This window comes from Triticum aestivum, chromosome 2D (assembly GCF_018294505.1).
Source record: "Triticum aestivum cultivar Chinese Spring chromosome 2D, IWGSC CS RefSeq v2.1, whole genome shotgun sequence".
NCBI classification, from domain to species: Eukaryota; Viridiplantae; Streptophyta; class Magnoliopsida; order Poales; family Poaceae; genus Triticum; species Triticum aestivum.
Window position 1 is genome coordinate 654,823,059 of NC_057799.1, and position 72,089 is coordinate 654,895,147.

Consider the following 72,089-nt stretch of genomic DNA (forward strand, 5'->3'; position numbering starts at 1 on the left):
CAAACGCCCGGCACGCGTCTTTGGGGTGTGCCCCCCCCCCTCACGGACGGCGCCGCCGCCTGCACCTGGAGGGGGAAACGGACGCGTCGGGTCTACACGGGGGGAATCTTGCTGTGGGTCTGGCCTGGATGTTGCTCCAAAGTGTTCCTATGGGCTGACCTACCACAACCGGGTTGATAGGTCCACTGCTCAAAGCCCGTCCGTGCAAAGTTAGAGGGCTAGATCCCGTGGTCAAACGCTACAGGGTTAGGCGGGACGGGGGCCCTGGGGGTAGCAATGCCATCCGAGTGTCGCATCGGGCCCTCATACATGCGGGGTGGTGTGGTGGCATGTCCGAAGAGGCGGCACGTGTCTCCGGGGTGTGCCCCCCCCCTCACGAACGGCGATGACACGATAGTAGACGTTCTGTGGTAACGATGCGGCGTGAATATTATTAAATACTCGGAGCGCGATAAAATCCAGAGTTTTTTACACGACGTGGCACATGTGCTGTAGGACTGATGGTAATTTTTCATAATTGTTCGTGATGGAGTAGTATCTGAACAATTCCCTCTACGCGGATTGCTCTTCGCGTGTCTACGACTGTGGCCGGCGGCCTCCGGGGGCTAGCACGTTGCCAAATCTTGCGTCGGCGGCCTCTCACAAGTCTGGACGTGTTGTGGCGGGTGCAAACGCCCGGCACGCGTCTCCGGGGTGTGCCCCCCCACGGACGGCGCTGCCGCCGGCACCTGGAGGGGGGTAACGGACGCGTCGGGTCTACACGGAGGGGATCTTGCTATGGGTCTGGCCCGGATGTTGCTCCAAAGTGTTCCTATGGGCTGACCTACCACAACCGGGTGGAGAGGTCCAGTGGTCAAAGCCCGTCCGTGCAAAGTCAAAGGGCTAGATCCCGTGGTCAAACGCTACAGGGTTAGGCGGGACGGGGGCTCTGGGGGTAGCAATGCCACCGGAGCGTCACACCGGGACCTCATACATGCGGGGTGGTGTGGTGGCATGTCTGTCACAGCCCCAGATCAGCCCTTGTCTGACTTTGCTTGTTCCTCATGTCATCATGTTTAATTTTCAAAGAAACTTGAAATGGGGATGTTGAAACCCTAGCACCAAATGCATTCAACTAGGTTCAAATAAACAATATTTTCAATTAACCCAAAATGCCTTTGAAAATGTTCATGATTTTTGATAAAGGTGAAAACCTCTGCCAAAAATGATGCCATAACTTCTAGGTCATTTTTGGATTTTTGAATTAACTCATATTTTATTTGAATTGGGGCATTTAAATCCTATAAATATTTTAAATGCTCTAATAATTCTGAAACTAGTTGAGGGCTGTTGGAAATATTTTCCAAAGTGCCCACAATTATTTTCAGGATTTTACAGAATGAATTAGTATCTTTACTAATCCAAAACAGAGAAAGAAAATAGAAGACAGAAACTAAAGACAGAAATAAAAGAGAGATACCTGGGCCTTACCTGCAGCCCAAGTGGCTAGGCCAGCCCACCACTGTGGCGGCCCAGCCCAGCTAGGCCCCCCCCCCTATCGTCTTCCTCCCTGGACAGAAGGACGAGCGCGTGCTCGCCGCACGCTGGCCACGCGCCGGCCACCTCCTGCTTACCTGCTCTCCGCTGGAGGCACCCGAGGGCGCCACAGAGACGCCTAGAGACCCCTCTCTCCTCTCCCTCACTCTCTGCCCTCTCACTCGCCCCCAGCCTGCTCTCTGCCTCGCTCCCCCTCGGACCCAAGAACGCCGGTGCCCGCCGCCGCAAAGCACCGCGCCCACCACCGTCCCCTTGCCCCATGGTTGTGACCTCGAGCTCCGCCTCGATGCCGTGAAGATCCAAGCCGAAGAACGCGCCCGCGGATGCCCTGCAGCATCGTCACCGTCGCCATCTTCCTCGTCTGCTCCGACGAACGCCGTCGTTCGATTCGCCGAACCCCGAGCGTCCCCGAGCACGCTGAGCTACTCATCGACCTCGCCGTGAGCTCCTCTACCGAACCCCTCTCTCCCCGCCGTCGTTTTCTTCCTCTAGCCCCGCTGACCGCCGTGCCCGAAGCTTGCCGCCGCACAGCCTTGTCGCCATCGCAGCCACACCTACGGGAACCCGCAACCGAGCACTGCAACATGCGCAGCACGCCGTCAGTAGTTTAGATTACTCACCCGTTGCTCCTACCGTGCGCCGCAACGCCGTTTTCACCGAGGTCCGAACTCCGGCCACCGCGGTTGTCGTCGTCGCCGTCGATTCCGGCCCCCTCTCGCCCAACCGCCTGCAGCACTGGATGCGGCTGAGCGCCAGCTACGCGTAGTTGATCGCCGCCGCTGTTTTGGTCGCCGGAGGGCATTTCCCGAGACCCTCCGCCGCGTCTGTCGCCGCCGGCGCGTTTGACCTTTTGACCAGGGGTTTGACTTCCCCTAGGTCACTGACAAGTGGGCCAGGCCCTATTTAACCCTAGGTTAGTTTCTTTAATTTGTGACTAATTAAAAGTGTTAATTAGTTATGACACTGACTTACGGGACCCACGCGTCAGGTTTGACCTGGACCGTGGCCCGTTGACCTGCTGACGTCAGCATGATGTCATGCTGACGCAGTATTGGTTTTCTGGATTTAAAATAATTCAGAAAATTCCAGAAAATAGTGCAAACTTCTAAAATTCATAGAAATTCAACCGTAGCTCCAAATCAAACAAGTTATATATGAAAAATTATCAGAAAAATGCAATCTATCCATCTGTATCATTTTCATGCATGTCAAACTAATTTATACTTGCTGTATAGGTGAAAACATGATAATGCACTATTTGAATTCATAGTTTGAATTTGAATTTGAACCTTGAGTTCAAATCAACCCAAACCTTTCGGTTGCTAGTTGCATTAGGCCAAATGACCTAACTACCGTATCTTTGTAATCTATCCTTGGCTATATAACACGTAGTGCGTCCCTGCCAAAGGCATATGCTTCCACACATTCTTTCAATATGGACCAAAACACACAAACGCAAACAAATATAACATGTCTTAGACACGCAGGACGATTGTCTCTCATGTTCGTACGCAGTGACGAAGCCACACTTGAGCTGGGTAGTCAATTGACTACACAACTTTTTGCAAAAGCGACATACATCAAGTAGAAATCACACCAAAAAACTTATAAATACATATATCTGACTACATAACATTCAGTTGACCACATATGATTGAATTCCTGGCACCACCACTTTTCGTACGTTACAACAACTTACTGTCCAAACTGGGAACTGATAGTTATCGGCACACAAATGGTAATAATTGATGGAATAAAACTCCAATAAAGTAGAAGCATCTACGAGCCGGGGAAAATACATGGCGGCCTGTTGTCCTTTCGGGTCTTCCAACTTCCAACTAACACAGCTACTGGTTCCAGCTCCATCGCCTGTCATCTAGCTCTTGTACTTGAAGAACCAAACATGCATGGTCAGCAAAGCAAATTTGTCTCACTAAAATGAGCAAAGAAAATTTGGCAAAAGAAAAAAGGAGGAGAGTTTCTACTTAACCCACACAGCATGGCAGCACTAGCACATCTACAGGTTAGCAACTATTTTCAAAATGTCACATGTATATAATTACTCAAAAACATCTATACGGACTAATTAAGCATGGGAACTAACAAGCGGAAAAAAGACATATAATACAATATAGGTAGGTGTTATACAACTTCAGCGTACTTTCATAATAACGATACAAGTTAAACATTGTGAATACATGAAATCCTCAAATTATAGCCCTCCCCATTGATATCCTGATATGTCACCCTTGGGGCCACTAGTTGAGACTAAATTAGGTGCATACAACTTGCAGGTATAACCCAAATACATAAACATCACGACACACATATATGTTTTAGACCTGAGATCATATTGCTCGGCCCTAGTAAAAGGCATTAACCATATATAGAAAAGTTACAACAACGGTAGATCAAGAACAATCATTATACCCGGGATCAAACCCTCAAGACGAGAGCACGATTACATGATTGGCATCATCAAGTTCACATCCACTCCATGTGCCTACATCTTATTACTCAGACACATGGTTTTCAATTTCAGTGACATTTCAATTAAATTCACTAAATTTCAGTAGACACTGAAATATTTACCTTTCGGCCAAAATATTTCAGTAATTTTAGTAGTACATAGGAATTCGAATATTTTTCAAAAATAATTTCAAAAAACTAAGACAATTAATTAAATTCATGTGTTTTCACATTTGACATCTTCGCAGCAGCTGAGTACAAAAGAAGCAAAGAGGCTGCTTCTATATCTGACCATACTTTCTTATAAAAATCTTACCATTCTTTTCTGGGGAACAAAAACGCTAAAATAGCTGAGAACAATTCCTGCCTATTTATTGCAACTGAACAAATATCGACTGGTATATTAATTAGCAATCAAGTTTGAAGCCGGACAAATCACACACGCGTTAATAAAATTACAATTGCATTTCATCAGACAGAACAACATAATTAAAAAGCTTGAACAAATGGGACAACGGTATTCTGTTGTGCCCTCATGGCTCATCGTGCAGCAGGACCGTTGCCAAAATTATGCTCCATCTCGAATGTTGTGCTGCCCTGGGCGACATCGATGGACTGACCATCGGTGGCGTACATACAATCAACTGACTTGGGATTGCCACCCCTGACGGTGTAGAAGCAGCCATTCGTGTCGCTAGTCGTGCGGTTCTCCTCAAGCTTCAGGCACTCTTGCAGTTGCACCACCACGTCTATCATGGTCGGCCGCTGCACGGGAGCTTGCAGAGAGCACTTGAGTGCAAGGTTCGCGGCCTTCCACACGCCATTGATGTCATACTCTTCTCGCATGCGAGTGTCCACCACACCTTCTATGTCGCCACGCGCAAGACGCTGTTGCGTCCATTGGATGATGCTGGTCGGCTCTGGGCATTGCAGGATGGGAGGCTGCCCCGTGATCACTTCCAGTAGAAGGATGCCAAAGCTGTAAACATCATACTCAGGGGCAATGTGGCCATATGTGCTACCCGTTCTGTCCGTGGATACGTGGGTATCATTGTCGTGATTGAAAGCCTTCAGCAAGCCAAAACCAGCAACCTTGGCCTTCAGATTTTCGTCCACTAGGATGTTGGACGTCTTCACGTCCCGGTATACGAAAGGAGGGTTACACGCCTTGTGCAGATATTCGAGCCCTGCATGCACATCATATCAAGGGCAATATCAAGTAGAAACTATAGATTACCATTACCAAGATGCAAGTTTATATTTTTAGAACAAAACAAAGAAGAATGTGTACCAAAAGATACCTTGCGCGGATTCTATTGCAATGCAGAGCCTCTGTCTCCATGTTAAACATCCATCGCTGCCATCTCTACCTGCAAAAAAACCTCGGACGTCAGTGTTGTTTAACTTGAAAATAGAGATTTCACAACATCCTACAGAGGCAATAGCACACCGCTGAGTTTGTCTTCCAGGTTTTCGCCGGACATATGCTCATAGACAAGGGCCAAGTACCATCATCTAAGAAGCCGTCATATACAGACCCAAACCCTCCTTGGCCGAGTACTTGTTGGAAATCGTTGGTTATGACCTCCAATTCCCCGTACGTGAACCGACATTTGTCCAATTGTAGCCTGCTACGCCCATTACTCTCCTGCGTGTGCCATCGCAGGTCGATCACCTCATCCTGTGAAGTTGCTCCTAATCCATCACAAGTAAACAAATAAAGCTACTATTAATTCTTGCGGTTACTGGTGAACATTTGTAGAACAATGTTAATCTCTATGTCTCACCCTGCTTCTTTCTCATTATAGAAAGTAGTAGTACCAATAGTGATCCTAGTGTGATAACTGTGACTACAGTAACAAGAATATACACAACAACCATAGAGTTTCGCTTCTTATTTGTTGTAGGCTGACAAGAACTTCTATTGCTGCAAAGTCCTGGATTGTTGCCATATCTTTTTTTTTGAAATGGAGGTATACCCCCGGCCTCTGCATCATGATGATGCATGTGGCCCTTTTATTAAAAATCCAGGAAGTATCATCATAAATGTCTTACAACTCGCAAACGGAGCAAAACAGAGCACAAAAACTGAAAAACACGTGGACAGAGACAACCGATACGGTGATAATAAGGACAAGCTCCCTAGACTCCTATCCTGTTATGCGAACGCCATCCGAACCGGTTGAATATAACCCGAGCCACCATCTCCCATTGATTGCACCCAGTAACCAAAGGCTCCCTGGAGTCCATAGGAGTGAGTAAGGACCACGTACGGATCCAAGCTGTAGCTCTGAAGATAACCTGCAAAAAAGTTAAGTTGTGTTGTCTGTTAAAAATCATATCGTTTCTGCAGTTCCATATAGCCCATAGTAGCGCACATATTCCAATCCGAATACGAGCTGCCGTGATCTGTTCAACCCCAGCTAACCACGTCCCAAACAAAGACGCAATATCTACTGGATGGTTAATATTAAAAGCTATATGAATCGTTCTCCAAAGTAACTTGGCAAGTGGGCATTCAATGAATAAATGTTGTATTGTCTCATCCTGAGCACAAAAACAACACCTCGAGTTACCTACCCATCGCCTCTTAAGTAAGTTGTCCTTTGTGAGTATGACTTGCTTGTGGACAAACCACATAAAAAAATTTATCCGCAAAGGAACCTTAACCTTCCATATTTGAAGTGACCGTGAGATGGGGCCAGAATTAATCAGATCCGTATAAAAGGATTTCACCGTAATCCCATTTTTAGTTAACTTCCATTGTGTTGAGTCCGGCATGTCGGAGAGTCGAACTTCAATTAATCTCCGAACCAAGTGCAGCCAGGCTGTCCATCTCTCGCCTACTAACGTTCGTCTGAACTGGATGTTCAAAGGAATAGTTTGAAGGATGATACCTACGTAATCTTCCTTACGTTGTACAATATTGTAAAGGGTAGGATATTGTAAGGCCAGAGGTGTCTCTCCTAACCACGTATCCTCCCAAAATCTTGTTGACATCCCGTTGCCAACCAAGAATTTGACCCTCCGAAAGAACATATCCTTCGTTCTCATAAGTCCCTTCCAGAACGGCGAATCAGTCAGTCTGATGGTAGCCTGGGCTAGCGTTTCCGAGTGCAAATACTTATTGCGCAGTATTTGAGACCACATGCCCTCCGGCTCTGTCTCTAACCTGTACAACCATTTGCTCATAAGGCATTTATTCTTGATCTCCAAGTTCTCAATACCGAGACCTCCTTGGTCTTTAGGTCGACAAAGGATATCCCATCGCGCGAGACGGTATTTCCTCTTGGCCTCATCAGACTGCCAAAAGAAACGAGATCTAAAGAAATCAAGTCGCTTTCGGACCCCTTTCGGAATTTCGAAGAACGAAAGTAAAAACATTGGCATGCTGGTCAGTACTGAGTTAATCAAAACTAGTCGACATCCATATGACATCAGCTTGCCCTTCCAGCAACTGAGTTTTTTTTCAATTCGTTCTTCGATACATTTCCATTCTTTATTGGATAGTTTACGGTGATGAATCGAAATACCCAAGTAACTGAATGGTAAAGCACCTAGTTGACATCCAAACAATTGTCTATAAGTATGTTCCTCGTCTTTGGCCTCCCCAAAACAGAACACCTCGCTCTTATGAAAATTGATTTTTAAGCCAGACAATTGTTCGAAGAGACATAAGATAAGTTTCATGTTACGTGCCTTAGCCATGTCATGTTCCATGAAAAGAATAGTGTCATCAACATATTATAGAATGGACACCCCTCCATCAACCAGATGAGGAACTATGCCCTCTACATGGCCATGTTGCTTGGCCCTGCCAATAATGACGGCCAACATATCTGCCACAATATTGAACAGAAGAGGTGACATGGAATCCCCTTGTCTCAACCCCTTATGCGTCTGGAAGTAGTGACCGATGTCATCGTTCACCTTAATTCCGACACTACCTTTCTGGACTTGAGTATCCACCTGGTGCCTCCAGGTTTCACTAAAACCCTTCATGCGCATTGCCTGCTGAAGAAAAGGCCATTTTACTTTATCATAATCCTTCTCGAAATCCACTTTTAAGATAACCCCATCTAGTTTCTTCGAGTGAATCTCATGACGTGTTTCGTGTAAGACAACCACTCCTTCGAGTATGTGTCATCCAGGCATGAACGTTGTCTGACTAGGTTGAACCACTGAGTGAGCAATTTGTGTCAATCTATTGGTTCCTACCTTTGTAAAAATTTTAAAACTCACATTCAGCAGGCAAATGGGTCTGAATTGTTCTATCCGGACCGCCTCATTCTTCTTGGGTAATAACGTTATCGTACCAAAGTTAAGATGAAACAACTCTAAATGGCCATCAAAAAAATCGTGAAACATAGGCATAAGATCATCTTTAATGATATGCCAACATTTCTTATAGAATTCAGCTGGAAACCCATCCGGTCCCGGTGCTTTATTCGGCTTCATTTGAGTTATGGCCAGGTGAACTTCTTTTTCAGTAAACATTGCAGAGAGAACATCGTTCTCCGCTACCTATAACTGAGGTATATCATCAATCACAGACTCATCAAGAGCCACAGTGGAAGTATTCGGAGGTCCAAAAAGGCTTTTATAATAGTTGGAAATATACGTTTTCAGATTTTCATGCCCCACTATTGTCCCCTCGTCCTGTTCAAGCTGAATGATCTTCTTCTTCCTATGTTTACCATTTGCAACCATATGGAAGAACTGTGTGTTGTCGTCCCCTTGGACAACCTTAAGCGTTTTCGCACGCAACGCCCACTTGAGTTCCTCCTCTCTCAGGAGAGCACGTAGGCCTTGCTCCGCCTCTGACTTAGTGCGATGCTCATTAACAGAAAGAAGAGTGGTTTCAGACTTTACATCTAGTGCCTCAATGAGTTGAGTTAGGCGTTCTTTTTTCTGCTTATAGATCCCACTCTCATTCCTGGCCCATCCTCTCAGAAATTGTCGGAGCTGTCTGATCTTATTCTGCCATCTGTCGACATGTGTCCTTCCCGTAACTGGCTTAACCCATTCGCATGCAATCATCTCCATAAATCCTTCTCGCTCAAACCAGCTTTGCTCGAAGGAGAAGGAATTTTTGTTTGCAACATGGGTAGCCTCTCCCGAATCTAAAAATAGTGGTGTATGATCCGAGATCGCTCTCTGCATCGCATGAACCGACACCAACGGATATTTTTGTTCCCACTCCACACTAGCAAGTACCCTATCCAACTTTTCATAAGTCGGAACAGGTAACGAATTGGCCCATGTAAACTGTCTACCGGTGAGCTCAATTTCTCTCAAATTGAGGCTCTCGATAATCATGTTAAACATCATAGACCATCGTCCATCGAATCTGTCATTATTCTTTTCTTCTCGTCTCCGAATGATATTAATATCCCCTCCGACTAGTAGTGGCAGATTTTCATCTCCACAAATCCGCACTAAATCGGCAAGAAAATCAGGTTTAAATTCAGATTGCGCTGCCCCATATACCGCAACTAGCGACCATCCGAACCCATCCAATTTTGATCTCACCCTGAATTTAACCGAAAAATCTCCCTGCACTACATTAAGCACCTCTAATGTCTCACACCGTACTCCTAGTAAAATCCCGCCGGATCTTCCTCTAGGAGGTAGAATGTGCCAGTCAAAATCGATACCATTGGAGAGGGTTTGAAGGAATTGGGATGTGAAATTATCTCTTCCAGTTTCCAAAAGTGCAACGAAATCTAAGTGATACTCTAACGTTGTCTCTGCTAAGAACCGTTGTTTAGCCAAGTCTGCTAGACTTCTGCTATTCCAAAAGATTCCTTTCATAAGTCATCATGAAATTTTTTCTTAAGTTTAACTCTAGCACTTCTACGTACTGCCGAAGCAGGATAAATTTTCCTCTTCCAGGGTCGTTTGGGCTTCTCCTCAACACCCTGCGGGACGATAATATTATCCATGACAGACACTGTCTCATCTATCAAGAGAGGCTCTACCGTGTCTGTGTTCTCAACATCCTCCTCATCCTCAGCCTCGACACTAGGCAACAGATTGTTACAAATATTTGCAAGATCATTAATTCCTAAATTATTCATGTCATTGTCATTCATAGGTTGAATAGAGGCAAGATTACGAATGATCTCAGAAGCCCTCTCCGCTTCCAAGTCTAAAAGATCATTAACGGATGTGACGACCTCGGTTTCATTTGATCCCAAAGAAATGCCTAAGTCGTTTGCCTTATCAACTATTTCATTCTCAAATAAGTATAAAATGGAACAACTTTTATCAAAAGACGTACCTGCAGTAGTCTCGGCGTGACGAAGCAGGGCGGCCCTCTTGGCAGGCGCTAGCTGCAGGTCGTCCGCACCCGGCTGTCCCTGGATCCGGTTGCTGACACGCCTGCCAGCCGTCACCGGATCCGCAATCCCACCAAAAGCGATGAGCTCCTCCGTGGTCCTGTCACGAGTGGTGCGGCCAGGGCTCCCATGCCCCTCCCTTATCATCGGTGAAGGAGGGTAAGGCGTGGTGGAGTGAACCTCCGCTGCAAGTGGCAAGGGGGAGGAGGATCGTGGAGCCGCCTGCTCACTAATCCCATCCCCCTTATCACCCACGGAAACCGTCGACCCTCGGCCACCCTGCTCGGTGCAATACTGCGGAGGGGTTGCGACACGGGACTCCTTCCCGCATCGCATCCCCGGCTCGCCACTGTGGATGGTGCGGTCCTGTGGAGGGGTTATAGCACGGGGCTCCTTCCCGCACCCCACCCCCCTCGCGACCGAAGACGGCGAAGTGGGAAGAACGCTATAGACCTCCTGTCCAGGCGCCCCTCCCGCGGCCAACCCCTCAGGGGCGACCCGCGCCCCGGGTGTATACTCCGTAGTCGTCACATCACCGACTAGACTCGGCACTGGTGGCAGCTCAAGCTCTGTCGGGTCGTCTGCCTCGACCCTGGTGCTCCATAACCGGCTAGGAGCCGACCCTGGTGAAAAAGAAACAAAGTGAAGCGTGTTCATCGGAATAGTGGACGGGGGCGCCTCTTTGGTAGAGCTGGCTACCTTATCTGGCTGTGTATCAGGCCCCTTATCCGCCTCCGGCAGTGTATCATCAGCCCCCTTCTCCTGGTTCCCGGGTGCGCCGCCACCCTCAGTCGTATCCATGTCTTGTGTCCCAGCCCCATCCTCGGAAACTGCAGTATCCTCAATCTCAAGCTCTAAGACATAAGTGACTCCAGCATGTGTCCATCTGACCACGTCTGGTATATGCTCAACACTCACAACACTGACCAACAGCCTCGCAGCATTTTGTGCGCGAGTGAATGGCATGTCAACCTTTTCTGTCTTACCAATGAGACCACCCAAACTCCAAGCAATCAGAAAATGTTTTACATATTTAGGTGGCACGCCATAAAAACGAACCCACACCTTCTCTAAAGGTGTACCCTCAGGTTCTTCCTGTTTCCACTCGTCGAACGCGATAACAATGTTTGTGCTTGTAACTCTGCATAAACCCCACTTAAGAAAATGCATCTGATCCTCTTTAGTGGGAAAGTCAACCTTATAAGACTGACCTTCTAACTGCTCCAGATGCCACTGATAATTACCCGGCACTAACTCACGCAACTGTCTGACGATCTGAGCCTCGGTCAACTGTCCATTAGTGACTCTGATAACTACCGGGAAGGAACTCTCAACCATCTGTGGTAGAGGATCCACCTCCGGTGTCTCAAAAAACATCAGCTCCTTACAGCAGACCCCAAAAATGTTAATGCCAGGCTTAGGACCGGAAAGGAGAGGGCATTCCCCGGTCACATGCTGGGATCGGAGGCAATAATCGCAAAGCTCATTCGTACACTCTGCCACGAAATGACCTGGTTCACCACATCTATAGCAAGGCAGCTTTTTCTTCTTAAGTGCCCACTTTGTAAGTTCTCTCCCTCAGATTTGTCCGTCCCTTTATCAATCTTACCGGCGCCGGATGCTACCGGAACGGTGACCGCTGCCAACGCCTTGACTGCATCCACCGCAGCCGCGGGCAACGTTGATGAAACGGCTGCCGTAGCAGCTGTGTGGTCGAGCTCCGCTCCTGTAGATGAGTCTGCAACGTGTGGTGGAGGTGGCTGTCGTGGTGGAGGTGGACGCCTGCCCCTCCCGCCCCTCCGATAGCCTCCCCGGTAGCGGTCACTGGGACCGGAGACGCCCTCTACAAAGTCACCGGGTGGACCTTGAAAATGTCCCAGACCGTCCCCATTGTGCCAGTTGGAACCGCGGCCGCCACCGGATGATGATCCACGGTGCATACCCGGACCATATGCGTCATATCCGTCGTCTCCCCACTGTCCATAACGGTTGTACCTCGGACCATCTCTATTGTATCCACCCCGCCCTTGACCGTCCCATCCATTGTTAGCACCGCGACCCCTGCCAAGGGCCGGCACCTTTGCTACTGGCTGCTGTACCGTGTCATCAGTCTGACTTGCGGTAACCCGCGGATGCGTCAGAGATCCACGCGCGGGTGGTTGAGCACCACGGCCGACAGCTGCTCCGGTTGGTTGCGCCTGCGGGATGGGCCCCCCACGTCCAGCAGCACCGCCATTGTTGGTGATGGGAAAGGCACGGCCGCCCCCGACAACTCCCGCGGCAGCGACGGGCGGAGCGCCACGCCCGACCCCAGCGGCAGCAGTGACACCAGCGACGGGTGGCGGCCCTCGCTTGCTGGGCGGCGGCCCGCGTCCAACCATGCGGCCAGAGCAAAAGATCCTCCGCGCGCGCCCCTCGCCCAACGTAGGGAAACCTGAATCGCTAACCCTAGACGCGGGAACGATAGGCGGCGGTGACGATACATGCATGTATGTACGTGCTGGATCGGGCAAGGCTTGGACTCCTAGCTGGGCCTCGCCCGAGTCTAAGGAGCCCACGACCGTTTCCGCATCCAACACAATCTCAGGACCCAATAACGAATTCAAACGGGCCCATCTGGCAGTTCGAATCTCGTTCATCGACCTCGCCACCGGCGACCTATGCGGCGGTGACGATCGACTCTTCTTTCCTTTCTTCTTCTTTCGAGTAACAAGAGTCCAAGAATCTGGCAAAAAATCTGATAGAGTGACGGGTTCGCGGAATACCTTAGGAATTGGACCGATCCAGGGCTTCATTTTTGGCTTGACATTTTGAAATTTCGAAGGACGATGATCTGGTGCCCCAATGATCGCCGGCGTCTCCGTCGGTTCCGTTTTCTGTGGACACACCGCAGTACGTGAGAAGCTGTGATCTTCCCCTTGATCCTCATCGTCGCTGTCAATAAGAGCCCAAAATCGCCCTCCCGGTTTTCCTTGAAGCATCGTTTCCGTCAGATCAATCAGCTCCGGTTTCTTCGGACAAAGATCCACCTGCACACATTCATCAACCAGCACGTCAAATCCATCAATCTTGAGACGACGCCCTACCTCGATCGAGTCGCCGTCCTGCAAGTAGACGCCGGCAACGACATCATTCTCCAAATCGAAGAGAGCTAGCCAGCATGACTGTGGAGTAAAACGGACACGGCCTTCAATCCAATTCCCAAGATCCGTCTCGGCGCAGAAACGAACACGCCATTGCGTGAACTTCCCCTGGCCCCGCCCGATCTCAGGCATCGCCGGGGAGCCGTGATCATCGCGCGATCCCGCCTCTGTCGCCCTTCTGCCCGACACCCCTGCCAAAGAGGTTCTTGGATCGTGCGATCTGAGCGATCCACCCATCGGTTCCCCCTTCGAGGCATGCGACGTCGGTGGCGAGAGGCCGGCTACCAGCGATGGCGGCGGAGAACCGGCCGCCAGCGACGGGAATGGGTCAGCCGCCTCAGGCGATGGCGTTTCCGCCCCGTTCGCCTCCGTCATTCACGGAGGCCCCTCGATCTGTAGGCCTTCTTGTAATAACATCTGCATGAACATAGATATAATCTGAAAGACAACAACACTTGTCAATCTAGAATATTTGGTTATATCTGACCCAATCAAATAATTAGCTGACGATAAGAATCCACAAAAATCAACGATACATATATCGATTTGAGTGTACTGTAGAAAATCTTAGCATTTTGAAGTGACAAAAATTGTATGTGCACACAATACTGATTGTGCTACCTTTAAGAACAACACTTGTAAACACTCAGCGGCTCCGTGGTCTCCACACTACAGGAATCAGCTATTTTGCCGTCTGCCATGGCGGACGGCAAAGGCATGAACGGCGGACGGCAAAGGCCTTTGCCGTCAGCCGCGGACGGCAAAAGGCTCCGGCAAAGTAGGCTGCGGTAAACAGCTGCTTTGCGTCTGCTTCCTGGCGGCTGACGGCAAAGGACCTTTGCCGTCTGCCGCGGACGGCAACGAGAGCAGATGGCAATAATTGTGCTCTCAGTCCGTTAAGTGGCTAACGGCAGGCCTTTGCCGTCCGCTGCGGACGGCAAACTTTCTAGTGCCTTTGCCGTCTGCTTCCGCCTCGCCCGCCGCATCGGCCGCCCCCGCTTCCGCCTCGGCCTGCGGCGCCACTTCCGCCTCGCCCGCCGCGTCGCGTCGCGTCGGGCGCCCCCGCTGAGGCGCTGCCGCCTGCCCCCCCCCCCCGCCCGCTGCCGCCTCGCCTGCCCCGCGTGCCCCGACGCCTCCTGCCCCCCGCTTCCCGCTGCCGCGCTGCACGCCTGCCGCGCTGCCGGCTGCCGCCTCGCCTGCCCCGCGTGCCCCGATGCCTCGCGGACAACGCCGCCATCTCGTCTTCCGCGCGCCGCCGTCTCGTCTTCCGCGCGCCGCCGTCTCGTCTTCCGCACGCCGCCCTCTCGTCTTCCGCGGCCCGGCGCCTCCCTGCCGCATTAAATCCCGGCGCTATAAAACCCGCCCTGCGCGGCGAGTTTGGTCACACCGGCCACCTCCTCCACCGCCCCGCCCCCCTCCTCTCCCTCTTCACACGCGCGTTCTCTTCCCGGGATGGCGTCCAGCGACTCGGACTCCGACGGCGTGGCACCGGGCGGCCACTGGCCGTCGAGCCTCACGTTGGGGCAGACGGAGGACCTCGCTCGGTTCGGCCTCTACGTGCCGCCGGCGGCGAAGCTGCCGCAGCCGTGGAGGATCTCCGCGGACGGATTCCCCACGCAGGGCGTACCGGCGACGCCGGCAGAGCTTCGCGCGCACCCCGGGGGACGCTACAACCGGAAGGGCCGCCGCCATTTTTGGAAGGGCAAGCGGTTCGACGACGTCATCGGCGCCTTCAAGCGCGCCGCCCGAGGGCTCCCTGTCGGTGATCTCTCTCGTGGAGCCGGGCCCTCCCAGCCGCGCAGGGCACCCGCTCCCAGCCCCGCCCCAGCAGCCCCGGCCGAGGTTGTGATCCCGCCGGAGCAGGCGGCGCTCCAGCAGGACGGCGACCCGGAGGACACGCCCGGGCTCCTCGCGATCCTGGCGCAGTCAGCGGAGGAGGCCGCCGCGGCGGCGGCGCTGGAGGCCCAGGAGGAGGCGGCGCTGCAGGCGGCGATGGCGGCGCAGCAGGCGGCGATGGCGCCGCCGGAGTGGCAGCAGGTGCCGCCGGAGTGGCAGCAGGAGTGGCAGCAGGCGCCGGCGGCGGAGGAGGAAGAGGATTCGGACGACGTCCCGGTGGACTGGCACGACGTCGCGAACCGGTCCTGCAGCGACGATGACGGCGGCAACGGCCCGGCCGTGATTGACCTAGATAGCGACGCCGAGTAGTTTTTTTTACTATTTATGTATGAACTACTTTATGTACGAACTTTTTTTAGTGTGTTGTTTGCGGCCCTAAAACTAAACTAAAACTAAACCTAAAACTAAAAAAAACAGGAAAAAAAAGGAAAAAAGGGGTAGAGCTCACCTAAGGCAGGGCCGGTGGAGGAGGGGGGCGGGGCGGTGGAGGTGGCCGGTGGAGGAGAGGTGCGAGGCGGCCTGGGGCGGCGGCGCCGGGCCCGGGGCGGTGGGGCCCCGCGGCGGGGGGCGGCGGGGCCCCGTGGCGGTGGGGCCGGGGCGCCGGGCGGCGGCGAGTGCTGGGGGCGGCGGGCAGCGGCGGTGGGGTGGGATGTGGGGTGGGATGTGTGGTGGGATGTAGTGCGCGTCGGCGAGGAGAGAGAGGGAGAGAACAGAGAGTAACGGGCAGGGGGGTACAGGCCGTTAGGTAGTCTCCTCTTTGCCGTCCGCCACTATTTGCCGTCCGCCCTTTTGCCTCTTTGCCGTCCGCTGGCAGACGGCAAAGAGGTGGGGCGTTAAGTTTTCCCCAAACGGGCGGGGGGTGGGGGCCACCTCTCTCTTTGCCATCCGCCAGCGGACGGCAAAGAGCCCGCAGATGGCAAAGAGCTTCTTTGCCGTCTGCCACTTCTTTGCCGTCAGCTTTTGGGTAGCTGATGGCAAAGAGCTTCTTTGCCGTCAGCTAGCAGACGGCAAAGAGCTTCTTTGCCGTCAGCTAGCAGACGGCAAAGAGCTGGCAGATGGCAAAAAGGAAATTTACAAGGCAAGCTAGCAAAAGACCAATGAAAAATTAAAGGGTAACATGAGTACGAATATATGAATCATTAACCTCACAGTTAAGGAGCCATTTTGAACTCTTTTCATAAGTTCAGAGGGTATTGGTCCACTAAGCTGGTTATTTGTCAAGTCTCTGATGGGACCAAATTGGAAAGAAAATTAATATGATGTCAAAACTCAAAAGAATAGCATCATCTGAATTCTTATCTGATGAGTTTTTGTAAAGGAATTTATTTGGTCAGTTCAGACAGTAAAAATGAAAAAAAATATGAAGTGAATTTTGGTATTCCAGAACTAAATATAACATGAAAGGCAACTTGATTCAGAATTGCTTACAACACCACAAGGGAGTGCAGTTGTGAAAGCTCATTAGGAATGAATCCCGTCAATTCATTGTGTGACAAATCCCTGAAATAAGCCATATGCATATGACATGTGCGAACTAAAATCAAAAAAATACTCTGTAAAAATGAATTAAAGAACAGCCTACTCACAAATATTGGATAGCTTTGAGTTTGGCGAAATAAGATGATATATCACCACCCAAACCGCCGAATGACATATTTCTGTAAAAAAAAAACTTGTTTCAAACATCATGATTACCATTACTTATATTGTTGGAAAACTTTTTATGCATGCCAAAAAGGTAAACTGGAAGTTACACGCTTGTAATTCTTGGAGGTAGAGAAATGGGGTAGCTGCAGTTCAAACCATGCCACACGAGAGTCTTTGGAGAACATGGATCACCCTCCCAGTTCTTCTTCACCTGATACTTGGCCTTGATTGCAATCATGGCAGAAGCTGTTTTTGCATTAAAAAGAAGACACAAAAGGGCAGTTAGCAGATCATGTGCATGCAACTATCTGCAATGCATCACAACAGTTCTATCTAATTTCCTTATCCATGCTTGCATTTAGTGGCAGTATAGATGGAAGACAGATATGCGGGTCATTGCAAAAATCCACTCCAGGGAGCTTTTGCCTATTGGGTGCATCCGGTGGGAGACGGTAGCACGGGTTATCTACAACTGGTTTGGATAGCGATCCAATAATAAGATAGGTGTGTTTAGTCATCTAGGCCTACTTTTCGCCGGTCGTGGCATTTTTATTTACATGTTTTCTTTGTGTTTTCGTGCTCCTTTTGTAAGCCAATGCTGGACCTAAGACTTTGTTTTCGAACTTTACATCAATAAGATGGCTGCATGCATCGCTCTGATGCATAGGCCGGGGGCATTCCTCCCTTTCAAAAAAAAGGTAGTTAATTACCCCTTGTTGCACTGACCACTGAGACATTGTGTCTGCAGCAGCAGCAGCAGAACTGGGGAGAAAGGAAGATCTGTGCGTGCAATAATGCCAAACAGATCAACCATATTCAGGTGGTATCTAACCTAACATTTTATAGATGTGATTCACCGACATTTAATATTAGAAGGAAAAGGAAAAAAAACACATATCAAATTCTGTTGGGAGCATGAACCTGGCAATAGCAACAAAACAAAGTACTCTCTCCGATCCAAATTAATTGACTTTGTACTAGACGAGCGGGAATTAATATGGATCAGAGGGAATTCTAATTTATTTTGCCTTTGTAACAAAGATACGCGGCTTTACAGTATTTTGTCTAAAAGAACATGGATATATATGAATTCGAATTTACCATCATGAGCGTTTGTGCCAACATTGGCGGTAGACATGGTGGAGAAAAACTCGCAGGCGTTGATGATGGGCGGCAGTGTGGAGTTTGGCGCCCTGGATATGGTGACGTTGTACTGGTTGAAGAACTGAACGGGTTCAATGTTGTTATAGCCGAGCTTGAGGTACGACGGCTCGTAGTTGGACATCGAAAGATGGTTGTTGTAGCCGACGTTGAACCGGCGGGCTTGGCTGCTGTTCAGGATATGCAACTCCGCGAAATACAAAGTAAAATAGTGCCTATAAAGGGCGCACGGAGGAGCAAGAGCTTAGAAAAGCAGTGGGAGTACTAATTAACAGCGCACTTGTTTCAGAGTGGATTTTGCTAGTATGTACACAGTAATACATTGTGATACACTTTAAAATAAGAAGAAGAAAAACCAGGAAACATGCATGGCATGAACTCGAAGCAAATCATGTTGCATGGTTCAGAGGTTTGGACAGGTGATTATTTTTTTTGAAAATGGAGGCGTACCCCCGGCCTCTGCATCATGATGATGCATGCAGCCATCAAATGAGCAAGATGAACACGAGCGATATGTGTGTACCGGAGCGTGGAGTCCACAGCGTCGAACACGAGCAAGAGATGTTGTCGGAGGGGTTGAATGGAGTGATGGCAGTCTTCATCACGACGGCGGGTACTTCGAATTTGCCATCCTGGTCGCCCTGGAAGTTGCCATGTCCGAACACGCCCGACCACAGGACCACGGACCACCACGGGACCCATAAACGGTCGTATGGATCGTTCGGGTATCTGGCCATTTAAATTGAGAACAGTCACGACAGGAGCACCCACAAAATGTTGGACCGTCATTTGCTCTCTGGTTCATTGGCCACTCACCTGATCACATCCGACGCACCGAAATTACCCGTGAAGATCATGGAGAGGCCCTGGGTCGCGTTCGCTTGCGGGTAGAGACTATTCTTGAGAGGCCTCAAGTCTAGGGTGGAGATGAACGGCGTCCCTGAGCCGATGTTCACCATGCAAACCTGCACTCTGTCCTCCGGGATAACGACGATGGCCTCGGCGATCTGCACCAAGCCAGCATCCGTGATGTTCACCGTCCGCCACAGGTTGACACCGAGGTAGAGGTCGAAGATGGGGAGCTTGTTGAGCCCATCGTAGTCGCCGTACTTGAACGCTGCCCGGACCATGTACTTGGACGTCCCTGGCACGGCGGACGGCAGGGTGTAGCAGCTGCGGCCGTCCACCGAGCTGGGGAAGCTCCGGACGGTGAGGAAGCGTCTGTACAACAGGTTCGTATACCGGGCTGAGACGTCGTAGTTGGTGCCTGCGTCGGTGAAGCCGGCGTCCGAGCTGAGGAGCAGTTTGGTGAGGTCATCCACGTAGCTGCTCTGCTCCGACAGGCCACAGTCGATGCTGATGAAACCTGCATGCTCAAATGCACCCATACTTATTACTTTGTACATATCAAACAACAAGGATAAACTAGCTAGTGTATGCATGCATGCTCACCCGTGGTGTCCGGCGCGCGCTGGCCGCCAACTTGAAGCACGTCGGCGGCGAGGCCGAGCAGTAGCAGCCACCACCGGGCTACCATTTGCTCCCAGCCACCACCCAGACGCAGCACACTAGGACACACTGTATGTTCCACCAAAGTTGTAACAAATACGTACTCAGCTGATAACCATAACATACATAGGATTCATTCATTCATATGTATGCATAGACACCTGACGCCGAATAAAACACCAGGCTAGCGTATCATTTGACTTTGTAGCCTAATAATCATCCCAATTGCCACAAATATTTTTGTATGTCATCATATTCAGTAGCCAGCTTGCACTGCGTTGTGGGCAACCTTAATTTGCGCAAAACACCACCTAAGATAATGAATCTCTGATTGGTGGCCTTAATTTTGTTCACCTCTCTTGGAATCTCTAGAAACAAAGGAATAATGACATCATCCAAAAAAAAAAGGATAATGCCAGGCTTTCTGGGAATCAGGACCAGCAGAAATTGATCATTGAATGCTCTTGTGGATCACATCATGGTGGAGCTGGAAGCGTGGACAAGTGCGGGGTGTTTACAACTTTAGATTGTTTTGTCAGTAGTTAGCTAAGCTAGTTGTTCAAAACGAAGTGATAAAAAACCAAGCCAGTTTCACATGTAAATGTACCTGCCTCAATAGCCGTGTTGTATTTAGGATGTACATGTTTTAGTATGCTCGGACGGATTCTTCAAAGTGGAAAACTAGATTCTGGTCTTGAATGGTCGGATATGGTGATGGTGGCGCTTTAGCGTCGCTCTCTTCTAGAAGGCGTTGCCGTGGAAGAACCTTGTGGTCGTGTGTGTCATGTGATGGTTGGTGTGGATATGGTCATTCTTGTAGTTTGCCGATGAAACCTGATCACTTTGGTGCTCTTATGTTTTTTCCTCGCCTATGCATAGCTTCGGTGTTATATGGCTTTGCTATTTTCTAGCGTATTTTTGTGTGCGTGTGTTGGTGTTGGTTGTGTGCATCCTAGCAGAGACTGAATGTGTGCTCATTGTGTGTATCGTTTTGATGTTCCATTTTAAGTAAATAAAATTCACCTTTTGTCGAAATCTATTTTTAGGATTCTTCTAGATTTTCTTTCCGTTTTCTATAAAAATATGATGCACTTTTACTGTGCAATAAAAAAAAAAGTTTGGCAAACGACAACATAATGTTCAAAGATAGACCAATGGGATAAGCCATAAAATCACTTTGTTGGCTTCTTGGATTGTTGCTTGCCCCCTACATAGCCATCCATCTCAACCTACATAGTCGTCCATCTCAACTCAGGTATATCCATTCAGAATGAAAGCTACATATTACCAACAAGTAATGAATGCACGGTGCCTCCGCCTTGCCTAGATGATTAGCTTTCTTGTGGTGGTGTTCAAGTCTTAGACTTGGCACCGGTGCTGTGCGTCCCAGTTGACAAGTGACCTGTGACGAGCTTTACTCTTCCTCTCGTTTTTCTTCCCTAACTCTAGCCGGCTAGAGCAAACTCTTCCCTCCAAGCTTCACCGATGAGCCCATGGGTTTGTGTCCCCTCTGCCTGCCGCTTCGGTGGCTGGTGGCAGGGAGGGGATCTCGGTGCCTTCACTATGGTTAGTAGTCTAGGTTAGATGTTTTTAGTCCTCATATATAGATGTGGCGCTCGGGCAGATGGAGACGCTTCTTCTTCGAGTTTGTCTTCGGATCTCCGATCCTACTCAAGTTCGACCGTCTCCACGCCAACTTGAAGCACGGCGGCGGCGAGGCTGAGGCCGAGCAGAAGGAGCCACGACCGGGCTACCATTGCTCCCAGCCACCACCCAGAGGCAGCACACTAGGACACACTGTATGTTCCACCAAAGTTGTAAGAAATATGTACTCAGCTGATAACCATAACATACGTAGGATTCATTCATGCATATGTATGTATAGACACCTCAAGCCGAATAAACACCAAGCTAGCGTATCATTTGACTTTGTAGCCTAATAATCACCCCAACGGCAGCAAATGATTTTTGTATGTCATCATATTTATTAGCCAGCTTGCACTGCGTCGTGGTCAACCTTAATTTGCGCAAAACACCACCTAAGATAATGAAGCCCTAATTGGTGGCCTTAATTTTATTCTCCTTTCTTGGAATCTCTAGAAACAAAGGAATAATGCTGTTGTGGATCGCATCATGGCGGAGCTGGCAGCGTGGACTTTAGATGGTTTCGTGAGTAGTTAGCTAAGCTAGTTGTTAAAAAAAAAGAGAGATGAAAAACCAAGCCAGTTTCACATGTTAATGTACCTGCCTCAATATCGGTGTTGTATTTAGGATGTACATGTCTTAATATGCTCGGACCGGTTCTTCAAAGTGAAAATCTAGATTCTGGTGTTTGAGTGTCGCTTCCTTCTTGAAGGCGTTGCCGTGGAAGAACATCGTCATCGTGTGTGTCATGTGATGGTTGGTGTGGATATGGACTTTGTTGTAGTTTGCCGGCCGATCGCAAACCTGATCGCTTTGGTGTTTTTTTTTTGTTTTTTCCTCGCCTACGCATAGCTTCGGTCTTATATGACTTTGCTATTTCCTGGCGTATTTTTGTGTGCGTGTGTTGTGTGCATCCTAGCAGAGGTCGCGTATGTGCTCATTGTGTGTATCCTTTTGACGCTCCATTCTGAGCCAATAAAATTCATCTTTTGTCAAAAGTTATTTTAGGATTCTTGTAAATTTTCTTTCTGGCTTCTATAAAAATATGATGCACTTTTAGTGTGCTATCAAATTTTTTTTTTGGCAAACGACAACATTGTTCAAAGATAGACCAATCGGACAAGCCATAACAATTGCTTTGTTGGCTTGTTGGATTTTTGCTTGCCCCCTACATAGCCATCCATCTCAACCTACATAGCCGTCCATCTCAACACAGGTACATCCATTCAGAATGAAAGCTACATATTACCAACAGGTAATGAACGCACAGTGCCTCCTCCTTGCCTAGATGATTAGCTTCCTTGTGGTGGTGTTGAAGTCTTAGACTTAGCACAGGTGTTGTGCGACCCAGTTGACAAGTGACCTGTGACGAGCTTTAATCGTCCTCTCGTTTTTCTTCCCTAAATCTAGGCGGCTAGAGCAAACTCTCCCCTCTAAGTTTCACCAGCGAGCCCATGGATTCATGTCCCCTCTGCTTGTCGCTTCGGTGTCCGGTAGCGGGGAGGGGAGGAGATCTCGGTGCCTTCACTATGGTTAGTAGTTTAGATTACATGTTTTTAGTCCTCGTAGGTGCAGCACTCGTGCAGATGGCGCGCTGCTTCTTCGAGTTTGTCTTCAGATCTCCGATCCTACTGAAATTCGACTGTCTGAATGTAGTCGATGGAGCTCCGGCGTGGATTCCTGTCGGCTCCTTGGGGTGGTGAGGTTAGAGTTTCTTATCATGTGGTGAAATTTTGTGTCGGGTGTTTCAAATCTATGCAAGGGTTCGATGATGAAGACTATAGTTTCAGGGCGCTGGTCCATAGGGGGCACGTGCACGAAGAATTATCGGCTGTCATCGATAAGGTCAAGTCGGCTCCCGTAGGGGAGCAGCGACGGCGCGTCGGCAACTCGTTGTGGCAGCAGTAGTGGTCATTCATATGTTCAAAATACTGTATTTCCATTGAACTTTTATAATACTCCCTCCGTCCGGAAATACTTGTCATCAAAATGGATAGAAGGAGATATATCTAGATGTATTTTAGTTCGAGATACATCTCTTTTTATCCATTTTGATGACAAGTATTTTCAGACGGAGGGAGTAGATATGATTTTTTTGCAAAAAAAAAAGAAACTTGGCACAGGTGCTCATGTGTGTTGATCTGCATATGTATGTACAATAATCACCTTAGAGAGTCCATGTGAACTTTACATAATAAAAATTCATATATATGTAACATAGAAGTTAGCAGTCTATAGGAGAAAGGTCTAAATTTATTTAGCCAGTACAAGATGCAAGGGTTGACGGCTAGTCTTTTGGATTAGAAGGTTCATAAACAAATCACTACAAGCCCAGAGAAAAAAAAAGTAGAAGGGCCAGGAAATGTAAGACGCAACAAGGAGCTTGCTTGATGCACATGGCAGAAATCAGAATAAGGAAATCTGCTGGCACTGCAAAGCATGAACGTATCAGCTGTCACTTCACGCAGGCATTTACGTGCAATGCATGCAGTAGCGGGCCAAATTTTTTTCCAGCAACATGGAAAAACTTTGGCCTTACACTACCAGAATAACTGCTTGCGCCGACGGCCTCATCTATGCCGACGGCATACATCCATCTATGCCGACGGGGCCGTCGGCATAGACGAGGCTGTCGGGACCGCTTGAGATACGCCTACGGGGACCGTCGGCATAGGCGCGGTCGTCGACATAGACCGGGCCCACCTACCCGGTCAGCGCTGACCGTTTGACGGCGTTGAAACTACGCCGACGGAAGGTAACGGCGGCCGTCGGCATATCTATGGCACAGGTATGCCTACGGCATAGCCGTCGGCATAGACCCGGCCCATGCCCCTCTGCCACGTCATCGATCCGTGTGCGCAGCTATGCCGTCGGCATATGTTTATTTAGTTTTATTTTTAATTTTGCTTTATACTATCTATGGCAAAGGTATGCCTATGGTATAGCCGTCGGCATAGGCCCCTCTTCCACGTCATCGATCCGTGTGCCATGCCACGTCATCGATCTGTGTGCCATGCCACGTCATCGATCCGTGGGACTGCACCTCCGTGTGTGCACAGATATGCCGACGGCATGGGACTGCACCTCCGTGTGTGCACAGATGCCGTCGGCATACATTTATTTTACTTTATTTTTTATTTTTACTTTATTTTGTTATTTTTACTTTATTTTGTTATTTTTACTTTATTTTAGTTTTTGTTTTTGCATAAGATAATTATGCCTAATCTAAAAAACATACCCCGATGGTATATCGATTGCCCCCCGTTACGAACGTCGCTACCGCCGTGTCACGGAGGGGGGAATGGTCGACACGGAGGGAATTCTGGTTGGTGGGGGATTCGGGGTGTAGCTGTCACGACCGGTTTTTCAATAAAATAATTATTAAGAGACCAATCCCTTTTACGGACCATTAAAGAAGAATTCCTTCTCACTAGTAGACAATATCTCGGTCACAGAAGAAAAATACCAGGAGTACTGAATATAATACAAGGTTGAACGGGGACTGCTCAACAATTTATTACATGCACGCCGATAAAACATAACGGCGGATGGGGTGGCATAACTACTAACTCACGATAACTACGATGGCGGAAATATCACCGTGAAGTGGGTGATATGACTCCTGAAAACTACAGCTCTTCGAGCGTCGGAGTGAGGCTCAAGGAGACTTATTGCGGGTGGCGGAAGCGTATATAATACAAGTGACCAATATCCGGGATCGCACAGGACTGACTGGGATTCCTCTAGGCGTCGGACTCGCTATCAAACTCTTCATCCAAGAGATCGCCTTCGTCAACATCTGGCCAAATCAACAAGCCAGGTGAGTACTATGAAAGTACTCGCAAGACAGTTCGGACATAAGATATAACAAATGTAAACATGAAGCATAAGAACAGATTAACCGGTACATTCACACATAGAGATAATAATGCGTGGGAATAATAGCAGAGAAGTCGGGCGGTAGTCCTCCCGAAATCCCAAATTATATACTGGGTGCCAAACGAGGGTCTGAATGACTCCTCGAGAGGAAACTGCAAGAATAGTAATACTGGTGCCAAACGAGGGTCTGAATGACTCCTCGAGAGGAAACTGCAAGAATAGTAATACTGGTGCCAAACGAGGGTCTGAATGACTCCTCGAGAGGAAACTGCAGGAATAATAATGCTGCAGTCGGGCGTCAGGGCGACACCACATAAAGGGCTTATAACAGAAATAAAAGACAAACATGCCACAGTCGGACGTCTGAGCGACATCACATAAAGGGCTTATATTGTAGCTCAATAATTCAGTAGCTCGAGAACATAAATTATTACAAGTACGAAACAAATATGAGGTTAGTCCATCCGCAGGAATAACAATTTAACGGGGTTACCACTTGAGCTTGTTCACCGGGGATAAATTCCACGAGGATAGATATGGATATACTGATCACCCTACTTGATCATGGATACGATGACTTGGAAAATTTTGACTCTGGAGAGTTTGTACTTTAACCACAGCCAACGGATTTCAGTAGTCACAGGGACTAGTTCCGTCTACGGTGTCTTGGAAGAAACACGTCTAACCAGTACACACCCATTCAACATTCCGAAGCCAAGGATCACCCCCGGCAACGTTCAAGAAAAACTTTGAGACGGGGAGGCTACAACCTCGCGTAGCATGGGATCAAATTTCTATACGCGCGCTCTAAGGGGGTGCCCCCCCTCTCGGTCCCAACCGGAAACACCCATGCCCCCTGACCGGATGACTGGCTTTAATCCAGGGCCACGGAACCATCATCCCGGCCCCTCTGTTTGGTGTGTACACGGAAAGAGGTTACCAACTTACTAAACCGCATCCTGGCAAAGAAACACGTGGTAGCACGGAAGGGAAAAGAACGATAACGTGACTCCGTCCACGTTAACGTCAGAATTTGTCGGATGACGCAAGGCTGGTATGCTACAACAGTACCACCTTGCTTCCCTTCATGTCACCACATGATTAGGCCATCTCTCACCAGAGATCATCGCAAGTTTGGAACATGCGGGTAGTTGCCTCACAAGCAACAAGGTCCTCACCGACACTCATATACCACACACAACTTATACGCAAACATGCAAACACCTATCATATCAAAGGTTCAAACATGCTTGCCTGGTTCGGAGAAGTCGGAGTCTAGCTCGGCGAAGTTCGCGGCTCCGTCACCTCTTCCGGAACCTACGGCATAACGAAAACAGGGTACTAACGTGAAAACCAACGCGTGCATAAAAACTTCTCCAAAAAATTTCCAAATAAATCCTATAAAAAACTAGACAAAATTTTAAGACTGTCAGAAAAAGAATCACTCAAAAATCACTTTTTATTAAAAAGTTATAAAGGTTTCTGTCCAGGGACTCATCTGTAATGAAACAGAAAAGTTCTAGGGTTTAAACTGAGAAAACAGAAAACGCTTCGGAAAGAAACGCGCAAGCTCAAAAGGGAAAACGTATTTTGCCCGAAGGTGCCAACAGAAAACGTTTCGCGAGGGGAAACAGAAGAGAGGCTGACAGGGGGGTCCCACATGTCAGGTTTAAAAAGCTCGCCGGCGCCCGAAGACTGCGGTGGACGCCGGCGTCGAACCACGGCGAGTCAGGGAGATCGGAGGGTACCAAGAGCTTCAGCGAGTCCTTCCGCGTCGGTGGGTGGTGGACTCGACCGACGGAGAGCACCACGTCGACGGCGACACTTTCTCCGGCGGACGGCGGCTCGAGTGATGGTGGGGAACTCCGGTGGCGAGCTGCAAACCTCAAATTGAAGCGCGGGTCAGAAGGAGGGATGCACTAGAGGGCTACTGGCAAGAAATGGGAGGCAGAGGTGCACGCACGGGAGCGAATCGAGCTGGGTCCCGTGGCGGGTCGCGGCGGCCGGAGTTGAGGAAGGAGACCTCCTCGGGGCTCTTCCAGTGGCTAGGCAGGGTCTTGGTGGAGTGCAGAGGTGGTGGGGGTTCGAGTTGAAGCTCGGGGCCTCTATTTATAGGCGGATCGAGGGGGTGGCCGTGAACGGGGTTGCTCTGGCGAGCGATTACGGCGAGGCAGTGGTTGAGCAGGTGGTTTGAGTGGCCTGGCAGCATCAGTGAAGTTTACTGGTGCCGTTCCCCCACAAATCTCGGTTGGTCTTGGCGTAATGGCGCCGATCCACGGTTGGGTGGCCGCACGGGCACGACGGCGGCAGAGAGCGCGCTCCGTACCCTGCGGTTCACGACGAGAGTGGCAGCGCATTCTGGGGAGTGGAAGGCCACGCGGCGAGCTCCGGTGGCTTGGGCGGCGCTGGGTGGCGCCGTCTGTGCCGCGCCTCTCTCTGGCGGCCGCAAAGCCGCCGCTGGCGTCGGTCACGGGGCGGCGCACCTCCTCCTGCTCGTCGCCGACGTCCGCAAGGCTCCAGGGGATCGTGCGGCGCAGGAACAAGGGGGAGAGGACGGGGAGCAAGGCGACACAGCGACACTGGCGAGATCGAGATCGAACACTGAAGAAAACGACAGTGGTTCAGCCACTGTTAACTGAACTTGACTGAATTTGATTTTGACAATGCCCTGCAGGTGTTCGACAGAATGATTTGGCAAGCAGAAAAATTTTCCTGGGGCTGGGACTTGGTGAGGTGACCACTCAATGCACTTAGGGGCTGCCTGATTTTACTCAGAATTTTTGGAGAAAGATTTGAATGAATTTCACCAAATTTGACAAATCTGGTCCAAACTTGCAGTAAGTATAGTTTGAAAAATTTGAACTGAAGACCAGTGGTTCTTCATGGATCTTGGTTGATGGTTCAAAGGACTAGGAAGGGAAAAAGGTTTGGGGGCAAAAATCAAAACAGAAATGGTAGCTCCTTTGTAAATCTCCAAGGGCTAGAATAGGAGACAGAAATTGTTTTGATAAGATTTAAATGGAAAAATAATTGTATGGAGAGGTCCAACTTGCTGGATTTGAAGTAAATCATGATCCAAAGGTGAGGGAAGGGTTAGGAGAGTGGATTTGCACTAAGGCCATGGCAAGAGAGAATTGTTGAAAGTGGTAAAGGATTATTCCAAAAGCTATAGAGTATTTTCAAAGAAATTTCAAAAGGCATCTTCCCCCAATGAAAAGCACTTTGTCTTGAGTCCAAATAAAGAGCAAGAACCTCCAAGACCAAAAACAAATCTTGGGTGAATCCAAATAAAACTCTTGCCATAAAAAAATATTTTGAAAGGGAGAGTTCTTTTGAAGAAAAATTTAAATCACCTCCCTCAAGTCAAATAAAATCTTTTGAAAAATCAAAATAAAAACTTGGGTGTCACAACAGCTACCCCCTTAGGAAAAATCTCGTCCTTGAGATTTGTGCTGATCCTCAAATAGATATGGATACTCTGCCTGGAGAAAATCTTCCCTTTCCCATGTAGCTTCATCCTCAGTGTGGTTGCTCCACTGAACCCTGAAATTTTTTGTTGTTTTCTGACAGGTCCTCCTTTCAGACTCTTCCAATATTTTTACTGGCCTCTCTCTGTAGGTGAGGTCTAGTTGCACATCAATGCTCTCATGGGATACATGCTTCTCCGGGTTACTCACACATTTTCTCAGTTGAGAGACGTGGAACACGTCATGGACGTCTGACAGCTCCTTGGGTAAGTCTAGTTTGTAGGCTACTGTGCCTCTTCGTGCGACTACACGGAATGGTCCAATAAATCTTGGGGCTAGCTTCCCCTTAATTTTGAACCGTTGCAGACCCCTCATAGGAGACACTCGTAGGTACACGGAATCACCGAGTTCAAAGCTGACCTCACGATGTTTTTGATCGTAGTAGCTCTTTTGTCGGCTCTGCGCTGTCTTGAATCTGTCCCTGATCTGCTTAACTTTCTCCTCGGCCTCTTTAAGCATGTCTGGGCCGAAGATACGACTGTCACCTGTTTCTGACCAATTTAGTGGGGTACGACACCTCCGTCTGTACAATGCTTCAAAGGGTGCCATTTGCAAGCTGGCGTGGTAACTATTGTTATAAGCAAACTCGGCATACGGCAAACTCTCTTCCCAACTGGATCCATAGGTGAGCACACAGGCCCTCAGCATATCCTCTAGGATTTGGTTCACACGTTCCGTTTGTCCATCAGTCTGAGGGTGGTACGCTGTACTGAAAGCTAGCTGCGTGCCCAGAGCTTGTTGCAGGTGATCCCAAAATTTGGAGACAAATTGTGTGCCTCGGTCGGATATTATAGTCTTTGGGACTCCATGCAAACAAACTATACGGGAGAGATAAAGCTTGGCCAGCCTTTGTGTGGAGTAGGTAGTCTTCACGGGAATGAAATGAGCAACCTTGGTTAGTCGGTCTGTGATGACCCATATGGCGTCATTTCCGCGTTGTGATCGGGGTAGTCCGACGATGAAATCCATTCCTATTTCATCCCATTTCCACTCCGGTATCCTGTTTGATTGGAGTAGCCCTGCTGGCTTTTGATGCTCGGCCTTGATGCGCTGACATGAATCGCAACAAGCAATAAACGCGGCTATATCCCTTTTCATACCGTGCCACCAAAATCTTTCCTGAATGTCCTTGTACATTTTGGTACCTCCAGGATGGATTGAGTATGGAGCGGTGTGGCTTTCGGTTAGGATTTGTTGCTTGAGTTCCTCAATGTTAGGCACGCAAAGTCTGTCTCCGTACCATAGCCGCAACGGATCCCACGTCGATCTTGCCATCAGCCGCACGGGATCCCACGCCGATCCTGCTATCAGCGACAAGGGACCTGACATCCCGCCTTGTCGTTTCTGCGCCAGAGGCGCCAGCCGATGCTCCTGCGCCGGGTTGGGCCACCTTGCAGTCATCGAGAGGCAGCGTGCGATGCGAGGAGCCGGTCGACTGGTCCTGCGTCATGTGACCGCCAGAGGTTGGCCCACATGGGGAACCAGCACCCGACGCGCCCACTCGTCGTTCTCTGGGTGGCGTGCGCAGACCCGATGCAGATTCGCCTGAACTGCCTGGGCTGCCTGCACCTGTGCCGTCATCCTCGGGATCGGCGTTGACAGCATGTGAATCTGCTTCGTGCTCCGTGCCGTTTTCGTCTTGTACTGTCTGCATAAAATCATGCACAGGAACTGGATTTTCACTAGGATTAGCAGGAAAATTAGCATCTTGATCAAGTACACGTTCACCCCCATGATTAATAGGCTCAGAGGGAATAATTTTAGGAAGCAAAAAGAATTCAGAGCGAAGGGGGGGTGCCTGCATTAGGGTTTAAGGTCTTGAAAAAAAAACGGTTTCATCAAAAATATCATCACGGGATATGTAGACTCTGCCAGAAGCAACATCAACGCACTTGAAGCCTTTGTGGAGATTACTGTATTCGAGAAATACGCATTGTTTGGATCGGAATTCTAATTTTCTAGAATTGTATGGACGGAGATTGGGCCAACAAGCACACCCACAAACTCGAAGTGAATGATAGTTTGGTTGTTCATGAAACAAACGACCCAAGGGAGTTTCAAAATTGATCACTTTGCTAGGGGTGCGATTTATCAGATATGTGGCAGAGAGAAATGCCTCATCCCAGAATTTTAGAGGCATAGAGGCATGAGCCAAAAGAGAAAGTCCCACGTCAACAATGTGGCGATGTTTTCTTTCAGCTGATCCATTCTGCTGGTGAGCATGTGGACAGGAGACATGGTGATTCAGCTGACCCAGTCTATTTGCATAGTGATAATTTTTCTATTGAACAATCTTTCAACTAAAGCTTGAAATTCATGAAAGATCTTAAAAACTTCAGATTTATGCTTAAGAAGATAGATCCACGTGAATTTGCTATAATCATTAATAAAGGACACATAATAGTTTTTCCTATTGATAGAATCACGGGTAGGCCCGCATACATCGGAGAAAATTTGCTCTAAATTAAAGGAGCTTTAGATACACTGAACGAACTAGGATAAGGAAGTTGATGGCTCTTGCCAAATTGGCAAGCATCACAAACACCTTTCTTTATTCAACTTACTACTTGAAAAAGGAATATTGTTGTGGCTAAGGACATGACGAACTATGGTCGATGAAGGATGTCCTAGCCGACTGTGCCACCTGTCCGTGGACACTTTATTGACACCAAACGCCTGCTTGCTTGAATTCAAGGATCCGATGATAGGGGATGGAGACCACGTCTACACCTGCCGTGGAGAAGGGCTTTCCTCGTTCCCAGTTCCATAACGAAAAGGAAATGTGGTTGAACTTCAAGAAAAGTATTGTTGTCAGTGGACAAACGATGAGCTGAAATAAGATTTTTGGTGGCATCGGGTACATGCAATATGTTTTTGAGATGAGGATCACGAGTAGGGGTTCGAACAGTGGATTGACCAATATGACTAATTTCCATATCTTCTCCGTTTGCGGTGTGGACTTGCTCGTTGCCGTTGTACTTGTTGCGGACTGTCAGCTTGTCGAGCTCGCCGGTGATGTGATCTGTGGCCCCCGTGTCGAGGTACCAGTTGGTGTCCACTCCATTGGACGTGGTGGTGGCCAATCCTGCACTCTTTTCGTTCTTGGCAAAGGAGATGTCGAAGCGGCGGTAGCACTCAACGGCGGTGTGGTTTGGCTTCTTGCAGATCTGGCAAACAACCTCAGGGAGATCGTTGCCTCCTCCATTGCCGTTGCCACAACGTCCATTGCCGCGGCCACCGCCTTCATTGCCACGGCATCCACTGCCGTGATCTCCACCTCCTTTGCCACGACCACCATTTCCACGGCCGCCTCCGCCGTGACCGAAGCCACCACGGCCACGGGAAACAGCGTTGGCCGAGGACTGAGAGGACTGGTTTCCACCTTCGAACATGGCAAGGCATTTTTCAAAACCGATCAGCTGGGAGTAAAGTTCAGCTACCTTGATGTGCTCGGTCCTTGCAGCGCAGATGGATGAGACGAACGAGATGTAGTCGAAATCAAGTCCGGCAAGGATGTAGGAAACCATATCATCCTCGTCGAGTGGCTTTCCTGCTGAAGCCATCTCGTCGCCTAGCGCATTCATGCGCCCGATGTACTCGGCGATGGTCGCGGTGCCCTTTTTGGTGGTGGAGAGGCGATCCGCGTGTTGACGATGTTGGCCTGCGTTTGGAAGAGGAACATCTCCCTGATCGCGGTCCATGCCGCGGCGGCCTTGGTGCAGTGGGCGACCTGGATCATCACAGGTGCAGAGATCGAGTTGAAGATGAAACTCAGCCTAAAGTTTCATAAGTAGCCAAGTACCAGCCTAAAGTTTGATGTAAGCTGTTTCGGGGGCGTCTTAATGGACATAGAGAAGGGTCTTACTGAACATTTCTGAAGACAGTCGGTGTTCAGAAGTAAAGTAACAGTTTACCTTTGATTAAGATTATTTCAAACCGTAATCAAGTTGCTTACAGTTTCAAGTTTTGAGACGGAGGCATACTTCCAACGGGGAGAGGGATCTAGCCTCCTCAATAAAATCAAGAAGATTTACAACAAGTTTGGAACGCATCATCAGAGATAAAATATTGTACTGGCGTATCCGCTAAAAAAATCGCACGGCCGTTGATGGAGATGAGAACTCTAAATTTTTTCACACTTGTGCCTCTAACTGACAGCGCCACAATAAGATAACCTCCTTATATTATAATAACCAGGTCTTCTTCTCGCACCCCGGCAAAATTGCACTTTTTACAAAAACTTTCTCAAATATCTTAGGTAAACCTTTCGCCCCATCTTGGAATTCTAGTCTCTCGGACCTGTACCCAACCACTTCCTCTCAGCCATTCGCCACGTATCGCGCTCTGGATGCTCCCTTCGGATTTTTTAGCGATTTTTTTCGGTTTTTTGACGTTTTGGTTTTTCACCGGTGTTCATTAGCTTTTCGATCAAATTTTTTTGAAAAAACAATATTTTTTGTGCAAAAACGCATTTTTTTCCTTTCGCGAGAGTCACGGTTTTGCTTTCGTGAGAGGCACGGTTTGTTTTCGTGAGAGTCACAGCCGTGCCTCTCGGAAACGGAGAAAAAACGCGTTTTCCTTTTTTTCCCTTTCGTTAGAGTCACAGTTTTGCTTCCGCGAGAGCCACGGTTGTGCTTTAGCAGGAGTCACGGCCGTGCCTCTCGGAAACGGAAAAAAACGTGTTTTCTGTTTTTTTTTCTTTCGCGAGAGTCACGATTTTGCTTTCATGAGAGTCAAGGCCGTGCCTCCTCGGAAAGAAAAAAAAACGTGTTTTCTTTTTTTTTTCCTTCCGTGAGAGTCACGGTTTTGTTTCCGCGAGAGGCACGGGCGTGCCTCTTCCGGAAAGAGAAAAAACTCGTGTTCCCGGTTTGGTTTTTTCGTCCGATTTTTTCATGAAAAAAAGTTTGTCAAAACCTATCAACATGGGATCTAGTTTTGAAGATCTCGACGCGAGGAATCCAACGGTAAAAGCGGTTCGAGATTTGGACGCATGGTTTAAGAGATAAAATATTTTGAATAAACGAATCTACGAAAAAATGGAAAACTCCGCGACAAGTGGCACATGCAGCGCATCACTTGTCGCAACCTGGTGAGGTTAGAGTGATCTTTGCAACCAGTATTCCTCAACTAGTGATTTCAGCTTTTACAACCTATCCGATGATGTCTCTTGCCTTAATCGGGCCTTAATTGTTGGAAATCCCTATTGCCGCTCACTGCGGCAAACTGTCGGGCTACCGCACAGGGCAGCGATGCGAGTGACAAACATGGGCTGGCCCACTTCGAGATTTACACAGGTGCGGTCAACCGGTTTTTGGAACCTTCTAGAAGTTCCCTAAACCGGCTTTTTTCGTTTGAACAAACTGAAGATCTCCGACGACAACACCAGCTTCGCTTCTCGTTCCAAGAAGCGAGAGACACTGACGGCGACTTGGTCACCCCAAGCTATGGTAGCCCCTTCGCTGAAGACTCACAAGGCCTCGCAGGAGTTGATCTGCGCCTAGGTTCTTAGTCTGATGGCGTCGGTCTGAGGCCGATGGACATTCATAAGTCTGTAGCGCTTTATTGTAATAGCATTTTGCACTCTCTTTCATTTTCGCTTTCCCCTGAACTGCTCCTCTGAGTGAGCTGATGTATGGCACGACTTTGGGGTTTCATTCGAGTAATGGAACCGGGGAGGAGCCTCCCTGTTCTTCTAAAAAAACCGGGTTTTTGTTTGTGTTCTTTCCTTTTACTTCCTTTTCGATTTCCATTTTCTTTTTTCTGTTTCTTCTATTTTCTTTTTCTTTCCTTTCCTTTTCCTTTCTCTTTTTTTCAAGTTTATTTCCTTCAAAATATAGTAAATTTTTTTTAAAAAAATATTGAATTTTTAAAATTTTGTTTAAAGTTTCAAAAACTATGCCTGTTTTCAATTTTTGTTTGTAAATTAATAAAATCTTAGAATTCAAAATTTGTCCGCATGTTAGAAAAATTGTTCAAAAACTTAAATATTGTTCTGGTTGTCAAATTTGTACACAAATTTAAAAAAAAATTCAATCCTTTAAAAAATGTAATTTCCAAATTTTTGTTCAATCTTTCAAAAAAAATTCCCGTTTTGAAATTTTTGTTCAGAAATTTCATAAAATTTTATAATTTCAAAAATTGTTCGATTAATTTTGAAAAATGTTCTAAATTCAAAAAGTGTTCGCCTTTATAAATTTTGTTCCCAAACTAAGAAATGTTTAGTTTCAAAAATGTGTTCCCGTTTCAAAATTTATTCAAAATGTTCCAAATATTAATATTTTAAAATTTGTTCACAAATTCAAAAAAAATCGCGTTTTAAAATTTAGTTCACAAATTAGAAATTTCTCAGGAATTTATTAAATAGTTCCATTTTCGGTATTGTTCATAAAATTCAAAAAATGCTCCTGTTTTGATAATTTGTTCACAAATTCAGAAAACTTGTTCTTGTTTTCAACAATGTTCTTGGTTTCATAATTTGTTCGCAAATTAAAAAAATGTTCGGCGAAGTTCATAAAGGTTGTGTCTTGGAAAAAATGTTCATAATTTCAAAAAATGTTGGCAAAATTTGAAAAATGTTCCTGTTGATAAAAAATAAATTCAACAGATTTTGTTTGCAAAATTTGTTTGCCAATTCAAAAATATTTGGGGAATTTTGTAAATGTCTGCATTTCCAGAAAAATGTTTCCAATTTTCAAAAAATGTTCACAACTTCAGATAAAGTCTGGGAAATTTTATAAAATGCCGTGTTGAAAAAATTGTTCATAACTTTGAAAACGATTCTTGTTTTTCAAATAATGTTCCTCTTGTCAAAATTTGTTCACAAATTCAAAGATGTTCATGTGTTCAAGATTTTGTTCAAGGACCCTGTTAGTAGGGAAGCGGCCATGTCATGGCGGCTATACCTCTCCTCTCTTTGTACTCTATGATGTAACCTCGGTCCTCGGGCCCTTTTGAGTAATATATTCAGGTGGGGACATCCAATCGCCCCCCCCCCCCCCCCCCCCGCCGGCTAAAATAAAAAAGAAATAACAGACGAAAGTGACCTCTCAGCTTGCTTTGTCGTTTGATTTTCGATGAATATGGATGGACGGCAAAGATGAAGCATAAAAGGGATCGATCCACGTGAGGACGCGATGGGCCAATGAGATATCACTAATACGTGGCTTCACGGTCCACGCACCTAAGATATCAAGACGTGACCATACAACCTCCGGTGTGCGAGTCGTTCGATTCGAAGGATATTTATGCAACGGCCGGGATGGAGCGAAGAAAGGGATCAATCCGCCTGCATGGCGTAGCAGACGGTGAGGGGGGGGCACGCCTGCGTCACCACCCGTCGTCACGACAACATGTGCACTCTCGGTATCTCGTGTCGGCCTGGCTGTGTGTCCTGGGCCGCCGGCCGCCGCACAAATGAGCATCGCTTGCAGCGGTCAATTCGGGGCTGCATGTCGTAGAGGTGGATCACGTACAACAATGGGCCTCCCCTGTGGTGGCTATTTTCGGGGCAGTGCCTAACTCCCGACCAGATTGATTCAGGTGGGGGCAACTTACAGTGCGTTTGGTTATCCGGCAAGCGTTGGCTTAGCCTGGCTCGGTAAGGAAGCAAGGGATTTGGTTCTCGAGCGAGCCTGCCTCGTATCCTGCGGTTTCCAGCTTTTTCTTGGTTTGACTGAGCTAGTCAAATCGGCTCGCCTCCGTCGGCAAGGATTGCCTTGCCTAGCGAGGTAAGCTGGCGAGCGATCCAAACGCTCGTTGCCGGCGCAAAGCAAACCAACTGGTGCTTACAAGGAAGCGGCCTCATAATTGCACGTCGATCGACTATATAAACAAGGCTCCCGAGCAGTCGGCTCGATCGTTTCCTCACTACCTACCCATCATCTCCCCATCGCCCCTCGAGTCATCGACCAGCACATCAAGCCCTCGAGTCATCGACCAGTTCGAGTCCATGGACGCCGTTTGGGCCTTCCCGCCAGGCTTGCTTCCACTCGACGGACGAAGAGCTCATCGAGTACTACCTCAAGCCCAAGGTGCAGGGTCTCGCCATCCCGCAGATTAATGTCATCCCGCAGATCGACAGGTGCTACCTGGTCGAGCCGGCTCAACTGACAATGGCCCCTTTTTCCTGGTCAAGCCTGATCGACGGGTGCTACCTGGTACATGGCCGCCTCTGGCTCAACTGACAAAGATACACTTATAAGAGTTTTCCTAGAGTAGTGGGGGCAATTGCCCCCTTGGCCCACATGAAGCTCCGCACTGGTGGCTTCGTCTTGGCTCGATATCATGGGCAGCCCACTGATGCACGATGACGGTATGTTTTGTACGCTTGTTTGTCGCGGAATTGGACTACTACGCAGAGACTGGGAGACGAGGTTCTACCGGGGAGGAGCGGGCGAGGGGGTGGTGCTCATACATGCTGGTGCTGGTGCTTTGGGTGATTTGAGAGCCTGAAGCCGGCTTACTGCACATTTTTTTTTAAGACAGTGTTTGGTGTTGATGAGTAGCGAAAACAATTTGTGTGTGTCTTGCCTTGTGATTGTTTCAAACTCCAACCGACCATTGTTTGTTTTTTATTTTCGAATGGTCAGTCGTTGATCCATCCATCCTTGGTGATTTCAAAGAGGAATATATATATATACAGGTGATGCGTCGCTGGCAGGAGATGACTTAGCTTATGTTGCTTGGTGGACGTGCCCTGTATAAACGTGAAACAGTTTGAGGGAAGACGCCTCTCAGGGGGCGATCGGCTCATATATTTATAGCAAAGTTACAAGTCTTGGAGACCAAGAAATAAACCCTATACGCGTATATGTACAACCGTATGGAAACGGAATATGCGAGATTAGCTATACAAAGTTATACGTTAACATCCCCCCCCCCCCCCCCCCCCCCCCCCCCCCCCCCCGCAGTTTGTGCGTCGGTCCAACGGTCCAACGCATAAACTGTACCGAAAGTCCAAGAAGAGCTGAGTCGGTAAGCCCTTCGTCATGATATCGGCAAACTGCTGTGAGGATGGCACATGAAGAACCCGAATCTAACCGAGAGACACCTTCTCGCGGATGAAGTGGATGTCGATCTCGATGTGCTTCGTGTGGCGATGCTGGACCGGATTACATGCCATGTAAACAGCACTGACGTTAACACAGAAGACAACGGTGGCAGACGGAAGAGGACGATGAAGCTCAAGGAGAAGTTGGCGAAGCCAACAGCACTCAGCCACGACATGTGACACGGCTCTATACTCGGCCTCGGCACTGGAGCGAGACACCGTGGCCTGGCGTTTGGAGGACCAAGACACCAGGTTGTCATCGAGGTAGACACAGTAGCCAGAGGTAGAGCGTCGGGTGTCGGGGCAGCCGGCCCAATCCGCGTCAGAGTAGGCAGGCGGCCGGTGTGGAGTGGAGTTGTAGACCGAGGTCGAGGGTGCCAGGAACATAGCGAAGAATCCGCTTGACGAGGTTGAGATGAGGTTCCCGGGGAGCGTGCATGTAGAGGCACGCTTGCTGGACAGCATGTGCAATGTCGGGGCGAGTGAGCGTCAGGTACTGAAGGGCCCCGGCAAAACTGCGGTACTCCGTGGCGTCGGTGACGAGGGGACCCTTGTCGGCAGAGAGCTTGCAACGGGTGTCAATGGGCGTGACGCACGGGTTGCAATCCATCATGCCAGCGCGCTGAAGGAGGTCGATGGCATACTGGCGCTGCGAGAGGAGCATCCCGGAAGCAGACCGAGAGACCGAGATCCCGAGGAAGTAAGTCAAGTCCCCGAGATCGGTCATGGAGAACTCCCGGTGAAGCTGGTCGGTGATGTGCTGGAGAAGCTCGGCGCTGGACGCGGTGAGGATGATGCCGTCCACGTAGAGGAGCAGGTAGGCCATCTCAGAGCCGCGCCGAAGCACGAACAGAGACACGTCGCTCTTGGAAGCCACAAAGCCCAGTCGATGAGCGTGATGAGCGAACCGCTGGTACCACACGCGTGGCGCATGCTTGAGTCCATAGAGGGACTTGTGGAGCAGGCGGACATGGTGAGAACGTGTAGGGTCGATGAAGCCGGGCGACTGCTCACAGTGAACCACCTCGTCGAGATCGCCATGGAGAAAGGCGTTCTTGACGTCCAGCTGATGAACCGGCTGAGCATGTGAGACGGCGATGCTGAGCACAACGCGGATCGTGGCCGGCTTGACGACGGGACTGAAGGTCTCGTCATAGTCAATGCCAGGCTGCTGCGAGAATCCACGGACCACACACCGTGCCTTGTACCGAGCGAGAGCACCGTCAGCACCAAACTTGTGCTTGAAGATCCACTTCCCTGAAACAATGTTAGCACCAAACGGTCGAGGAACGAGAGTCCAAGTGCGGTTCTGAAGGATAGCATCATACTGCTCGGTCATGGCAGCACGCCAAAGAGGATCCTGGAGAGCAGAGCGATATGTTTTGGGAATAGGAGAGATAGAGGAGTGTTCAACCGAGAGATTAAGTTTATCAATGGGCTGAAAAATACCACGCTAGGTGCGAGTGAGCATGGTGTGAGTGTTGGTGGAGGAGGCGGTGCTGCCGCGAGTGCAACGACGAGGGGGAGGGGGTGGTGGTGGTGGTGGAGAAGGGAACTGGGTGGGTGACGCTGGCGATGGCGGCGCGGGTGATGCGGGCGCTGTGGCGATCGACGTCGGGGTGGAAAGCCCCGAGCCATGCATGGCGGGCTGGGCCGAGGAGGCCGGCGCCATGTTGGGCTGGCCTGCGGGAGGCGCGACGACCGCGGGAGCCGGCTGCGTAGCAACCAAGTCGAGGAGAAAATCGAGATCGTCCGAAGACTGAGTGGTGCGAGTGGTGGCGAATGGAAAGGTGTGTTCGTCAAAAACGACATGTCACGAAATGATGATGTGGCGTGACGCTAAGTCGAGGCACCGATAGTCGTGATGCGATGCAGGATACCCAAGAAAGACGCATGCGGTGGAGCGAGGGGCGAGTTTGTGAGGTGCCGTGGCGGACTGGTTAGGGTAGCATAGGCACCCGAAGACACGGAGGTCGGAGAAGGAGGGCGGTTTTTGGTAGAGGAGGGTATACGGGATCCGGAAGTCCAGGGCTTGGCTTGGACGGAGGTTAAGCAGGAAGGTTGCGACGGCAAGGGCCTCGGCCCAGTACGCAAGAGGCATATAAGCTTGGAACAGCAAGGTGCGAGTAATGTCGTTATGCATGCGAAGTGCACGTTCGGCCTTGCCGTTTTGAGGGGAGGTGTATAGGCAGGACATGCAGAGGTGTATGCCGTTGCGTGCAAGAAACTCGATGAAGGTAGAGTTAACAAACTCAGTACCATTATCGGTCTGGAAGGACATGACGGGGAGGTTGAATTGTGTGCGTGCATAGGCGACAAAGTTGATGAGAATATCATATGTGTCAGATTTCCGGTGAAGGGGAAATGTCCACATAAAATGAGAAAAATCATCAACAATGACAAGATAATATTTGAAACCAGAATTACTAGCAACAGGTGATGTCCATAAATCGCAATGAAGTAATTGGAACGGAGCAATACAAACTGTTTATGATCTAGAAAAAGGTAAACGCAGGTGCTTGCCAAGTTGACATGCATGACACACTTGAGTGCTTTTATTACATGGAATAGCAAAATCTGAAGATAAATGTGACATAGAGTCACCACCGGGATGTCCTAAGCGACGATGCCATAGCTTAGATGCGGTGGTGGTGGCGACGAGTCCAAATGGAGAGATGGTGGGGTTGGTGTTGGCGTTGAACTCGTAGAGCGGTCCGGGGCTACTGCAGCGAATGATCTCGCGCCGAGTGTGCAGATCCTTAATAGAAAAACCACACGGGTCATATTCGACAGAAACAGAATTATCGATGGTAAATTGACGAGTAGAAAGGAGATTTTTGATAATATCTGAAACAACAAGAACACTGTTGAGATAAAAGGTGTGACTAGGTGTGTGGAGACTGACGTGCCCGGTGGCGGTGATAGGAAGGGGAACACCATTGCCGACAGTGACTCGAAGAGAAGGAGGAGGATGGGAGGAAGTGGAGAGTATACCAGGGTCGGAGACCATGTGCGAGGTGGCGCCGGAATCCATCACCCAGATGCCCTGCGTGGAGGAGCCGGCGGCAGAGGGCCCGGCGGTGGCGTTGAGGGCGGCGACGAGGGCGGAGCAGTCCCATGCAGGAGTCGGGACGGAGCCGGCGGGGTGGTAGGGCGCCGCGGGTGGAGGCGGGTTGGTGCCCCAAGCCTCACTAGTAGAAAAAGGGCCTATTGTCCCGGTTCGTGAGGGCCTTCTGTCCCGGTTTGTGAACCGGGACTAAAAGGTCGTTACTAATGCCCTTGGCCTTTAGTTCCGGTTCTTACACGAACCGGGACAGAAGGTCCTCCACGTGGCCGCTGCGGCCAGCCCAGGACGGAGGGCCTTTGGTCCCGGTTGGTGACACCAACCGGGACCAATAGGCATCCACGCGTCAGCATTTCAGGGGCTGGGGTTTTTGTTTTTTTTGAAATGGGGGGGGGGGGGGGGTTAGGGGGTTTTGGGGGGTTAATTTAGGTTGTTATTAGGTAGCTATTAGAGAGAAGTGTACTCTCTTATATCTCCGTGCTTGGTTTACCAACGCTACGTACTGCTATGCCTAAACATGGCTTAGATTGAAGTGAAGGCAACATGTGGTGCATGTCGAAAGTAATACTAATCCTAACTTGATCAAGTTTGGATTGTACTACTTTCGACACGCACCACATGCATGTTTCCTTCACTTCAATCCAATCCATGTTCATTTCACCCGCTGATATATAATAACTCTTCATGTGCGCATCATGCATCATCATATATAATAACAAGTCCTACTAATCATCATCATACAACTTCTACTCGTTATTAATAACAAGTCATACGATCATCATCCTCACAGTCATCGAACCAACCCTACTTAATTGTTCTTAGCACATGATCATCAGTATTAGGTAGGACCCCCTCTTTAAGGTAAAATAGCATAAAACAATATAGACCCTGACTCTCCATTATGGAGAATGGAGATCATCTTGTCTCCAATTCTTGCGCTTCGCTTCCTTTTGCTTCCAAGAACCTCCTTGCGACTGTCCATACATTTTTTCCATTCATTGATTTGCATGTCTCCACTTCTTTTAGAAATCCGGTATGGACAGTTGAGATTGGTAGGATGACCTGGTTGTATATTCAAAACATCAAGCCTACCATTCTGATACATCAAATGAGGCACACAATCCTCTGGGATTATCTGTTGAAAAACATAGTAATAACTTCATAGTTAGCAATGATGTACTAGTTTTAGAACTATGCAAAATATGCACGGATGTCGTAATAGTAAGAAATCTTACCAGGGTATCTCCATAGTAGTTACCGCAGTTCAACACGTGCACTAGTGGCACGTATTGACCATAATGTTGAGGAGTTTGATTGTAGATATTGTAATTCTCAAGATCAGTACAAAATCCGACCAGATGAGTTTTCTCCTTATAAGTTAACTCAGAGCCATCAGTGTAGTAGGTTCTGTCTACCATGTTCCGCACATTGTTTGAACAATCAAAATAAGCTGTCAATGAAAATAAGCTGTCAACTATTTTGAAATGAACAATATAAATTAGCTAATAACTATGTTTGAGAAACTCACATAGCGGTAGAACTGGAGGCGTATCAACAAGGACCCAAATGTCCATATTGTCTTGCTCGATGTCAGGATCACCAAGATCCATGGTGACAAGCATACCCTCATCAAAACCATACATCTTGCAAAATGCTTCCCAATTTTTGCAACCAAAATGGGTTACGCTCTCAGAATTATACAGCTTTACTTCAAAATCTATATCATGATGGGTCCTTAGGTGAATTTTCTTTGTTTCCATACTTTCATGGTCTTCAAAACCCATCCTCTCCAAGACGTAGCGTCTTGCATGGCATGGGATAAGCTAGCCGAATTGTAAAAGATGAAAAGTACACGTTGAAATAGTTGAAGTCGTGCTTAATTACGAAAAAATAACACTTGTCATCGTTGCGTACCATTTCAACATCGAAGGTCTCCTCCAGCTTAATACTGAAGCGTCGATCTTCGTCCAGGTGAGGCCTGTCGCACTGACCTCGGTCGTCGTGGCACCAGTCGCACTCCCCCAGGAGACTTTTGTCGTCCGAGTACGACATTTCCTATGTTCATAATTCAAATATTAAACATCTACAATTAAATATATGTACTAAAAAACCTAAGTTAGATCATTATTATTCATCACGGGTTGACTATCTGTTTGTCTAGCACATGGGAACGAAGGCGAAGCTACCCCCACGACAACAGTCGGGATTCTTCGTCCTCTCATATATGGTGGAGACTCGACAGACTTACAGTCAACCCGAAATATCGTTTAATTATCTTTCTAAAAGAGGATTTGGCTGGTCTCACCTCAATGTCGGAGGGGGCGGTGACGGGGACGACGGCGGGGATGATGGAGGGGCCGGGGGCTCCTAGATTTCTGCGAAAACAAAAACCCTGTAAGCTATCAACTAATCATAGTGCTCTCCAATTTTAGCATTCAAAGTAGGATCGGAGTAGTTTTCCACTTTGAGCATTCAATAAGCAAAATCAAATCACAAAATAAAGTAGTACTCAAATTAGGATGCATTCAATTATATGCAAAACTACATCATCTCCATGCGTCCGTACATCGTCGAATATTATCACTAATACACCTCGAATACTATCATACATATAGCATCGCTAGTACAGCTAGAACAGTAGCGCCCGACGGGTATCGGCGCGGGCGGTGGACACCCAAAGGGACGGAACCATCACATGATCATAGCTCCAGTGAGATCCCTGAAGAACCTGCCAGGTATTGTCAAACCTGCCCTCCAACGCAACCATGTAGCGACGGACGTGCTGGTCCTCCTCGCTGACACGGTGACGTACCACCTCCACGGTGTCCGGAAGCCTCGGCACCGTCACTGGCCCACGCGAGCGCCACCAAACAAGGATCGGGCCAACGACGGGCTGGTTCCTCACCAACCTACGCCCACCGGAAGGTAGCACCTCCCAAAACCAGCCCGGCGGTGCCTAGTCCCGGACATGGCCCCTCTGATCAAGCCGGCCTCCTCCGCCGAGTCGACGACGAGGATGCGAGATAGGCATCGTCGACGTCGATGCGGGAATAATTGCTTTAACTAAAAAAACAAACTAGTTCTATTAATTTCCTTGCTAAAAATAAACTACTTCTATAGTAACATAAACTAGTTTTGTTAAATCAACTAGTTCAACTACTAATTAAGCACTTACTATAAATAAAATAAAGTAGTTTTATTAATTAATCAACTAGTTCAACTACTAAGCACTTACTATAAATAAATAAAATAAAGTAGTTCTTACTAAAAATAAACTACTTCTATATATAGTAAAATTTAATAAAATAGTTCTATTAATTACTCAACTAGTTCAACTACTAAGCACTAACCTAAAATCGATATGTACTAATAATTAACCTCAATAAAAAATTGTATGAACATTATATTCATACATACATAGGCACATCCATTCATCATATACCTACCACATACATATATATATATATACATTATATATATGGAAAAATGCAATGAACAAAAAAATAATACAAATTATATGGAAAAAATAAACAGAGCCGTGGCATGGCGGCGGCTCACATCGGGCGACGGAGGGCGACGGCGTGGGCGGCGGAGGGCGACGGCGTGGGTGGCGGAGGGCGATGGCGACCGCGGCGGGCCGGGGGCGGAGGGCGACGGTGACGTACGGGCGACGGCTCGGGGGCGCGCGGCGGAGGCCGACGGCGATGGCGGCGGGGGGCGGAGGACGACGGCGATGGGCGATGGCGTGGGCTCGGGGGCACGGGCGACGGCGACGGCGGCGGGGCAGCCTGGCGGCGTAGATCGAGCTCGCGGCGTCGTCGGGCGGGGGGAAACTGGCGATGGAAATCTGAAAATTTCCTAAGTGCCGGCTCAACGCACAAACCGGAACCAATACCCACCCTTTAGTCCCGGTTGGTGGCACCAACCGGGACCAAAGGCCTCTTTTCACCAGCGCAAAGGGCGGGAAGCAGAGGGCTTTGGTCCCGGTTGGTGGCACCAACCGGGACCAAAGGGGAGCATTGGTTCCGGTTGGAGCCACCAACCGGGACTAATGTGCTGGCGCGGTGCGGTGGGAAGTTTAGTCCCACCTCGCTAGCTGAGAGAGCTCAACACCTGTTTATAAGCTGCGTTGCAGCTCAGGTGCTGAGCTCCTCTCTAATATGCAGGCATTACATGCCTACCCTTGTCACTGCCATGTTGGGCCTACTGGGCCTGCGGGCCTGCATCCTGGCCCATGTGCAGATGGGTTTCTAGTCGTATGCAGGCCGTGTGGCCCATTAGGCGGCATTTTTTTATTTTTTCTAGTATTTTTTTGGTTTTTGAATTATTTATTTTCTTTTGATTTTTGCTTTATTTTTTATTCTTTTTGCTTTTAACTCATAATAATTATAAACTTTCTGTTACTCCATTAGTTTCCAAATTTGAATAGTTTAAATTTTAATTCTTTACGAAAATACTAGAGGTTTATAAAAGCTTTTTAGTTGATTCCTTTTGCTATTAGAGTTTATAAAAGCATATCAAATGAACTCTGAAAAGGTTGAAAGTTTGCATGGTATCATCATTTCATCCACATAGCATGTGCAAGAAAGTTGAGAGGGTTACGGCAAAAACTGGATGCACTTTGTCTACAAAACGGACAATCTCTTTCAAAGTATCAGGATTTCATACAGAAAATCGTCTGTTATAAAGGGATTTCATTTTTAAAACTTATTTGAACTCCTGACTTTTTGTGTGTTTAAAATGCACCATTCAAAGCCACATCATCATTTTTCAATCCTTTCTGACTTCATCTGTTATTTTTAATGCATGTACTAATTATTTTGAGCTATAAGAACCTAAAATTGAAAAGCATTTCAAATGAACTCTGAAAAGGTTGAAAGTTGGCATGGTATCATCATTTCATCCACATAGCATGTGCAAGAAAGTTGAGAGGGTTACGGCAAAAACTGGATGCACTTCGTGTACAAAACGGACAATCTCTTTCAAAGTATCAGGATTTCATACGGAAACTCGTCTGTTACAAAGGGATTTCATTTTTTTAAACTTATTTGAACTCCTGACTTTTTGTGTCTTCAAAATGCACCATTCAAAGCCACATCATCATTTTTCAATCCTTTCTGACTTCATTTGTTATTTTTCATGCATTTACTAATTATTTTGAGCTATAAGACCCTAAAATTGAAAAGCATTTCAAATGAACTCTGAAAAGGTTGAAAGTTGGCATGGTATCATCATTTCATCCACATAGCATGTGCAAGAAAGTTGAGAGGGTTACGGCAAAAACTGGATGCACTTCGTGTACAAAACGGACAATCTCTTTCAAAGTATCAGGATTTCATAAGGAAACTCGTCTGTTATAAAGGGATTTCATTTTTTAAAACTTATTTGAACTCCTGACTTTTTGTGTGTTTAAAATGCACCATTCAAAGCCACATCATCATTTTTCAATCCTTTCTGACTTCATTTGTTATTTTTCATGCATTTACTAATTATTTTGAGCTACAAGACCCTAAAATTGAAAAGCATTTCCAATGAACTCTGAAAAGGTTGAAAGTTGGCATGGTATCATCATTTCATCCACATAGCATGTGCAAGAAAGTTGAGAGGGTTACGGCAAATACTGGATGCACTTCGTGTACAAAACGGACAATCTCTTTCAAAGTATCAGGATTTCATCCGGAAACTCGTCTGTTACAAAGGGATTTTATTTTTTAATACTTATTTGAACTCCTGACTTTTTGTGTGTTCAAAATACACCATTCAAAGCCTCATCATCATTTTTCAATCCTTTCTGACTTCATTTGTTATTTTTCATGCATTTACTAATTATTTTGAGCTACAAGACCCTAAAATTGAAAAGCATTTCAAATGAACTCTGAAAAGGTTGAAAGTTGGCATGGTATCATCATTTCATCCACATAGCATGTGCAAGAAAGTTGAGAGGGTTACGGCAAATACTAGATGCACTTCGTGTACAAAACGGACAATCTCTTTCAAAGTATCAGGATTTCATCCGGAAACTCGTCTGTTACAAAGGGATTTCATTTTTTAATACTTATTTGAACTCCTGACTTTTTGTGTGTTCAAAATGTACCATTCAAAGCCACATCATCATTTTTCAATCCTTTCTGACTTCATTTGTTATTTTTCATGCATTTACTAATTATTTTGAGCTACAAGACCCTAAAATTGAAAAGCATTTCAAATGAACTCTGAAAAGGTTGAAAGTTGGCATGGTATCATCATTTCATCCACATAGCATGTGCAACAAAGTTGAGAGGGTTACGGCAAATACTGGATGCACTTCGTGTACAAAATGGACAATCTCTTTCAAAGTATCAGGATTTCATCCGGAAACTCGTCTGTTACAAAGGGATTTCATTTTTAAAAACTTATTTGAACTCCTGACTTTTTGTGTGTTGAAAATGCACCATTTAAAGCAGAGACTGATTTTGAATGGTGCATATTCAACACACAAAAAGTCTGTAAAGATCGCCAACCCCAACATAAAAAAAATGAGCATAGATGCGCTTATAGAGAACATTCAACCTAAATTCATAATAAATTTCTATGAATTTCAGAGAAACTCACTCTGAATTTAGGCCAAATTCCCTGTATAAGGGCATCTATTTTCATTTTGATAGGAGCTCAACAAGGCAGAGAGGGACGTGTTTTTTTTCTCTTTTGCTTTATTTGTTTTGTTTCGTTTCTACTTACAACAAAAAAACTTATTTATTTTATTTCTAATTACTTATGTATTTTACTTTAATTATTTTATTTTTATTTATTTTACTGCTGCTATTTTTATTTATTTTACTGCTGCTATTTTTACTTAATTTATTAAGGTTTATTTATTGTAGTTACTATAGTTTATTTTATTTTATTTTATTAAGGTTTATTTAGTTTTATTTATTTTATAAATATAAAAAATGAACATAGATGCGCTTATAGAGAAAATTAAACCTAAATTCACAGTAAATTTCAATTTACTATGAATTTAGATGAAATTCCCAGTATAAGGGCATCTATTTTCACTTTAAGAGAAGCTCAACAAGGCATAGAGGGACGGGCTTATAAACTGGTCTGAGCGCCCTTTGGTTGACGAGGTGGGACTAAACACTGGCCGCAACTAGGACCAGCCCTTTAGTCCTGGTTTGTGGTATGAACCGGGACTAAAGGGTGGTGGGCCATGAGCGTGGCCCATTGGTCCCGGTTTGTCCCACCAACCGGGACCAAAGGGTCCGGACGAACCGGGACCAATGCCCCCACGAGGCCCGGCAGGCTCCTGGCCGCACGAACCGGGACCAATGCTCACATTAGTCCCGGTTCGTGACTGAACCGGGTCTAATGTGAAAACTGCCCTGTGACCTAAGCCCTGTTTTCTACTAGTGCCTGGCCATGCAGGGGCGCCAGCTGGGTCGTTTAGGCGACCTGGCCTGGGGGCACCCAGGTGGACTGACGACACGGCGGTGTCGGGACGGTGGACCGCGGGGCCGGCCCGAGGAGGCCGGGGCCCCCGGCGGGAGCAGCTGGAGCGCCGTAGGGGCGCCAGGTGGGCTCCATCTGCTGTGTCTGCCCGGTGTAGGGGTTGAAGCAGATCCACGGTCCGGGTGCGGCGGCGAGGTAGGCAAGGTTGGAGTTGGCGGCGCCCCCGCCACCGTTCTTCTTCTTCGACCAGCGGCCGCCTTGGACGCCATTGCTGCCGGAATTGCCACCGGTGGAGGAGCCGGTGGTGTTGCCGTAGAGGGCGACTTGGGACGGCACTGGGCCGCCCGGGGCGGCGTTGGCGAGCTAGTTCTCGCGGAGGAGAAGGATGGAGCGCGTCTGCAGGAAGGTGGGGGCCGGAACTTGCATCGTGACGAGGGTGGTGATGTCTGAGAAGCGGGGTTGAGCCCCCGGAGACAGGTGAGGACCAGGGTTTGGTCGGTCACGAGCTGCCCCACGTCCGCGAGCGCGTCAGAGAGGGCCTTCAGGCGATGGCAGTAGGCGGTGATGGTGAGGTCGCCTTGGACAAGGGCCCGGAACTCCGCCTCGAGGTAGACGGCGCGGATGAGCTGATTGTCGAGGAAGAGGTTCCGGATCAGCGCGTAGGCCTCGTACGCGGTCTGATCTTGGGCCATGATTGTGTCGAGGATGTCCTCGCTGATGGAGCCATAGATCCACGAGCGCACGACGAAGTCCTAACGCTGCTAGTCGGCCATGCGGGCATCCGGCGGCGTGATGACGGAGATATGGCCGGTGAGGTCGTACTTGCCGAGGAGGACGGTGATGAGCATACGCCACTTGGTGTAGTTGGACTTCTGGAGGTCGAGGACGACGGGGACATGCGTCTTGACGCTGGCGACATGAACGGCCTGGGACGCCGGCGACATGATGGATGGGATCATGGCCCCGGCGGTCTCCGTCCCGAGCGTCGATGAGGTGGAGGCCCCGAGTGCAGAGGAGGTGGAGGGGGAGGTCGACATGGTGGCGGCCTGGGGAGGGGGAATGAGCTGCGGCGGCGCGGAGGGAGGATGGCGGCGGCGGCTTAGGGTTTGGTGGCGGCGGAAGCTAGGTTTTAGGAACTAGGGCTGATACCATATAAACGTGAAACAGTTTGAGGGAAGACGCCTCTCAAAGGGCGATCGACTCATATATTTATAGCAGAGTTACAAGTCTTAGAGACCAAGAAATAAACCCTATATGTGTATATGTACAACCGTATGCGAGATTAGCTATACAAAGTTATACGTTAACACCCTGCTCTTGTGCTTTTATTTAGTTTAGGCTCTTGTACGAGTGCCCCGGATCCCGACCACGTCGTTCTGGGATCCTCCTACTCCGATGACCGGGCCCGGCTGCTCCTCGTCAACCGGGTCACCGGCGAGCGCCGCATGCTCCCGGCCATCAACACCATCCCCTACCTCGACGCCCGCCACAGGCGCAACCACTTCACCGTCGTCATGATGTGCATCGTCAGGGGGCCACCTCCATACCCGCCACCGCCACCATGACGTTGAGAGCCGACCAGATGCAACTCTCCCTCTACGGCAAGGTCTTCTCCAACTCCACCGACGTCGCCATGCTGATGATGGCAGGAGGCGGCGTGTGGAGGCTGGCGCCCCCGCATGATGGCATCGAGCCCGTCGCCACGGTGGAGGCCGGCACGTGGAGGCTGCGGCACACGCGCAATGCTGTCGAGGACGCGGTCCACCACGAGGGCAGGTTCTACTCCATCACATACTCTGGCCAGGTGGAAACATGGGTGGAGCGCGATGCCGACGCCCCTGACGTGTTCTTGAGCGTGGTGATCGCGCCGAGGCTGCTGCTGCCGGCCGACACGGACCACCAGAAGTACCTTGTGGCGGCACCGGGGGGCCCGCTGATGGTCGTGCTCAAGGAGACCACGGGTCGACGGATGTCGCCATCCTTCAAGGTGCAGGTCATCGACGCTGGCAGGGAGGGGTGGAAGGAGACGGACGACATCGGCGACATCGCGCTGTTCATCGTGCTGAACGGTTCCGTCTGCATGTCCACGAGGGAGCACCGAGGATGATCCGGGCCCGTGCAAGGATGCACGCGATGACAGCGACGACCAGGACAATGGCACCAGGGTGTTCAGCCTCAAGGACCGTACAACATAGATGGTCGAGGGCCTCGGATGGCACCGGAGCTGGCCGCCCCTGGAGTGGTTCATTCCTTCCATCCCATAGTGATGGATACGGTGAATGGTTTCATAGTTTCTGTGGGTGGGTTAAGTACTTTATTATGTTGCATTACTATAGTACGGATGCAGTAACATGATTAAGAATTAAGGAAACAATTTTTGTTTGTGTAGAGAATGATTTGGTGCATCGATAATTGATTGATCGTGCACTAGGCACATATATATAGGTACAAGGGGTGCGACCGGTGTCTTGTCTCCCAAGACAAAAGTAAATACAGAGGGAGAGAGACACTACAGGTGCGGCATACAAAACCCAGACCTACGTACATGTACACATGTTCAACACCCCCCCACAGTCGAAGCGTCGCCGGTGACGCGGAGACTGGACCGAAAGCCCTCAAACATCGAGGTGGGTAGTCCCTTCGTCATGACATCGGCGAATTGCTGATCTGTGGGCACATGAAGAACTCAAACACGACCAAGTGCGACGTGCTCCCTGACGAAGTGAATGTCGAGCTCAATATGCTTCGTCCGTCGGTGATGGACAGGGTTGGCGGCGAGATACACCGAGGAGACGTTGTCGCAGTAAACAAGCGTCGCCTTAGTAACCTCGCATAGCAACTCCTGAAGTAGCTGTCGTAGCCAAGAGCACTCCGCAACGGCGTTGCCCACGGCCCTGTACTCGGCCTCGGCACTCGATCGTGAGACCGTGGGTTGTCGTTTAGACGACCACGAAATCAGAGAGGGCCCGAGGTAGACGCAGTAGCCAGAAGTGGAGCGTCGAGTTTCGGGACACCTAGCCCAGTCGGCGTCGGAGTAGGCGACAAGGCTGGTGTCAGGTGATGCCGTCAGGGTGAGACCCATAGCTGTGGTGCCACGTATGTACCGAGGGATACGTTTCACCAGAGCCCAATAAGTATCACGAGGAGCATGCATATGAAGGCACACCTGCTGGATAGCGTACTGAATGTCCGGACGTGTCAGTGTGAGGTACTGAAGCGCACTGACGATGGAGCGGTAGAAGGGAGCGTCGAACGCCGGAGATCCCTCGATGGCGGACACCTTAGCCTTCGTGTCGACATGCGTAGGAGCAGGCTTGCAGTTAAGCATGCCCGCTCGCTCCAGAAGCTCGTAGGCGTACTTCTGCTGATGCAAGAAGAAGCCAGTAGCCCGGCGCACAACCTCGATGCCGAGGAACTAGTGGAGAGCCCCCAAATCCTTGAGGGCGAACTCAGTGCCGAGGCGAGCTGTGATCTGCTGAAGGAGCGCTGGCGAGGAGGCAGTCAAGATGATGTCATTGACATAAAGGAGGAGGTACATGGTGGCGGGACCCTGGTGACAAACAAACAGGGAGGCATTGGACCGTGTGGACCGGAACCCCTGCTGCTGAAGGAAGGCTGCAATCCGCTGGTACCAGGCCTGAGGCGCCTGCTTCAACCCGTAGAGAGAATGGGAGAGCAAGCACACATGGTCCGGATAGTCGGTGTCGACGACACCAGTAGGTTGCTGACAAAACACCTGCTCGTCGAGATGGCCATGCAAAAAAGTATTAGACACATCGAGCTGGTGAACTGGCCAAGCGCGAGAAACAGCAAGCTGGAGGACAGCGCGAATCATGCCCGGTTTGACAACCGGGGTGAAGGTGTCGGTGAAGTCCACGCCGGCATGCTGGCGAAAGCTGGGCACCACCCAACGCGCCTTGTAGCGCTCGAGAGAGCCGTCGGGGCGAGTCTTGTGGCGGACGCAGCCCATGCAGCCCATGCAGCCTTAGTGCGGTGGGCTCGCAGCCTTCCTTCAGCCTTCCTTCAGCAGAAGTCGGGGCGAGAAGAGTGCTGCTCTGCCAATACGGTGCAATTCGGGGATCATGGAGAGGGTGGTGTAGGTGCTTGGCTTCCCGCAAGGTTCTTATCCGTGCAGATACTTGGGGCTCCCTCTCACCATGCGAAAGCAAACGACAGCTCAGCTGATGGGTATGGTGGATCAGCTGGCTCGATGCCTACCTAGGTGGATGGCCATCAACATGCCGAAGAGTGGAAGAATGACACTCTTCCAGTCTGTGCTCTGTGCAATCCCTATACATATGATGATGGCACTAGACATCCCACACAAGGTCATAAAGGCCATGAACAAGATTTGCTGTGGGTTCTTGTGGTGTGCCAAGGATCAGGCGTCCGGTGGCCAGTGTAGAGTGGCTTGGGAGAAAGTGTGCTCGCCGAGGTGGGTAGGGGGACTTGGCATTCCCAACCTAAAGTGGTTGAATACGACCATGCAGGCACGGTGGCCCTGGCTGAAAAGAGTGGATCCATCAAGGCCGTGGGCAGAGTTTGATATTTCAGTCTATCAAAAATCTATGCAAATCTTCCAGGCTGCCACCCACGCGACGGTGGGCAATGGAGAGAACACGCTATTTTGGGAGGACAAATGGGTGGAAGGATTCAGAGTGGAGGAACTGGCGCCAGCACTCTATAGTACGGTGCGACAAAGGATACAAAGCAGCCATACAGTTAGCCAAGGTTTGATGAACGGAGCTTGGGCATTGGACATAGGACCAGAGGTGACGAATCTGATGCTTTAGGAGTACCTAAGTTTGTGGGATCGACTGGAGAGAGTCTAGTTGCACCAAGACTCAGTGGTTTCAGTGAGGTGGGCGTGGGAGCCAAGCGGCTCCTTCTCCACGAGATCGGCGTACCATGCTAAATTTTGGGCTGGGGCTCAACCTTTTTGCCCAAGGGGCCACGCTACGCATCCGCCAGCGGATAACAGAAAAAGACCGATCGCCTGCCTGGCCATTAGATGGAGCTGCAAATGGCCATCTGATCTACCCACTAACCATCTTCGCAACAAATGTTTTGTTGCAGTCCGCCCTCTGAAACAACATGCTTGTTTCAATCACGCGAACAAGTATTTTTTTTTCTTGCAACAGAGGTCATGTTGCGATTTTATTTTCTGCAACAGAGGTCTTGTAACAAAAATATTTTACAGAAATTATTTGTAAAAAATGTCTTGTTACAGAATTTTTCGCAACAGAGATGTTGTTGCAGAAATTTTACAAAGTTCTTTTTTTGCAATAAGATCTCTATATATTTCTGCAACAAGATCTCTGTTGCGAAAAAACAATGTGCAACACATCCTTTGTTGTAGAAAAAAGGCAATAGCAAGACGATTGGAGGAGGTTGATGAGAGCGTTCCAGACGATGCGATGCTTCTGGCTTGAAGAGATAAGATCATAGACGCGTAAGCGTGGGGTCCAGGGAAGCACGTGGCAAACGGAGCAGGCGGTGGAAGAGCTTGTCAAAATCAGCCGGTTGATGTGAAACTTTTTCCTTTGCCCAACGCCTGAGAAGCGGAACTAGACAAATAATTATATTAGAATGAGATTGTTCACGTGTTTTCACAGGTACTCGATCGGCTCTCAAATAATAATATTACTCGTAAATTAACTTTTGTAAGACAAACTCGTAAATTAGTGTTTCCAAACCAAAGCCGACGCAGCCCATGCAGCCCATGCAACCCATGCATGGGCGGTGAGGTGTACTCGCCACGTACTCCTGTAGCGATGCAGGACAGGGTGGACTCCTTGCGCGCGGATTTGAGGTGCAATTTAACGCCACTTTTGACCGTGATTCCCAGCCGTGCAAGTGACAAGAAGAGGCCTAGGCAGAAGAGGCAGCCAGTGTCCAACCCGAGAAGGAGCGTCCGTTTGGCCAGGAAGGGGCAGGGTTCTAAGGCGTCCAAGCAACAAAACATTCTGATTCGGAGGCTCTGTCTTGCAAATGAAGGCGAAACAATCAGCGACTCCGCGTTACAGGCTTACGCACAACTGTTCGAGCGACACTCACTGACACTCACATTACGGCGATCCTAGCTCTTTTCGGTTGGCAGCCGTCGGTCTTGCCGGTGTTAGAGGGGGAGCCCTTGGTGGCTGACTCGCACTAGAATGCGGTGCTAGTGGTTCGGTGGGTTAGCACCATGAATTGTACGCCTTTCAAAACGCTGGTGTGGAACGTGCGGGGGCTCAATAGCCCGGCACGTAGGAATGTGGTAGCTCAGGTGGTGGCCGTGGCAAACCCGAGTGTGGTGTGCCCGCAAGAAACTAAAATGGAGGTTGTAACACTTGATGTAGTTCGTCATTGCCTCGGGTATAAATTTGGAAACTTCTTTTACTTGCCAGCGAGTGGTACACGTGGTGGAATCCTGTTAGCGTGGGATGAGTCGGTAGTACGCGTGTCTAACCTGCACTACACGGAATACACCCTTACGGCCCTGATTATGCCAATGGAGGGCCCGCAGTGGTGGTTCACGGGTGTATACGGGCCACAGCTCGACCAGGAGAAGCTGCTTTTTCGGCGTGAGTTGGAAGTGATCGGAGAGCTACATGCTGGACCGTGGATGGTTGCGGGTGATTTTAACCTGTTAGTAAACCCTGAGGACAAGAGCAACGAGAGGATCAACCGCAGAATGATGGGCAAATTTCGCTCTAAGCTGAACTCGCTTGAGTTGAAGGAGGTCTATTTGAATGGACGTCGATACACTTGGTCTAATGAGAGGGTAAACGTAACACTTGAGAAGGTGGACCATGTTTTCTGTACTGCGTCGTGGGAAGAGCTACACCCGACTTGTTGCCTTAGTGCGGTGGGCTCGGCTATCTCAGACCACTGCCCACTACTGCTAGACTTGAAGACGGACCTGTGCATGGGATCACGCTTTAAGTTTGAGGCTTTCCGGACGAAGGCTGAAGGTTTTACGGACATCGTAGCGGAGGCCTGGGCCTCGGTTCCTCGTGAGGATAATCCTTTCAAGACTTTGGATATGAGGTTGAGAGCCACGACAAAAAGCTGAAAGCGATGGAGTGATCGGTGGATCGGTAACGTGAAGCTTCAAATTGCGATCGCGCTGGAAGTGATCCAGCGGCTGGACAAGGCTATGGACATGAGAGCTTTGTCTGAGCAGGAGCGGGAGCTATGGAGATTACTTAAACACAAGCTGTTGGGGTTATGCTCGCTTGAACGGACCATCGCGAGGCAGCGATCTAGAATCCTTTTCCTACGGGAAGGAGATGGTAGCACACGACTGTTCCACCTGTCGGCGTGTCACAGACAGAGGCGGAACATGATCACCTCGTTGTCTGGTGGAGTTTCAGTGGCCACAAGCCAAGATGAGATTGCAAGCATGGTAGATGGTTACTACAAGAATCTGTTTGGGACAGCTCAACAACGATTGACCTCCATCAACCTAGAAACGCTTCAGCTCCCTTGCTTGGACATGCCAGGCCTTGACATTGCCTTCACAGAGGAGGAGGTACGGAGGGTTGTTAATGCAATGCCTATGGACAAGGCACCCGGCCCGGATGGATTCACGGGTCGTTTTTATGCTTCATGCTGGGAGATTATTAAAGAGGACATCATGGCGGCGCTTGCCTCTTTCTTTCGTGGAGATATGAGAGGGTTGCATGCTATCAATAAGGCAATCGTTTCCCTGCTGCCAAAGGTGGATGGGGCGATTGACGTAAAAGATTTCAGGCCGGTGAGCCTAGTTCATGGTGTGATCAAGATCATTGACAAGCTGCTCACGGTTAGATTAGCCTTGGAGCTGCCAGGGCTGGTTGGCAAACATCAGAGTGCTTTTGTCAGGGGCCGTTCCATACACGACAACTTCATGCTAGTGCAAAGTACAGCAAGGGGACTGCACGTGCTTAAACAGCCAACCATCATGCTCAAGCTGGATATCTCAAAGGCGTTTGATTCGGTTCAGTGGCCATTTTCGGTGGAAGTGATGAGGTGCATGGGTTTTAGCACTAAGTGGACGACTGGATCTGCGGATTACTTGGAACATCGTCAACGAGGATCATGGTTAATGGTGTACCGGGAGAGCATATTTACAACTGCCAGGGCCTGCGGCCGGGAGACCACGTTTCTCCGATGTTATTCATCCTCACAATGGAGCCACTGCAGAGGATGTTTGGCGTTGCTCTCGAGCGAGGTTTCCTATCCCCACTCGCTTCGAGAGGTTTAACCGAGAGAGTTTCTATGCTCGCGGATGATGTCATGATCTTCCTCAAACCGGATGTGGAGGATCTCACTACATGCGTAGCCCTGCTGCGTCTAATTGGTGAAGCATCTGGTCTCGGAGTCAACCTGCAGAAGAGTGCTGCTCTACCAATACGGTGCAATTCGGGGATCATGGAGAGGGTGGTGTAGGTGCTTGGCTTCCCGCAAGGTTCTTATCCGTGCAGATACTTGGGGCTCCCTCTCACCATGCGAAAGCAAACGACAGCTCAGCTGATGGGTATGGTGGATCAGCTGGCTCGATGCCTACCTAGGTGGATGGCCATCAACATGCCGAAGAGTGGAAGCATGACACTTGTCCAGTCTGTGCTCTGTGCAATCCCTATACATATGATGATGGCACTAGACATCCCACACAAGGTCATAAAGGCCATGAACAAGATTTGCTGTGGGTTCTTGTGGTGTGCCAAGGATCAGGCGTCCGGTGGCCAGTGTAGAGTGGCTTGGGAGAAAGTGTGCTCGCCGAGGTGGGTAGGGGGACTTGGCATTCCCAACCTAAAGTGGTTGAATACGACCATGCAGGCACGATTGCCCTGGCTGAAAAGACTGGATCCATCAAGGCTATGGGCAGAGTTTGATATATTTCAGTCTATCAAAAATCTATGCAAATCTTACAGGCTGCCACCCACGCGAGGGTGGGCAATGGAGAGAACATGCTATTTTGGGAGGACAGATGGGTGGAAGGATTCAGAGTGGAGGAACTGGCGCCAGCACTCTATAGTACGGTGTGACAAAGGATACGAAGCAGCCGTACAGTTAGCCAAGGTTTGATGAACGGAGCTTGGGCATTGGACATAGGACCAGAGGTGAGGAATCTGATGCTTCAGGAGTACCTAAGTTTGTGGGATCGACTGGAGAGAGTCCAGTTGCACCAAGACTCGGTGGATTCAGTGAGGTGGGCGTGGGAGCCAAGCGGCTCCTTCTCCACGAGATCGGCGTACCATGCTAAATTTTGGGCTCGGGAGAAAGATCCAACGACGCAGTTCACATGGAAGTCTAAGGCCCCTTTGAGGTGTAGATTCTTTACTTGGCTCGCAATGCAGAATAGATGTTGGACATCGAATAGATTAGCGAGCCATGGATTAGAGCACGAGGAAGCATGCCCGTTTTGTGACCAAGTTGAGGAGAGTATGAACCACCTAATGCTTCGGTGTGTCTTCGCCAGAGAGGTTTGGACGCGGGTGTGCACGGCTTGGGGAAAGCCACAATGGACACCGACAGCAACATCAAGCCTTGGAGAGTGGTGCGTGATCACAACAGATAGCGCGGTCGAAAAGAAGGACACGCGGGCACTGATCGTCCTTGTGCTTTGGGAGCTATGGGAGCATCGAAATGGCATGGTGTTAGAGGGGGATGCCCCATCGATCATGTTTGTAATGCATAGGGTAGCTGTAGAGTGCGTAGCGTGGAAGGCAGCAGGGTTGCTAAAAGTAGATATAGATCGCTTCCTAGCGGCCTTGGAGGTGGGTCATGTCGTGAGGAATTAGTTTGTAAGTGTTAGATTGGGTGGAGTTGGGGTTATGTAATTATGTAATCACCAACATGGAGGGGCTCTTTCCCCCTTTCTTCTTGAATATATAGTACGCACACTCGTGCGTATTCGAAAAAAGACCCCGAAGCCGATCAGGTTTCAGGGCTATATAGTAGTATATACGTACAAACTCTTTTATCGCCGATCGACCGATCCATAGCAATGGAACGAAAGAAGGCCGCCGCCGCCGCCGCGGCCTCCGTCGCCAACCTCCCTCTAGAGATGCTAGCCAACACCACGGCCGCCTGAGCCTCCTCGACCACCTTGCCTTCGCCGCCGTCTTCCGTGGCTCGCGCGACGCGTTCAGGCCGGAGGCGCCGTGTCTCGTCCAGCCCGGCGATGCCCCGGAGACCGCCACTCTATTCTCCCTAGCCGAACGCCACGCCATAGCCGTGCGCGCCCCGGGGCCCCAACATGTCATTCTCGGCTCCTCCTGCTACGAGTGGGTCATCACCAACGACCACCGGGCCCGGCTGTGGCTCGTCAACCCGGTCACCGGCGATCGGCACGCCCTGCCGGCCATCGACACCATACCCGGCCTCTACGCCCACCGCAGACGGCAGGAATTCATGCTCCAGGTGATGAGGTTTCTAAGGGGGCCGCCACCATACCCCTACTGCACCTTGACGGTGAGAGACGAGGAGATGCGGCACTCCCTCTACGGCAAGGTCATTCTCTCCGACTCCACCGAGGTCGCCATGCTCATCACGGGGACGCACTACGGCGTCGTGGCCTTCGCGATGGCAGGATACGACGCGTGGAGGATGCCGCCACAACCCCCGCGTGATGGCATCGAGACCGTCACCACATCCGAGGGTGGCTCCAGCTCGTGGAGGCTGCACTTGCGCAATGGCGTCAAGGACGCGGTCCACCATGACGGCAGGTTCTACTCGATCACATACTCCGGCCGACTGGAGACATGGGAGGAGCACGACGCCTTTGAAGCAGCAAACAAATATGATGGCTGGATCATTTTATTGTTGTGTCATTGCTATGGGTTTCTTTTACTTGATGTTCATCAATCGCTAGAAATTGTTACAGTTTCAGTTTGTGTGGCAAGCTAGTTTCAGAGTCAGGGGTCCCCAGTTTCAGTTATTGTGTCTAGCTAGTAGTTTCAGTAAGTCAGGGGTCATTTCTTAGTGAATTTCGATTTGTATGAAGCAAAGCCTGAATTCTGGTAATGATATTCAGACCCAATGATATTCTCAGTTAACAGAGTGCATGTGTGTCGGTGTACAAAAAGAGGGGTGCGTTTTTGTACCCCTATACCTGTGCACGGGCAGTCGGAGCCGCACCTACGGTCACGCCAAGCAGAACTGGGGAGGTGAGACAAGGTAAGACCGAAGCCCAAGATAATCAGAGCAATGCCAAGGCCAAGACGACAAAGAGCAGAGGGACGAAGCAGGTTCCCCCGGCAAGACCCTTGCCAGGGCAGCCTCAGTAGCCCCAGCAAGACCCTTGCCGGGGCAGCTCGCCCCACACCAACAGAGCGAGCCACCCTTGAGCCCACGGTCCCCAACGCCATCATCCCCATTGGGCCAGGGCTCGGGAGGCACCTCCGTGGTGGCATGCAGATCTTTGTGAAGACATATTCAAGATCAGAAGAGGATTAGAAGAGGACGATCCTCGGCAAGATCCTTGCCGAGGAAGGCCACCAGACCCCCAGGAAGGCCCTTCCCGGGGACGACAGCGCGCCACGGCAAGACCCTTGCCGGGCCACCCGGCAAGGCCCTCACCAAGGATGCCGTGGCAACATGCAGTTCCCAGGCCAACTCATCGAGCGCCTGCGTGGCGCATGCAGATCTTCGTGAAGGCTCCACCACCGCGCCACCTCAGCTGCCTGCCTGCCTACATGGCACCGCACACATCGCTGGCCAAGGCGCGTTTCGAAGCGAGGAGGAGCGGCGACGGACGGGACGGGCCTCGCCCCCGTCCCCGATAAAGCAGGGGGACACCTAAGCTACGCATTAAATGCACCTTGTCCTGTAATACTAGCAATAAGCTCAGGGCACTGTACGCCTTTCCACCTCCTGTGTGCCACTGTGGCAGCCCCTTTCGACTATAAAAGGAGGCCCATGGCATACTGGAGAAGGATTCGGCTCTTTCAAACCACGCACTCACCACAGCTAGTTCGAGAGCTCAAGAACTCTCTGAAATACACCCACCAAAGCAGGACTAGGGTTTTACGCATCCTCACGGCCCGAACCTGGGTAAACGATTCTTGTGCTGGTTATTGATCCTGCTCTTCTTGCAACCCCGCGCCCCGGCAACCGTAGTAGGGGTTCTTGTGATCCCATAGGTGACATTACACACCGACATCTTTGGCACGCCAGGTAGGGGGCGCAATTGTGAGAATCTGGTCTAGTAGTTGGCCTAGCAGTTCTTCATCGCCATGGCTCCCAAGAAGAAGACGGCCACGGTGATCGGCTCGTTGGGAGCCGAACGGCCCGTGCCGGTGCGCATGAGCACTGGACCGGTCGTGGACAGGACCCGGGCCGCGGTCCGCGAGCACCAGCATCGCCCTGGCAGTCAGAGCCTGGCAAGCGGCGTCGTTCGCGCCCCAGATGACCGACCGCACATCGCCAGATCCAAAGACGGAGCTGGGCCCCCCGTAGGCGGCGCGGGGCCCTCCAGGGGTGTCGTTGTGCCACCTCCGGGCGGCGCAGCGACCTCCAAGACGCCCACGCTGACGACCACTGCGTGCTCTTCCCATGGTGTGTGCGCCGAGCAGCGTCACCACGCTGGTGACCCTGGGCACCGCCATGGAAAGAGCCATGTGCGTCATCCGTGGGATGAAGGGGTCCAGCATGCCCGCCGAAGCGCCGGCAAAAATGGCACGCAGCCGCTGGGTCGTAACGGAGCTCCTTCTAACATAGTTAGAAGTCGAAGCGCGCCGCGATCCACGCAGCTATTGCCGCCGCCCATGCCAGCAGAAGCTTTGGCGTGCGCGCAGCTGCTCCTCGACTTCCCTCCTGCTGCGGAGAAGCTCGACGAGTGGAGGGCCACCATCCGGAGCCTCGTCACCGTCGCAAACAAGGACGATCCGCGACCGGCGGGGCCCTTGGGTCGGTGCTCCACCGAGCCACCACATGCTGGCGCTGGGAGGACCGGGGGAGCTGCGGCCACGGTGCACTCTCCTCCTCCTCGCCACCCGCCACGGGTGTCGGCCCGTCGCGACGACGCTTGTGATAACATCTCCATAGCATCGTCCGACTCGCGGACCCTCCGCGACCAGCGCCAGGTCCTTCAGGAGCGAGCTCACGAAGATGCTCGAACCACCGTCGAGCGCCAGCGCGAAACATGCCGCTAGTCGGACAAGCGGGCGGGACCCGCTATGGACCACCCGGCACTAGGGGGCCCCGACGGCCTGCCTTACAAGGTGGGCTACCCGGCCTTTACCCGTGAGCTGCGGCAGTTCCAGTGGCTATCCCACCGCACGTTCAAGCCCGACGTCGACGAGAAGTACACTGGCAAGACCCATCCATCCGAGTTCCTCAGCATCTACACCATCGCGATGCAGGCTGCTGGAGCTCGCGATGACAAGGTGCTCGCGAACTATTTCCCGCTGGGGCTGAAGCCCAATGTGATGTCCTGGTTGATGCACCTGCCGGTGGATTCCATTTCTTCTTGGTCGGATCTGTGCCATGAGTTCATTGGCGCCTTCACAGGAGGCCACCAAGCTCATGGCCAGGCCAGTGATCTGCATATCGTTTCCCAGAAGGAAGGGGAAATCCTGTGCAAGTACATCCAGAGATTCAGCCGGGTGCAGTACAACATCCCCGACGTTCATCCTGCCGCTGTGATCAGCGCGTTCCACCAGAACATGCGCAACCGCAAGTTGCGCGAAGAGCTGGCGATGACCAAAGTTAAGGATGTGGCCGAGCTCTACGTTCTGGCCGATAGGTGCGCCCGGGCTGAAGAGGGAAGGAAGTACCCCGGCGAAGACGCCGGCGCGGAAACCGACACTACCAATGAAGACGCCGCCACCCTGACGAAGAAGGGCCAACGTCGCAACAGGAAACGCAAACGCAAGGCCGTGCTTGCCGTTGAGGGATCTGACGATACCGGTGCCGGCAAGAAGGTCAAGGTAGACGCCCCCGGCAAGGAGATTGCCGGGTGCGCCGCCTGCCGGGCCTTGGCAGCTACCGACAAGCCAGGAAGCTCCAGCAAGCAATACTGCAAGATCTACCACACCAAGGGCCACGACCTCCAGAACTACCGACAAGTCGAGCTGCTTGCTGAGAAGCAAAAGGCTGAGTACGAGAGGCGGGACAAGGAGAAGGACCAGGACGGTGCTGAGGGATCCGGCAAGAAGCGTGGCGGCCAAGGAGGTCGCCCCGGCAAGGACAACCAGCAAGAGAGGCCCGCCCAGGGCCGCGACAAGAAACAAGAAGACAATGATCACGACGAGGACGACGAGTCTGGTGAGCAAGGGTTCCAGAAGGCTACGGAGGCAATGTGCGTCGATGGCGGCGCCTCGCTGCATACCTCTCACCGCCAGCTCAAGCAGTGGGCGCGTGAGATTACAGCAGCAGAGCCATAGTTCGACGCTCAGAAGCCACTGAAGTGGTCCAGCACGCCCCTCATCTTTGTCGCCGAGGACCACCCTAACCGCACTGCTGCGGTCGGGTGTTTCCGTTGTTGGTCTCACCAACGATACGCAACCTCAGGGTGAACAAGTTGTTGGTTGACGGCGAGGCCGGCCTGAACCTGATCTCGCCTGTCGTGATCAAAAGGTTGCAAATCCCTGATGGAGACCTCGAGGAAACGGGCACGTTTCAAGGGGTCAATCCGGGGAGGAGCCAGCCGAAGGGAAAGGTCACACTACCCGTGACATTTGGAGGAGAGTTGAACTATAGGACGAAGAGGATCGTCTTCGACGTGGCCGAGATCCCCTTGCCCTACAACGGGATCCTCGGCCGCCCGGCACTAGCCAAGTTCATGGCGGCGTCACACTACGCCTACAACATGCTAAAGATGCCCGGGCCGTAGACCATCATCTCCGTCCCCTCCGACAAGAAGGCCGCGCTGATCTGCGCCGACCAACTCTACGGGGAAGCAGTTGCAGCAGCTACCATCAAGGCACCTGCTCCTGCCGCTGAAGGCCCGGGAGGGAAGAAGAAGCCCGGTATGACCTCTCGCACCCACTCTGGCAAGCGCACCTCCTCAAAGTGTTGTGCTACCGTCGAGGACGTGCCAGAGAGCTCTACCAACAAGAGCAAGAGATCCAGAGCTGAGCCGCCGTAGACCAAGAAGGTGCCCATCAGGGAGGATGGCACGGGAGGGACCTTCACCATAGGCTCCACCCTCGACAGCAAATAGGAAGGTGCGCTCGTCACCTTCCTGCGGGCGAATGTCGACGTGTTTGCGTGGCAAGCATCCGACATCCCCGGTGTTCCCAGGGAAGTGATTGAGCACCACCTAGCTGTCTGCCCCCGCGCGCGGCCCGTCAAGCAGAAGGTCAGAAAGCAGGTTCTGGAGAGGCAGGAGTTCATCACAGAGGAGATCAGGAAGTTGGAAGCAGCAGGTTTGGTGAGAGGATTGCTCCACCCGACATGGTTGGCCAATCCGGTAGTGGTGCGCAAGGCGAATGGGAGGTGGAGGCTGTGTATTGATTACACAGATATCAATAAGGCTTGTCCTAAGGACCCCTTCCCGTTGCCACGCATCGACCAGATTGTTGACTCCACAGCCGGGTGTGATCTGTTACCATTCCTCAACGCCTACTCAGGCTACCACCAGATCTTCATGACAAGAGAGGATGAAGAGAAGACAGCATTCATCACCCCATGTGGTACGTATTGCTTTTTACGGATGCCTTCTGGGTTGAAGAGTGCTGGGTCAACGTTCGCAAGGGCAGTCCAAATTGGTTTTGAACCTCAGCTCCATAGAAATATGGAGGCATACATGGATGACATAGTGGTCAAAACCAAGGACGGGCCAACTCTTGTGCAAGATCTGGAAGAGACATTTGCCAACCTGTGCAAGATCAACCTCAAGCTGAACCCTGAGAAGTGTGTCTTCGGCGTTCCATCCGACAAGCTTCTCGGGTTCTTTGTGTCGCAGCGCGGGATCGAGGCAAACCCAGACAAGATCAAAGCTATTGAGCAGATTGAGGCACCCAAGCGGATCAAAGATGTGCGTCGGCTCACCGGCTGTGTTGCTGCCATGAGCCGATTCATCTCCAAGTCCGCTGAGCGCGCCCTTCCCTTCTTCAAAATCTTGAAAAAGGCAGGCCCAATGGAGTGGACCCCAGAAGTCGAGGCAGCATTGCAGGATCTGAAGGAATGCCTTTCCTCCACGCCAATACTGGTTGCGCCTAAACCACAAGAGCCGTTGCTGCTATATCTGGCGGCGATGAATCAAGTGGTCAGCGCCGCACTGGTGGCACGGAGGGAGGTCGATGAGGAGGCAGTGACGGCGGCAGAACCAGCGGATGGCAAGCCAAAGATTCCCCCGGCAGGGCCTGGTGCCGGCAAGGCGCGGCCCCCGGCAGAGTCTGATGCCGCCCAGGCAGTGCCCGCGCAGTCGAGTGAGGTGGTGCAGAAGAAGAAGATGATGCAGCACCCGGTTTACTTTGTCAGCTCCCTCTTGCAGGGGGCTAGGCCGAGGTATTCTGGTGTGCAAAAATTGCTCTTCGGCCTCCTTATGGCCTCGAGGAAGCTGCGTCATTACTTCCAAGCCCACGAGATCACTATCGTCACCCGCCTCCCGTTGCAACGGATACTGCATAACCCAGATGCAACCGGAAGGATTGTGGAATGGGCCTTGGAGCTATCAAGTTTCGGTTTGAAGTTTGAAAGTACCTCGACAATGCAGAGCAGAGTCTTGGCAGAGTTCATTGCAGAATGGACCACAACGCCTGATGAAGAAATCCAGGAGACCACTCTCCCCGGCAAGGAAGCAGACCGCGACTGGATCATGTACTTTGATGGGGCTTTCTCGCTGCAAGGCGCCGGTGCCGGTGTGCTACTCGTCGCGCCCACCGGACAGCACCTCAAGTACGTGATCCAGATGCACTTCCCCAGGGAGATGTCCACCAACAACACTGCTGAGTACGAGGGATTGCTCGCAGGTCTCAGGATCGCGGCAGACCTCGGGGTTAAGAAGCTCATCGTCAGGGGTGACTCGCAGCTTGTTGTTAGGCAAGTCAACAAGGATTACCAGAGCCCATTGATGGAGGCCTACATAGATGAGGTGAGGAAGCTGGAGGAACGCTTTGACGGTATCCAAGCGAAGCACGTCCCCCGAATGGAGAACGACATCGTCGATTACCTGTCAAAGCGTGCTGCATTCAAGCTACCTGTGGAACCAGGTACCTTTTTGCTCTGGTTAACTCAACCATCCATCGAGCCATCAATGGGGAAGAACAAGCGGAGGAAGTCAGGTCCCGGCAAGTACTTTCCTACCGAGCCCCCTGGGGCCGCCGGCAAGGGTGCTGTCGCGGACGCTGGGCCTGCCCAAGAGCAACTGGCTCCGGCAGGGCGTCAAGCCCTGGCCGTAGAGACAGCCGCCCCCATGGCGGAAGAGATGCCTTTGGTCCTTGCCGTCGAGCCCCAGGCTCTGGCATGGGCGCAACATACCGTCCAATTCCTCCAAACAGGGGAGCTTCCTGAGGAGCACGAAGGAGCGGAAAAAGTAGCCCGTCGGTCCGCCCTGTACCAGTTTGTTGATGACGTCCTATACAGGAGAAGGCCAAACGGTGTGAAATTAAAGTGCATCCCCCGGGAGGAAGGACTAGAGCTGTTGGCGGAGATACACGGAGGCATATGTGGCACCCACATAGGGTCGAGGGCCCTTGCCGGGAAGGCATTCCGGCAAGGTTTCTTCTGGCCCACCGCCCTCCAGGATGCGACGGCACTAGTAACCAAGTGTGAAGCGTGTCAGTTCCATTCAAAGAAGCTTCATCAACCAGCTCAAGCCCTTCAAACAATCCCTCTCTCCTGGCCATTCTTGGTCTGGGGGCTCGATATACTGGGCCCTTTCCCCCGCGCTGTCGGGGGCTTTGAGTACTTGTACGTTGCAATCGACAAGTTCACAAAGTGGTCGGAAGTGGAGGCAGTGAGAAAGGTGACTGCTCAGTCAGCCATCAAGTTCTTCAAGGGACTGGTCTGCCATTTTGGTGTGCCAAACAGAGTCATCACCGACAACGGCACGCAGTTCACAAGCCACACCTTCATGCAATACATTCAAGACCTCGGTAGCAAGGTCTGTTTTGCTTCCGTGGCACACCCATGGAACAACAGCCAAGCGGAGAGGGCAAATGCTGAAGTGTTGCGAGGCCTGAGAACGAAGACCTTTGACAAGCTGCACAAGAGCGAAAGGCGCTGGATTGATGAGTTGCCAGTGGTTCTTTGGTCGATCAGGACGACGCCAAATCGAGCCACCAGCCAGACACCTTTTGCCCTGGTATACGGGGCAGAAGTAGTTCTCCCCACTGAACTCATATACGAGTCACCTCGAGTGCTCGCTTATGATGAGCTTGAGCAAGAGCAGTTGCGCCAAGATGACGCGACGCTCCTTGAGGAAGATCGTCTTCGGGCGGGTGTGAGAGCAGCACGCTACCAGCAAGCCTTGCGCCGCTACCATAGCCGCAAGGTTCATGCCCGAAGCTTTGAGGAAGGCGACCTTGTTCTTCAGCGCGTTTAGTCAGCCAAGAATTCCAACAAGTTGACGCCGAAGTGGGAAGGCCCTTATCGGGTAATGCGAGTCACCAGGCCCGGCGCAGTCCACCTGGAGACCGAAGATGCTATCCCAGTGAGCAACTCCTGGAACATCGAGCATCTTCGCAAGTTTTACCCGTAAGGCGTGGCTTGCCGGGCCTCCCGACAAGCCACCTTTTGTACAAGCTTTGCCGGCAAGGCATGTGACCCTTTGTACAAAGCCAGGCGTAGACCCTGAGCATAAATAAATGAAGCGCTGGCGCCCTAAGTTATAGCATGCATGCTAGGTCGAGTCTCATCCTTGGTTAGGGTTGATAGTGCTTAGCGGCGACTAACCCCTAGCCTAGAGGTCGAGTGCGCGTCTATCTGTTCCTTTTCTGTCCTCCTTTGGTTCGCAGGGCACATGAGCACTTTTGCTGAGCTACTTGGAAAGAAGGAAACAAACCGACGTCCCGACCCCTGCAAACCAGAGTTGTCGGGGGCTGCAAGAACAAGGATCCAACCGCGGCAAGACAAGGTTGCCGGGGGATGCAGATCCAGATAAGTCTTTCATCCCCTATCATGCATTTCGGAACAAGACTGGGGCATGTGAAACCTCGTTTTTATCTCTAGGCTGCCGTGGTCCCCTTTTTTCCTATACCTAAGGATTATTTCCTGGGTCCGGATTTGGTTGTAGCCACGGTGGCAAGGAGGTACAACGAGAAGCCTAAAGCCCACTTGATCCCTGCCTCCGCCAAGAGCGCGAGAATGGTCGAGTGGAGTGGGGGAACGGCAAGGCCTGTTGCCGGGCGAAAAACGTTTATCTTAAACAATAACAAGGATTCGCTCCTTGTCACGGGATTTACCCACGGACGACAAACCCGGCAAGCATCTTTTTTCATTAAAAACATCCCATACAGGTACAGTTCGTACGGAATGAAAAACATGAGCAAGGGGATTACAAGTTCTAAATTTAACAAAGGCCCGAAGGCTTACAAACTAAAAAAGAGATAAGATGCCCGTAATCCGTTTCTTGTCCCTCTCCTCAGGAGGCAGGTCAAGGAGGCGAGAAGGCAAAAGGGGTGCCTGGGCGAGCTACGAGCAGCAGAAAGCACCAAGAGAACACCCTCGGTGGCCGCCCACGGGTGGGCCGGTGATGACGGTGCCGGGAAAGGAGCTGGAAGACGAGGCGGCAGGGCCGACAATATGCGATGAATGTGTCGGTGCCCGCGTACTCCGAGTTGACGGCCTTGCCGCCCGCCCTCTTCCTCTTCCGCAGCCTCCCGATGCCAGCAGCCCAAGGGAACGGCCCCGAGAAGTTCAAGGAGCTGGCCCCACCCCCGGCAAACCTCTGCCGGAGGAGCGGCCAGGTGCAGACGCTGCTGCTGCCGCACCTGCCCAGGCGCGGGGCGTTCGACGCCTAGTCGGGCTCGTCCCCATCATCTACCCCACTGTCCTCCTCATCACTTTCGCTCGAGGAAGAGCTTCCATCGTCGGAATCTCCGTCGGAGGAGCTCTCCACGCAGCACTTCAGGCGAGTTCCGAACTCTCCGAAGACCTTGACGGAGAGCAGGCCGTCCTCCATTAATTTGAAGTAGAGGACGAGCCCCGCTGTTAGGCTGTGGATGCGAGCGAACGTCTTCCACCCACGACGGAGGTACATGACCCGAGGAGCCGGGAAGTCGACGTCGACCTGCCTGTCCCCATTCCCACAACCCCTCATGTGCAATCTGAGGGATTGGGGCCGGCCACGCTCCATCTCCCGAGCAAACGGGGCGGGAAGACGGAGAAGGCGACGTGGTGGCCGGCGCAGCCTGATGATGAACTCGCGGGGCTGGTCTCCGACATGGCCTTCCATCGGGAAAGGCACCATTGGCGGGGGCAAAGCCGGCGCGCCGCCCCGTCCTCCTCTTCCCCGAGCACTACGACCTCTGCCCCGGCCTCGCCCACGGCCTCGCCCCCTCGCCCTTCCCCTCGCGGCCGGTTCCGCCACCATGGGCTCAGGAGGAGGGACGCGCTGTCGAGCGGCGACCCTCGCCGCCACCGTCGAGGGACCCGGGTTCCCTTTCTCCATGGCGAGTGAAAGGAAGAAGCAGAAGCAAGAGGAGATAGATGACAGAAGAATGCGGGACGCCATCCCCCCTTCCCCCTCTTTATAAAGCTCGGCCGCCCCACTCGGCCAATCCAGCCACCGGAGGCGCAGGGAATCAGGACCGACCCACTACCCCAACCAGCGACGGCCCGGTTTCCCGCCTCGACCGCTTACCATCCCAGACGCATGAAGGACGCGTGGCGGACGTGCAGAACTGAGCGGACGGGTGAAGCGACATTTCCCCACCCCGTGATCGTGGGGAGTGGACGCCTTGAAGACCGCGACCCAGCCCCGTTCAGTAAATGAGCCGCGCCTCCACGCCTCCCTCTTTTTACGGGGAAGGCGCGAGCCGCCTCTTTACTGCGATATGACGCATGCGTGTGGAAACCGCCCTACGCATGCCGCTCACGTCACGCACGCCCCTCCACGCCGCGCCACGCGCGCGGGTCGTGGGAAGAGCTGCGCGCCAAAAGTCTTACCGCGGTAAAAACCGCCCCGCCTGCCCATGCAACGTTTTGGGCCTGGCCCAACAACGTGTCGCGCTTATGTGTGGCCAAGTCCGGGGGCTCCTGTCGGTGTACAAAAAGAGGGGTGCGTTTTTGTACCCCTATACCTGTGCACGAGTAGTCGGAGCCGTGCCTACGGTCACGCCAAGCAGAACAGGGGAGGTGAGCCAAGGTAAGACCGAAGCCCAAGATAATCAGAGCAACGCCAAGGCCAAGACCACAAAGAGCAGAGGGACGAAGCAGGTTCCCTCGGCAAGACCCTTGCCGAGGCAGCCTCAGCAGCCCCGGCAAGACCCTTGCCGGGGCAGCTCGCCCCACACCAACAGAGCGAGCCACCCTTGAGCCCACGGTCCCCAACGCCATCATCCCCGTTGGGCCAGGGCTTGGGAGGAACCTCCGTGGTGGCATGCAGATCTTTGTGAAGACATATTCAAGATCAGATGAGGATTAGAAGACGAGGATCCTCGGCAAGATCCTTGCCGAGGAAGGCCACCAGACCCCCGGCAAGGCCCTTGCTGGGGACGACAGCGCGCCACGGCGAGACCCTTGTCGGGCCACCCGGCAAGGCCCTCACCAAGGGCGCCAGCAGGGCCACCGCCAGGCCCACGCCAACCAAGCTTCTACCGCTGTTCACATGCAGCTGCCAGCCCAACCAGCTGTGCGGGAGCCTGCGTGGCAACATGCAGTTCCCAAGCCAACTCATCGAGCGCCTGCATGGCGCATGCAGATCTTCGTGAAGGCTCCACCACCGTGCCACCTCAGCTACCTGCCTGCCTACATGGCACCACATGCATGGCTGGCCAACGCGCGTGTCGAAGCAAGGAGGAGCGGCGACGGACGGGACGGGCCTCGCCCCCATCCCCGATAAAGCAGGGGGACACCTAAGCTACGCATTAAATGCGCCTTGTCCTGTAATACGAGCGATAAGCTCAGGGCACTGTACGCCTTTCCACCTCCTGTGTGCCACTGTGGCAGCCCCTTTCGACTATAAAAGGAGGCCCATGGCATACTGGAGAAGGATTCGGCTCTTTCAAACCACGCACTCACCACAGCTAGTTCGAGAGCTCAAGAACTCTCTGAAATACACCCACCAAAGCAGGACTAGGGTTTTACGCATCCTCGCGGCCCAAACCTGGGTAAACGATTCTTGTGCTGGCTACTACTGATCCTGTTGTTCTTGCAACCCCGCGCCCCGGCAACCGTAGTAGGGGTTCTTGTGATCCCATAGGTGTCGTTCTACACCGACAATGTGTGAAGCAATTGATGAATGAAATGTAGCAATTCATAAAATGCAGTAATTCTTCAGTTAACAGAGTGCATGTGTAGAGTTCATGGTAAAAAAACGTTATTGGGTCGTGGGCTGACGAGTATTGTGACAAAAAGCAGACCGAAATAGAAAACAAGCCCACCCGCTTGGTGTACCAAATGTAGCAATTCATAAAATGGTTGCATGAACACATGTATGTATTGTAACTTTTTTTGTTTTGCTTTATATATTTGTTGCTTGTCTATGGTTCCATGAAACCTAAATTAAATGGGGATATGTGAAAGCCTCAGAAATCATTTTCGGAAATGATCATGTTAAAATTCGCTTCAAATAGGTCCAAGAAAATGTTCCTGTTTTGCTCTGAAAATATTGGCCAGAGGTAAAATTCAAAACAATATTTTAGGAGCACAATAATATTTATTTGGGCATTTAGGTTAATCCAATAATTATTTGCACAAATAAAATTGTACCCTGCACCTACTAGCTAGGGTGGCCCTAATAGCCAGGGCCTAGATACATGCATGCCCACATGCAGCACACCAATATTTTTTTTCTTTGGGTACCCATACACTTGCATGTCCATAGTGGAATCTTCCATGTATTAGTGACACATAGATTAACTACATAGAACATCAAGCACATATATCAATTGACCAATATCAACTAGATAGAAAAAACAAAAACTAGATAGAACACGTTGTGAGTATGTGGTTTGCATGTCCATGGTCGGTTTGCATGTCCATGGTTTGGGTCATGACCCATAATTTGGCCAACATTGTGAAGACGGTTTGTGTGGCGTGGTGAATGGGGTGTAACAACACAGGGCAACACACAAATAATAGCACGAAATGGGTACAACCCATATCAACCCACAAATAATAGCACGAAACAACAATATATATAGTAGCACGAAACCCAACAACAATATAAATAGTAGCACAACCCATAGTTCCACGACATAGATAGCATAGCCTTACAACTTAATAATGGTAGCACACAAACATAAAAATTTACAACTTAAAATACTAATATGATAGATAGATAGCTAGATAGACCGGGGGCACCAGACGGCTTCTTCTCCTTCTCCTCCTCTTGGCGAACGCCACCTCGCTCCTCCGGGCGCCCTTCACTCCTGGTTGTCAACGAGGTACAGGAGGGTGTGCATGCCGTTGTTGGTGGGGAAGATGTTGTTGAAGTCGGTGCAGATGTTGTGGGTGGTGAAGGCAATAAACTCACACCCACACCAGAACACTCGGCCGAGGAGGTGGAAGGCATCGAAGGGGTTGGTGAATGTAGCGAGGAGCGCAACCACAACGCCATTGTGATTGACCTCCTCAACATCGAACATCCTTGGAGAGCCAGGGGAGGTGGTGGTAGCCGGCCGAAAGGAAGAACTACGTTAACTCCCTTGCGTCCCTCCACCTTGAGATTGCCCACACCCTAAGGGTGTTCTCTACATAGACGCCGGCGGGATA

The 72,089-nt window shown here is 50.5% G+C and overlaps 2 pseudogenes; both read right to left on the bottom strand.

Annotated features, from left to right (window-relative positions):
- Positions 1-4,545: 4,545 nt before the first annotated feature.
- On the bottom strand, positions 4,546-19,730 carry LOC123056216 (probable LRR receptor-like serine/threonine-protein kinase At1g05700; annotated as a pseudogene).
- Positions 19,731-32,155: 12,425 nt separating this feature from the next.
- On the bottom strand, positions 32,156-32,297 carry LOC123056320 (uncharacterized; annotated as a pseudogene).
- Between the last annotated feature and the right edge of the window lie 39,792 nt (positions 32,298-72,089).